The sequence below is a fragment of the Anoplopoma fimbria genome, chromosome 3 (genome assembly GCF_027596085.1).
Source record: "Anoplopoma fimbria isolate UVic2021 breed Golden Eagle Sablefish chromosome 3, Afim_UVic_2022, whole genome shotgun sequence".
NCBI lineage: Eukaryota > Metazoa > Chordata > Actinopteri > Perciformes > Anoplopomatidae > Anoplopoma > Anoplopoma fimbria.
The window spans coordinates 23,110,715-23,182,803 of record NC_072451.1 but is presented as its reverse complement, the minus strand read 5'-3'; the positions used below and the strand labels follow the sequence as shown (position 1 = coordinate 23,182,803).

The 72,089-nt window shown below is 40.7% G+C and overlaps 3 protein-coding genes across 3 annotated transcripts in view; 2 read left to right on the top strand and 1 right to left on the bottom strand.

Annotated features, from left to right (window-relative positions):
- Positions 1-32,680, top strand: part of kcnn1a (potassium intermediate/small conductance calcium-activated channel, subfamily N, member 1a) — a 41,972-nt gene extending 9,292 nt beyond the window's left edge. Inside the window, 9 exon segments of the mRNA XM_054596356.1 lie at positions 11,215-11,688; positions 15,003-15,098; positions 15,894-16,312; positions 26,625-26,766; positions 27,166-27,276; positions 28,291-28,418; positions 28,929-28,937; positions 31,116-31,185; positions 32,375-32,680. Coding sequence (XP_054452331.1) covers positions 11,215-11,688; positions 15,003-15,098; positions 15,894-16,312; positions 26,625-26,766; positions 27,166-27,276; positions 28,291-28,418; positions 28,929-28,937; positions 31,116-31,185; positions 32,375-32,680 — 1,755 coding nt within the window.
- Positions 32,681-41,095: 8,415 nt separating this feature from the next.
- LOC129089343 (uncharacterized) lies at positions 41,096-62,186 on the top strand. Its single transcript, XM_054596756.1, has 14 exons — positions 41,096-41,186; positions 42,422-43,633; positions 45,715-45,923; positions 46,037-46,208; positions 46,440-46,490; positions 46,855-46,960; positions 52,409-52,977; positions 53,238-53,441; positions 53,521-53,682; positions 57,282-57,436; positions 58,956-59,216; positions 59,982-60,153; positions 60,399-60,440; positions 61,179-62,186. Exons 2-14 carry the CDS (start codon positions 42,497-42,499, stop codon positions 61,278-61,280), a joined length of 3,342 nt encoding a protein of 1,113 aa, XP_054452731.1. The 5' UTR covers positions 41,096-41,186; positions 42,422-42,496; the 3' UTR covers positions 61,281-62,186.
- Positions 62,187-62,291: 105 nt separating this feature from the next.
- nr2f6a (nuclear receptor subfamily 2, group F, member 6a) lies at positions 62,292-69,783 on the bottom strand. Its single transcript, XM_054623454.1, is given in 6 exon segments — positions 62,292-64,198; positions 65,042-65,288; positions 65,471-65,805; positions 67,184-67,278; positions 68,928-69,123; positions 69,126-69,783. Coding segments are annotated over 6 exon segments (1,218 nt in total). The 5' UTR covers positions 69,196-69,783; the 3' UTR covers positions 62,292-63,923.
- Between the last annotated feature and the right edge of the window lie 2,306 nt (positions 69,784-72,089).

Sequence of the window (72,089 nt, the reverse complement as noted above, 5' to 3'; positions counted from 1 at the left end):
ACATTTGCGTCTGTGGGTGAATACAAATGTGCCGCTTTTCCAACTGGCCTTTGTCTCAGTTCACCAGAGTAAAAGGGTGGTTCACGGCCAGATAAGGATATTCAATTAGAAGACGGCTGCACTTATCAGAGCCTGCTGGTAGCTGGGTGACATATGGTAAGGGCTCTCTGTTAGTGTGGAGGATCCACGAAACCTGATATCTTCTCATTTCATCTCGTCACTGTTTCAGTAATTTTCACACTGGAATGTCAAACATATACTGTCTGCTTCATGAGATATCGGTTTTATTCCCTGTTTTCTCCATGGGAAAGTCTCACCTTTTAGAAATGAACGATGATGAAATAACTATTATATGGGAAATGAACACAATGATTTTTAGATTAACACAGTTTGAGATTACCTTTTTTTATGTTGGTGTATATTCTCAGGAAAATTATTCAATAGTGTATTTAAAAATTGACATATTCTCTCTGAGATATTGGTGATGTTTCACTTTGACCCTGAAATGCTAAAGAAAAAGAGAATTCCTCTGATTCCCCGTCACCACCTCGCCCTCACCCTCTCGTGTCCTCTAGCTTCTCCCGTTGGCTCGTGTCCTCCTCACGTCATAAATCTCACGCAGGATGTTTCCAGGCAATTCTCCAGTCAATCTCTACTGAGTTTGTTGCGCTATCGATCTGTCCTGTGCTATAGGTTGTCCTGGCTTCTCTCTCCTCTATTGATGTTTTTTGCCTCAGGGAAAGAAAGAAACTGTCTCGGCCAGAATTTACAGAGGGCTCGTTCTCAAATGACTTACAATCACCTCGCAATGAAAATAGAAGTTGTCAGGCAGTAGCATTTATACATTGATACTTTTGTTGGATCTCATGAGAGCGAATGGAGTTTGACGAGAGGTCAAAATTGTGGGATTGAAGAGTGGGGTTATGGGGCACTTAAGGGTGATAATCCCTGAGAGGAATTTATGGCCACTGTGGTACTGTTAAAATGTCAAATAGCCGCCAGGGAAACAGTCACCTAATGAAGATGGTTTAGTCCTCTGGCTCCACATACTAAGCTGCATTTCAAGCTTTTGTGGTTTGGCGTGTTTGTGTGTATGTGTGTGTGTGTGTGTGTGTGTGTGTGTGTATGTGTGTGTGTGTGTGTCTTCTGTCACTGACCACATGCATTATCGGTTGTTTTGATAAATTGGGTGAAGTATTGATATGTGAGGCCATTTAGGTCATACATCATTCTTGTTCTCAACATCATAATGTTACACCATACTCTCCTTCACACTGCTCTGCCCTCCTACATGTGCGATTGCAAACTACACATGCACTATTTTCTGTAACACACAGCGATACTCATACTCATGTGACACGCTGCCATAATAGTATGAGAGGATAATTGTACATGTCAATGACAACAGAGGGTATCTACGTGACATGAATGTACACTGAAGTGGATACAGTGGCACACTCTCACACTATTTGTGACACACTTTCACTACTCCTAGGTTTTTATCCTCAAACACATATAATTACACTCTTTCTCATATACTACTGTTCATTTTGCATAGACACCACCATTTCTCTCAAGAACAACGATTCTCTCTCTAATAGGTTACTATCATACTCACACAGTTTTTAGTAATGTCTCATCTGTACAATACCATTAACCCACAGCGCTTCAGGTCAATGTTGACTTCTTAATCTTGAATTTATTTGCCCAATCTCCACAACACTTTAACCAAACTGTTCGAACCATAACCACGAGTAAGCACTGAGATATGTATCAACAAATACTACAGGTGAATTTACATTTTTGTATTGTTTAACTTTAATAATTGCATTAAAAGACTGAATCTGAATAGCATAATTTGAAACTGAATTTATTAGTTCGGGTCTGAATTCCAATAAACTTGAAAGTGAAGGTAATATTATGAAAATGAATTAAATTGCTCTGTATTTGAAGTCTCTATACTTCCAGATTTAATTTAAATTGAGTTCTTTTAATTTAATTTCTGTTTACTGAGACACACATCTGGTCTTTGGGGAAGAGCAATCGAGTGCAGATTCACAGAACTCTGCTCGCTGTATGTTTAACCCCCAAAAAGACCAGCCTGATCACACAGACATTTGCGTAATTACCACAACCTCTTAACAGCACATAATGGGGTGCTGGAAAAATAAAATAATGGCACCAGGAGACTGGTGTTCAAGTTCTAAGTGGAACCAAATGTCTGTGTTGACTTATTTTAAATTACGTAGGCTATGGGCTATGAGAGCATTCCAGAGCAGCGGCTGTGAGCTAACCAGTGGCGTATGCTGACATGCACTTATATACACTAAAAAGGCCCAGCCATACGTTTTTATTATTGTGTAATCGCCCGAAACAAAGAATTGTTGTGCTTTGTTAGCTTAGAATGAGCCCTACATATCTAAATGGGGAATGAGTCCTCTTCACTGAGTCCGCCACGTTGCATTGCCATGTTTTTACAGAAGCCTAGAACGGACAAACCTATCACTATGTGAGACATGTAAGACATTATATTGTGCCATCTTTTTAAAATACCAATGACATGCAGTTTAATATTTTACTTTCCCTCTGTACCGAAAAAGTACTTAAGCCCAGCCTTTTGCTCTTTAAAGTTTAAGAGTTGACATTTTCTCATTTTGTTACTTGATAGAAATAAATTCTGTTATAAAATAAACAAAATAGAACTTAATACAAGACGCAGTAATGCAAAGATTTCAGGAATCTGACAGTAACTTTTCACAATGGTGGATCTTAAACTACAAACGCTTAATGATTAAACCAATTATAACTAGGTTAGCAGCCTAATCAGAATAAAAATATGTCACGTAATGACCTCTATTAGGAAAATCTGGTCCCGTACAAAAGAAATTTCAATTTATTTTTATTGAGAGACCCCAACCTTTTTCTTTTTTCTGCTTTCTTCTCGCACACCTGAGTTATGGTTAAGGTGTTCTCTTACAGAAACATGCTGTTTGGACTCTTCGTTCTTGGACTCTGTTGGGTCATTTAGAGTGGTTTTTACTACTTGTGAGTGCAAAAAAACTTACTGGGCTTTAAGTGACCATACTGGCTATTATATGTCTTTCTCTTTGAAACCATATTTGCCCAAGTCATTTACTTCTAGTACTGTTCTTTGGAAAGCACAACAGCAATCCAACAGGGATGTTAAGCGATGGATGAAGGTTTCTTTTTGTCAAAAGTTTGCCTTTTGTGGAGTGAATGATTGTGTTTACTGGACATGTTGTGTATTTGAGAGCCCTCTCTTTCTGATTACTATTAGTCAGGGATTTCTTAGTCTAACACTGGGGTTCCCCCTTCTGACAAAATGTAGACTGCTGTGCCTCCCAGTACCTCCTTGGTTGTAAACAAGACGTATAATGTTGCTGTGGAGTCAGTTAGCTGTGGGCTGCAATTGTGCCCTGTTTGACTTTTTTGCAAATATTTGTTTGCCTTTTTAAAAGCATGAATTAGCTATTTGCAATCCATGTTAACTATGTATCACTGGATTACTTTGAGAATAAGGAAAACTTAATTACACAATGAATCTCAAGTTCGCCAGTTAAATTGAAAGAGGTAAGAACGAGAGGAGTGGATCTGGAATGAGGTACTTTTGTCAAGGTTGAAAAGAGTAATAAAGTTTGCTGTCATGTGTAGCACTACAGAGCCTCTCTGTTGTTGTACACTATTGTGTATACTTGAATATGTGCGGGATTGGTTGATTTCTTTATTCATGGCCTGGAAGCTCAAAAAACCGACCTCATTTTCCGGAAAAAAACATTACATCCCTTTTCTGTAATGTGTAATATTTAGGTTCTGTGGGAATTTACCCTTGACAAAAACAACAGTTCAAAAATATATTCATGTGTGATTTAATGAATGATTAATGAATCTTGGCTACTGGGATCAGTCCATCCATTATGGCCTCAATCTACAAATCAAGTTTCTAACAGCCCAGCCCCTTTAATTTGCTGGAAATTAAAATTGTTTCTAATGAGGCAGTGGGAGTCCCACAGGGAAAGTAACACCCCCCCATCAGTTCTAACCCCAATCTCCCCAGGACCTAGTTTATGACACGCACACTCACACAAGTTCACATGCAGTAACCTTGTTGGGTCCTAATTATAATAGCATTGTGTCTCTGTTGAACACAGCGCGTTATTAGTCACACATTCCCACAGGCATGTACCTATGTCCTTTTTCTCCATGGAGGTTGTGTCTAGTTTTTGCCTACTTTTCTGTTGTTAATCTCTGAGAGGAGAGCATGGGGGAGGGGGGGAGGCAGAGCTCTGCTGGAGGCCAACAAATATCAAATATTATCAAGCTACTATCATTGATAACGGCATGGTGTGTACAGTGGAATTTTCAGACAGTGACAAGAGATAAAGTCTTATATTTTATTGCATATTGCAATATTGTTTTCTTACAGTACTTCTATTTGACTTGTCTTTTTGTTGTATGACTGCATGTGTTTACTGTAAAATACACACAAACTAATTATGTTATATCATGTTTCAGATGACAATGCCAACACTTAACTAAACATGAAGGATAGCATCTTGTTTCTGCTGTGACTTAGGGCTTTTGTCCCATATTTTAAGTCTAGTTATTTGCCTCCTTAAAGGTTTTAGCATCCCTGAGGCAACTGCAGCGCTGAGCTGATTCTGTTTCATTGTGTAGATTTTGTTGATGCCTTTTATGCTCTTGCTGAGTTGTGTTGGGTCGTCCCTCTGGGGATTTCCGTGATAGTAATGGACGCTGCATGGCAGCCCCCCACCATTTGGTACTAACCGTCCTCACTGAATGACGGTGAGCGTTTGAGATGGCCTTAGTGTTTAATGTGGTGGTCATGACACTTTAGAGCAGATACTGTAGGGAGAACAAATTATATACTTTGCACTTATGTTTAATATATATCATTATCTTTTGTAAATAACATATTTGCTTAATTGTATTATTAGTATATGAATATATATATATACACACACACACACACAAGTAATACAAGCAACTCACCCTGAAATCAATTGGGTCACAGTCAAATAACGCAATATTTTTATGGATAAAAGGCTATTCATTTAACCCAAATAGATCAACCAAATGAGTCCAGGAGATAAAGTTATTTAGGCTAACTGAAAATCAGCCTTCACAATAAGGCAACATTTTAGTTTCTTTATCAGAGAAACAAATTAGAACCAACTGTGTTCAAAGAACCTGAATTCCAAATTAAGAGCATTAATTCAGCAGTGACAACTATTTTCTATGTAAAAATATACTTGAGAAATAAGAACCTGAGCACAGAATGAAGTCACTCTCGTTCCCTCTATTAACTCACTTGAGGGACTAGCTAACATAACAGTAAAGCAATTGCATTTTTAAAATTGCAGTTAACAGTCTTGCTTTGCAGAATTTTCCCCTCCACAATGGGGAAATTACAATTCTCTGCCTTTAACCCATCCCAGAGGAGCAGTGGTCTGCTAAGAAGTGCCCAGGGAGCAACTTGGGGTTAGGTGTCTTGCTCAAGGACACCTCAGCATGTTGACTCAAGAGGGGTTTGAACCAACAACCTTGTGGTGACAGGACAGGCGCTCTACCTCGTGTGCCACAGCCGTGTTGAATAGTGTTGAATCCAAAAATACTTCCACACATTTTTATCTCTGATAGCTTGGTGTCATAATTATACATTCAGCAGGGCTTGGTGGTATATTTTGAATTCAAATACATCATTACCAATCAAATCATTTTCCTTCAAATTCTAACAGTATTTTGAATATCATGTTAAATGTGACAGCCCTGCTATCTCTCTACAGCCAAAATCACAGACAATAACAAAACTCGCGTCACAGTATTCATGTTAAATTAATACAAAATTGCTCTATTGTGTGATTTCTGCTTCTATTAGAGCTACAAAGTTCTTAAATGCACCAAGAGTACTCCTGGATGTGACGACTTGTTTATGTGATCTGCCAGCTGTATGAGAAGAGTGCCTCCCTCAATTGTCAAGTGCTCACATTGCGCTTCCGCAGCATTACTGATGTTATACACTGAGCATGAACAATATGCAAAACCATACATGATTAGAGGTGGCACTGAAAATGTTTGAATGAATGTATGAGGTGAAAAACACACTTGGCGATGTCCTTCTATGTGCTTCAACAGACGTGTTCGGGTCTTGTCTTCACGCACACATGTGAGCCGCTCACTTCAGCGCTCATCAAGCGGTTGTCGTACCAAACATGTGAAGTCGATGCAAGAATATTCTGTGAAAACTCTTTGAACGTCGGCTGCCTCTGCAATCTCTAGGACTGGCGTGTCTTCATGAAACACTCACAAAAGCTTCGACTTATCCTGCAGAGGGGCAGAAGCAGCCATTATTTAACAGCAGACATCCCTACAGAGATATAAGGACGTGAAGTATTGGGTGATAAGACTCGGCACGCAGAGGCTCAACCTTTTGTACGACTGCAAGGAAATAGCATTTCGCCTAAGACGCCGATAAAGATGACACATTTTAATTCATGGTGTTATCCCTGATACATGATATTTACCCCTATGACATTCATTTTTGAGCATTAGATGCTGTAACATGCTCTTATTAAATATACATTGTTTATTTCCATCACCACAGCACACAGAGAGCTGCGATGGAGGATTTTCTTTTATGAACGTGGAACCGCAGCCTCCGGTTTCCTACGTCTTTACCAGCGCTGAGTAATGATCCACATGCTGGTCAGGGATGGACGGTGGAGCCCCGATGCCTGCTGGCCTGTCAGAGAAATGTGACAGCGTCTAGTGTGCAGGGACAAACTGGAGAGTGTAGCCTGCAGCCCTCAATCACTCCAGGGGCTGGCGGAGACACCCACCGGGAGCTGTCCTTCCTCTCTTTCATTTATCTCTTTCCCTTTCACCCTCTCCATCTTTCATGTTTCCTCAATTTCTGCCTTATTTTGCCGCTCTGCCCTCTTCCTCGTTCTCTTTCGTGTTCCTCCTTTCATGTCAGTTGTCAGCATCCGCCTGCCGTTCGCAGATTTAACACGCTCACGTACACGTGGATCTTCTCAAACAATTCCTCCTCACACTCGTTTAGCCGCTACACACTGTCTGCGTCAATATTCGACCTAATCCGGTGCCTGGCTGAGGCTCGGCTTGTTCAACTAGCACACATATACACACATACACCCACCCACCCACACGTAACACACATAATTAAACGGACTGGCACCCACATGCAAAAAACTCACAAACAAACAACAGCAGAATTAAACACACTTGATTTTCAAATGCACAATTCCATTTTTAGGGTGTATAAGCCTCTCACACTGCAGCACAGAAGCCCCACACAACGATGAAGAATGTGGATTTTCTATTAGATTTGAGCGGGCTGCAGAGAGACAGAGAACAGAGAGAGAGAGAGAGGAGCAAGGCAGAGAGTTGCCTTCATTTAAACTGTTCTGCACTGAGGCTTTTCAATTTGATTATGAGGCTCCATTTCATAGAGCCTGGATGCTGCGTGCCATTCAAAATGAAATTGAGCCGTCGGTCGGCTGGACAAGCAGCCTCCCCTCTCGCATCTCCTCTGTGGGGGCATAAGGGGACAACGAGGGCAATTCTGGCCCGCCGTGCCCTTTTCGACGCACTGTTTAGTTGGGTTGCAGGGGAAATGCGAAAAAAGGGAAAGAGCTCGGGTAGTTGGCTAAGTGGGCGAGCGTGTGGAATTGATTGAGGCTGCTTTGAGGCTTTGGAATGTGATGTGAGGACTCCCGCTGCAAAGTCTGTGAAGGACTCTTTGGTTTTACAGAGGAAAAAAGTCAGGCCTACATCTTGCTATTTTGTCTTACTTCCTCAATATGCCTGTACAGATATTCTCTCTCTTATTTGTCTCTCTTCAAGCTTTTCCCTGATTAGAAAAGCAGCCAGTCTGTGTTCATACTAACTGCCTGGTGGGACGGTCGCCATATTTGGGTCAGTCATGACCTGGTTCCGTGACTGATGATCACCAGAAAGGAGTAACTAAAGCTGAGGATGTAACAGCAGCCCTGCTCTCTTGGTGTCCATAATCAAACCCGTTCATTTACCTTATTGGAACAACACTTCCTGTGGCGGTCTCCTTTTACATCTCAGTCTCCTGTCTGTCACAACCTGGCCTTTTGGCTCTGATCAATCGTCATGTAATTGGTGATCGGAAACCACATTAGGGTTACATCGAGTCTGGTTTTAAGGCATATCTCTTCACAATATATAGAAATGTTTTAAAGGGGAGATTCATTATCTTTAAAAAAAAAAGGCCTCTGTTGTTTTTTAAATTTACTACCATTTCCCAACTCTAACTTCATGAATAGAGGAACCCAGAGCTTTACTTTTAAATGGCTTCATATGTATTTAAATACATTGTTTTAGGCAGATGAAAGGAATATTTATATGTGTGTTCATTTTAAAATGCCAAGGCAGACATACAGGGAGTGTTGGGTTTGTCCAGTGTGGAGCAGGGAGGATTCATGTGTTTGAGTAGCCTGTCAATCATTGGCTGTACAGTCATGCTAACTCAGAGTTAAGAGTTTGCTCTGCCCCATGAATCCACACCTTGAACAAATATGAGCAATGACGTTGTTTGACTTGCTGGTGTCTCATAAACCGTGGTGATAGGACAGGTTAGTTATTAATTATAGGTTGGGCTGGGCTGTTCCCACCTTGAACAAGATCCTGAACCATAATGCTCCAATACTGTGTGAAGACAATAGTAAGATAAACCCTAAAAATATACTCGTATCCTATAAATTCCCCAAAGAAGGTTTTCTACAAACACGCACAACCTTCGTTTGAGATAGTTGTCTTGGATTTTCTTTTCTCAGATATTAAAGTCCACGAATCAAATTTACATATCAAGCGTCTCAGAATCACTCTGAAAGTTTGACTAGGTCTAAAAATACTTAAAAGCTCAGAACAGGAGCTTCAGAGTTATTTACTTCCTACACAAAGGCAGGAAATTCTCTTCTGACAATAAGTGACATCATGTTGTGACACTCAAAACCAAAAGAATAATGATGTTTTTGTAATTGCTCGGTTCAAGTTATGCTCGAGATTTAACACATTCAAAGCAGCAGGCAGATCTACTGTTTTTTCCTGCTTGATGCAGGAAAAAAAGCAATCTATTTATGCACTGGTGATAGCGAAACGTATTAAAATAGCCTACTAAAACGAACTATACAGTTTGATTACTTGCACTGGTTTTATTTCTTAAGCATCTTAGCCAGGACATGCATTAGGAAGATTAGTCACTGCTATTGGTCTCCTGTCTTAGTCTTCAGTGATATTTGTTATGTTGATATTTAGTAATCATAGTTGTGTGTGCCATTCCTAATGCTGAGAGTGTCAATTTGTGTGTCAGTGAAATTATTAAATATGTATCGATTCTAAAATTAAAATAATTCACCTTTTTGCGGAATAAAAAAAATCAGTAGCAAGACATTTAAACCAACTAACATCTTTAAGAACCTTGCTGTTCTTTTAAATTGTTGAACTGAAATTAAAAAGTCTCCCAGTTCTGTTTTTAGCCTCAAACAAAGAACAACATCTTGACCATTATTGCCATATCAGCATCTGTTTCTACAGTACTTCCTGTCATTCAAACCTAAAGTTCACTTACTGCACAGTCTTGAGAAAGTCTAAAAGGGGTCCTAATGGCACAGATTAAAAAGCAATTTAATATAGAAAAGGGGATTAGAAACACTATGGGCTGCACTAATCCTTAACCTTTAGTCCTGTTCTCATGGAGCCACAATATGCGCAAGACGATAACATCACAAGACTGGAGTTAGTAAATTTCCATTAGGGCTGCCCTTCTTTATTCCCACTAGCACATTTAAAGGCATTAGGCATGCTTTGTCAAGGCTAATAGAAAGGGCCAGCAGTGCTATCACACACCCCCCGACTTGTTTCGGAAAAAGCACTGTTCCATGTGAAGTTTTCATAACCCATTATGATAATCTGCCCGAGTCTCTGAAGGGCAGAGGATAGACAGGCAGATAGATGCTTCTGGGGTGACTGCTCTACAGCCTCTTCATGGATTGAACATTTTCCGTCTTCGTAACCGGGACAGAAGCTCACTCCTATCTGCCAAGAAAGAGCAGTCATGATAGACGACTCAATGCAAGAAGAGCACAGCGTTGGGTCAGAAAAGAAAAAAATTGAACATTTTGTGCAGGTGATAAAAAAGTAAAATAAGTTTTAAAAAGTTAAATGTATTCTCTCCTATCTTGTTCAAATTTAAAATTAGAATACACAATATACAACACTACTATTTATTTATTAAACGGGATGTTTATGTGTAAATGCATGGATCACTCTGTTTTTCTGAACTTAGTTCCCCCGTAGTTGCCCCTTACATAAACAGACACTATGCACAGTATACACAATACTTTGAGTTTAAAAGGGAATGGATTTCCTCGTTTCCCCTCTTAGGGGGAACCTCACATTTGCACTCTGCTGTACGCCTGATTTCAATAGGTCCACATTTCCTCTTTCTTCGTTCTCTTTTAGGCAGCCCACTTCTCATCTCTGCAGGGGGAGAGTGTTTCTCTGATAGGAAACAGGTTCACGGCGAGCATTAATCATTCATATCTAAATTTGTGCAGCGCAAAGATTCAATTTTCTGCACTTTGTAGGGTCCACTATTGGTTATATGGTTTTATTTATACATCAAAGTCCATCCATTATTTATTTGTTTTGGAGCCATCCAATTTTGATGCCATTTTCTTTAAGGAAAAGACGTAAACATACTGTTAAATAAAGTCAAGTTTCCGACTGTTGTAAGATTGGAATTACCTTGTTTTTTCAACACTTCCTAACACAGATTTAAAATCAAATTAAACAATCCTGTCTCTGTTACCTGGTCTCAGTATCTGTTTCTCAAGAAAGAAGAGCATTTGAGACTTACAAACAAGGACTGTTGATATTTTGGTGCGTACTGTATGTTTGGCCACATGTCCTGCTGAGCACTAAATCTGTCTGCTTTTATAACTAAAAAGTGTTTTGCAAGATCCTTCCCTCTCTGTGCCCTCTCCAGAGCCACAGAGATGTAACTCCCACATCAATGCTATTTAAAGTCTAAACCTGTATGTGTCTCTTCAACCTTCTGACAGCTTTTACACTCTTTTTTAGAGGAATAGTATTGTATTTATCACTCTTCTTCCTGGTTCACAGGCCACTACTGAGCAGAAGAAGCTGAGCCATGCTGGATCCAAGCCCTCCCTCTCCGAGAGCAGCGGCCGACTCCCTCAGATAGCCATGAACACCTGCAAGTACAATGGCGGCGTGGTGAGACCACTAGTGGGCAGCCTGGCGTCCTCGTCGCGCCGCAACCTCGCGGAGCTTGACTCGGAGACCCAGCCCTTGCAGACGCTGCACAGCTCCGGCCTGGAGGTGGTGGTGTCCAAGGGCAACAGCGGCGAAGACCCCAGCAAGGCGTCCAACGAGAGCTTGGTCAGGGAGGGCAGCGGGCGTGAAGGAGGCAGGGCGCCGCAGAAGAAGAACAGGGACATTGGCTACAGGCTCGGCCACCGGAGGGCACTGTTTGAGAAGCGGAAGCGACTCAGCGACTACGCACTCATCTTCGGGATGTTTGGGATTGTTGTCATGGTGACGGAGACGGAACTGTCATGGGGGGTTTACACTAAGGTAGGTTGAGCGTGTGTTTGATGCGTGAGTGGGAGCTTTTATGTGTTGTCACTGCTTTTGTTACTTTGTGATTTGTGTGGGGTTGGCAGCTGTCACATTTATGAAGCCTGATTATTAGCCCAGACACTGACATACATTATCTAACAAAGGTGATGGAAATAGTGCACCAATACAAATTAAAAGGACTGTCATGTGATCTATGACTAACAGTGTATCGATTGGAGAGATATTTTTGTATTCAGAAATTTCTCGACTAAAGGCTCGGTTTTGCCACAAGTTGTTTTTTTTCTAAAATATCCACTTTTTCCAGTTTGGCATCAGATAGGAGTTTAGCTAAAGGATTGGTTTCACTATCAATGCCATAGTGGCTGTCCGTCATTCCCTGTGATACCAGCATCTGAAATCAGTAGCTCACGTTAGAAGAGGGAGATGGAGAGGGGGATAGCAGAGGAAATGGAATAAAGAGAGATAGATATATAGAGATTTAGGCAGAGATGAAGGGAAAGGTCAATAGGAATCAAAGATGGGAATGACGTTCCAGTTGCCCAACAGCGTCTTTTGCTTTTAGCAGATAAGAATGGAGAAGACATAGCACACGTTTGGAACATGTGGGACTCTTGACCAAGAACATCAGCAGGGCAGTTTGGTGTCAGGGCCACGGCGACCAGGTCAACTCCCCTTGACCTTTTGTTGTCCCTCTGTATCAGCCAATCACTCCTGCTGTGTCAGGGTTCCTTGTGAAGAATATAGTGCACTCAGTGCACTCAGAGCAGCTTCTACCACAGTATTTACAAGGCTGTTTACCTGGGAGCTGACCTTGCTGTGCGCTGCAGTATATGATCAGTCACAGAACAGGTGTTTAATGGGAATAGGACCACCTTTCTTTTTTAAAGAAACAACCTGTATGTGAATACAAATTTAGCAGGACTTTATAGGTGGTTTTTCCATATTTAAACCCATTAACTACAAATCACGTATATATTTAGGCATTATTGATCACTTGGGTTACAAATCCTTCAAGTATAGGATCACAAGAGTTTTACTTATCGCGCTATAAAGTTGATATGACTAAGCTTTTATTTTGTCTGTTCACCGGCTAGTTGCTAACTTTGGCTTTTCACTGGTTAGTTTCTAACTTTATCTATTCACCTGCTATCACTCACTTGTTTCTAGATAGACAGTGTACAGGGTGTCATGCCGTTGCTCCGACCACCCATCACCTCAAGATCCCAATAATTCAAAAATATCAATGTCTGATTACATCATTCTAAATAATAATTAGCCATTTACTTCTGTTTGTTGAAACAACCTATCAGAGCAGAGGAGTCTCTAACGTAGCCTCAAAAAAGACGTTTGAGATTCATTCATGATGTTTACTTTCAAAAATGTTGTATGTCATTTGACAAATGTTTGGCATTTAAAAGCCTTTGTATGCTTTGATAAATCATCAGTATTAATTGAAGTTGTAGCTAATGGGCTAGAAAATACAAAACCAGTGGAATGTTCTGGAAGTGTTTGTTTTCGAGTTGTGTCTGATGTATTTAAGTTTGTAAACGTGTTTTTGATTACACATAGGTGTTTGTGTGTGTGTGCGTGTGTGTATGTTTGTGTATATGTGTGTGTCTGTACAATAATAAAGTCGGCGTGGTAATCTATAGGTTGATAGATGGGGTTTAAAGAAAGTCAATAGGTTATCTGTGACTTTTACTTAGTGGAGTTTAGTCCATTCATCAAGCTGACCTCAGCTTGAATGGGAATGACCTCCCATATCTGAGTGGCCCAGCAGCTCCCCTCCCACATCACACAGGTCCCATGTGCTGGGGATGGTCCCTTTTCCATCTTATGTCACATCACATAGCAGACACTTGAGGCTCAGCCAAGGTTTTCTGAGCCCCGAAGGAGGGAAACACGTTAAGAGGCAGCGAGCACTGGGACTGAAAAATCCTTGAACCTCCGGTAGGTGGATTAATTGGTTTACTCAATGTTATTTCACCAGGGACTTCTCAAAACAATCTCAGACATTACAGAATGTCTTGAGAACTTGTCGTCGACCTGAGGGGCAAAGCAATCTAGTTGATAGCTAAAAATACATTCAGAATATGGACCAGCGAAGGGCAGACTAATATTGAGCAGCTCTCACTGTCATCACACTGACGATTATAAACGATATTTTCACTTGTTGTTCTTGTTATTATTATAATAACAACTCTGCGATCATTAGCCTGCTGCAGCACACATTTTTACACCATGGCTGTTAAATTGATTTATCAAATGGCATTTTACCAACATAGAGCAGGGTGGGGGGGGGACTTGTGTTGTACAGGTCCTAATTTCCTAGATGTATGGGCCCTGTGTACACACACACATGCACTCAAACACGCACACACTCACACATGCACTCAAACACAACACTGCAGCGCTGGCATCCAGCTGGCCTATTTATCACCAGCAAACACTCACTGTGGTGGCCCCCCTGCTAATGCTAGCCTTGCCTCCTCTGCACCTACCATTAAGTGGAAAGTCCCCCTGTTAGTGCTGGGCTTTGATTAATTGGTAGTTTAGATGGTGGAGAACAGCACCCATAGATAATATCAGGCTGCACCTACACCTGCAGCTGCATTGTTAAGCAACATCCTGACTGCACTGTTTGTGTGCTAAACCCCATTATCTGGTCTCACTTAGACGTTTAAGCTAATAAGTAGTGTGTGTGTGTGTGTGTGTGTGTGTGTGTGTGTGTGTGTGTGTGTGTGTGTGTGTGTGTGTGTGTGTGTGTGTGTGTGTGTGTGTGTAACTTAATGTACTTTTTGTGGGCATTATTATGTGTATGCATGTGTTTAACATTACAAGCATTTGTTTTCAACGTAACACAACACTTCCAGAATTCAATTTCTGAGTAACAATAAATACTCTCAGCTTTTGCTTTGATCTTTTTTGCTCAGTTACCTAATTTCCCCATGTTGCCAAGCAGTAACATACAAGGTTGATTTATTGTCATTGTACAACAGGGTTGTGCAACAAAATGCAATTTGTAATCCCATTATACTACATGAGAAAAACACCAGTAAATTGGTACCAATAATGTTCTGGGCAGTTTTAATCACCTGCTGTAGAGCCCAACCCATGCCAGTTTTTAATGTTTGCAGCCAGGATGATCAGTCACTATTGCCATTTATGAGGCCAAATATACAAATGAACTTAAGGAACAGTTTATCTTGTTATTCCTATAAAATGTGTTGTATATGTATATGTTAATTGTGTTCAATTAACAAAGCTATTTTCTAATATTTTTCCCTGTTGTTTTTCTCTCACCATAGGAATCTTCATACTCATTTGCACTGAAATGCCTTATCAGCCTTTCCACTGTTATATTGCTTGGTCTTATAATAATGTACCATGCCCGGGAAATCCAGGTGAGTTTAACACATAAAAAATTATGTTATTTTATACATTATACCAGCAGCTTTGGGTAACAGTGTTGTGAGATATAATAAAGATAATGATAATGGGGGGGCTTTATCATTTGCTATTAAAAATTAATTTATGCTTACAATAATATACACATTCATGATATACATGTATTATATTATAACTTATGGTACAAACAAGAGGAATGTACATAAATGCATTTATTTGATTGAGCGTAATGACACAGTGTAGTTTGTTTGCCAATTATAAAGCTATAACACTGTTAATACATAGCACCTGTTTTTTTAAAATTAAACGTAAACCTGATTATCATTAGGTTGTATTGAACAATAAATATAATCCAAAACCACAATGCAATGAATCTGTAGACCAAACTTCTGATTGTAGCCTTTTTATTGCATCTTGGTTAATGTTATTTTTGCTGTTGTTCTGTTTGATGAAGCTGCATCAGACTTATCACATTTGAATGAAATTAAATATTTTAATCTTTGTTGCCACTTTGTTATGACAACAGCATTACACTAAATGCAAAATGTCTCCTTCATTTATACAAATTTAATCTAAATGAGCATGACTTCTTCAAATCTTGACTAGAATTTCAAATAAAATGTGTGGGTTTGATTCAATGTGGTTGTAATGATTAACACTTTGAAGGTGTGGGGAGTTGAATAGGGGGAAAATTGAGGAAAATGCTGAAAAAGCTCAAATCTAAAACACCAAACTAAAGAAAGTGAAGAAAATGTTAAACAAGTCCTTGGTGCATGTCTGTTTCTCTGCAGCTGTTTATGGTCGACAATGGTGCAGACGATTGGAGGATAGCCATGACGTATGAGCGGATCTTCTTCATCGTGCTGGAGCTGCTGGTTTGTGCCATCCATCCCATCCCGGGCCAGTACGTCTTCACCTGGACGGCGCGGCTGGCCTTTACCTACACGCCGTCGGTGGCCGATGCTGACGTGGACATCATCCTCTCCATCCCCATGTTCCTGAGACTCTACCTGATAGGCAGGGTCATGTTACTCCACAGCAAGCTGTTCACGGACGCTTCGTCTCGCAGCATCGGCGCGCTCAACAAGATCAACTTCAACACACGCTTTGTCATGAAGACCCTCATGACCATCTGCCCAGGAACTGTTCTGCTGGTGTTCAGTATATCCTCCTGGATCATTGCTGCATGGACTGTGCGCGTCTGTGAGAGGTAAACACAGGGTTGTGAATAATGGATGTTGCTGGGGACGGATTGAAAACAAAATGGCTGATGCACATTCTGGTGGATTACTAGACACCTTTTCTTCCTTCTGTCCCTCGTTACCTTGTTTTCAGTTACGCAACTGTATTGGTCCAAAGAGTTGAGATGGAATCAGGATAGGTTACATATAAAAACTGTACATGTGTACAGGAAGCCATGCACTGTGCTGCTACGTACTTAAAAACACCCCGCCACACGTTCATTAGCTTAGTGTTCGCTCCACGACGCCCCACTCCTTGTTTTTATTGCTATTTTAGATGGCTTGTCCATAATTCATGAGTCTAATTGTTTGTTTGCTGAATGGTTTGTTTTGGTAATGCAGAGCAGCCCCCAGGATCCCCTAACCCGTTTTCTCCCCAAAACTGCGCGTCGGGCTTCGTCTCAAGGGGGCAGCAATGATTCTCACTGAAAATGAAAGAGGCAGGGAGGATTGAAAAGCTTCTTTTTTTTTTTTTTTTTCTCGTTTGCATTTGCATAGGGAAATGAGACGTTAATGCCAGCTTTGATGTTTCAAAGTCATTTGTGCGTAGTTGGAGTGGAAGGGGGACTTGAGTAGGATGGGTGGAGAGTGGAAGATCTGTAGCAGCAGTTCTTGTCAGACCCAATATGAAGCTGTCGATGTGCTGCAGTGTAAAAGTCAAGCATCAGCTCTAGCGGAGGCTTTCAGCCAGGCCCTGACTACAGATGCTCCGTGTCCTCCTGCAGCTCACCTCACCTGCTTTTACCAAGAACCTCCCCTCCCCTCCCTTACTCTACCTCTCTTCTTAACTACCCCCCAACCCTGTGTTAACACCTGTCACTAACCCCCTCCCCCTCGCACGCCCCTCTCGGCCCCTCAGCTGTTGGTTGGTGGGTTTAAACCTCTTAACCAGTGGTGAAAAGAGCAGCTGACCTTTGACACCAGCTCCTCTGGAACACAGGGAGGTGTAACTGGCGTCACCTCAGCTTAATGTTGGATCATGTTCATAACAACACACGGTCCAGTTTGTATACTATTAGTGTTGTCCTCTTACAGTCAACCTCAGCAGGTTACTATAAATTATATTTTGGGAATTCCAGGGCTTCTGCCTTCTCTTTTTATTCACAGCCTAATAGTTCGACATTTTGGGGGAGACACCAATTGTTTTCGGCAAGAAAGCAAATAAGTGTATTTGCCAAAATGTTAAACTATTCCTTTAAATTCAATAATGACAGTCTGGCTAAACATTGAGATTATTGTTATTATCGGGTCTTTAGTATGTCATTATCAAAGACATATGTTCCATATGAATATTATACCAGAAAAAACTACGAGAACAGTTATCTGACACTTTCAATCTGAGGTCAATTTGGAAATCTGGATTTAAATTAATGGCTAGATGAGAAACACAAATACTCTGATGGAGTCTTGGTTTTCTCACACACACATGTTCTGTGACACACTTTCCATGAGCAGTGCATGACATTGGTCCTTTGGTTTCAGAATAACATGTGAGTTCAGATGGGTGGCTCTGTGTGTTACAACGGACGGGTGCAAGCATGCACATGTAGGTGTGTGTGAGTGCATGTGTGTGTGTTTGTATAATGTTTTGTTGTACTTTCTATTTCCCCACTATGCTGCTCCATAGGGATACCATGTGAGTCCTCGTTCTTTAGCCGTGGAAAAAAACAACAACAACTTCTCATTTTGCACCGAGCTGGCGCCACTGCTGCCCTGATTGGGGTTGGAGGGTGGGGTGGTCGTGGGGAGAAAGGGTCAGCTCCTCTAAAACAATTAACCGATGATCCTTTCCGAACTCAGTATGGCGAAGGAGGATTAGGCAGGCCCTCTAGTTGGCATGAGAGTGGCACCATCCTTCTGCTAAGAAAAACAGGCTTTTAGTGGCTCTAGGAGCACAGCAGAGAAAAATGGTGTGAGCAGCACTTTGAAGCAAGCGTCTCTTTGCTAACTATCGTGTGTTAGGCCGGTAGGGGCTGGAGGAGGAGGAGGAGGAGGAGGAGGAGGAGGAGGAGGAGGAGGAGGAGGAGGAGGAAATTTGTGCTAAAATGGAGCAGCTCCTTCAAGTCACCTTCATGAATCTGCCAGAGGGCAATTTGTCTCTTCTCATTTTTTTTCTCTCCCTGTCCTTATGCAATTGTTATAGATCCATATTGGACAAAAAGTCTTTTTAGCAGCGACTCCAAAGATTTGTCGAGGAGCAAAAGCCTTTCTGTTCTTTGTGTTCACATATTACCATCCCATTATGTGTCTCCCTTCACAAACTTAATTGAACAGTGTTGTAATGGTTTTGCACAGACTCGTGTTGCTTCTGCCCCAAAGATTTTTTTGTTCTAGGGGTGAAGACAGTTTGTCTCCTGTAGCCAAAAGAAGGTCTGATTATGCAAGTAGAGGACAAATGTCAAGTCATTTTGAGTACTAGGTAATGTAATTTTGTTCTGGGGTGTGTCTTACTATCTAGCACAGAATCCATCTGATCGCCAATTATATATGAGTAATGTTACGTAGCTCAAAGTTAGGCAGGTAAATGAGGGCATTGTTTAACAGTTTCTTAAATGTAGTCACTCTGGAAGGAGGAGTATGATCTGTACTGAATGCAGTGTCTCCAGTTTTTGTTTACAACCATGAACCGAGTGTCCTCATCCCCCTTTGTCCCCTCCTCTGGTAAACATGGAAACAGTATGCACGTTTTCATGTTTACTTATCAATCCCATCATTCCGGGTAACAAAATAAGTGGAAAAAAAGAGGCGCTTGTTTCCCAAAGTGCTGTGTGCGACTTTTGTATCACACGCCGCTAATCTGTCACATTGACCGCGCTCCTGAGCCAATCAAAGGGCACTACGGTGTGGGATTGGACGAGCACGGTGTCTACCTGGAAAATGCCTAGATGGGGTGAATGAAAGACACACAACCAGGGGAGGCAGAGAGGGGTGGAGTTGGGAGAGATGCTAATGTTACAGTAGATGGATTTAATGCTGGTCACTGGACCGCTTCCTGTTCTTTCTTGATACAGCCCATCTTCAGAGCTAACCTACCTCAACTAAGCTCCTTAACTAAGCTCTTTTCGGCTTCTCCCTCAGAACCATGAGGCTCCCCCCCCTCTCTCTCTCTTACTCCTGACTGATCCTCTGCAGATCTCCTACTGCACCCATCTAACGTGGCATGCTTTGCAGTTTATCCTCATCTCTCCCCACTACTGATTCCTCGTCCCTTTGCCTTCCCCTTATCCATAACAAGCAGGCCTAATCCGGCCAGAACTCAGTTACACTCCCATGCATGCCTTGCCTGCCTCCCTGGTCCTTCGATCCTTTTTTTTCCTCGTTAACTGTTATCTAATTATTTTCCGCTCCTGTTCTAACTCTGTTATCTGAAACAAAACGCTCTATTTCGAGGCGATGTGAGACTGCTGTTTCTCACCTCGCTTTCTCGGGTGAGGACCTGTAGGCAAGCTCTCAGGAAGTTTAGCTGACTTTCCCTCAGAGCGCAGCACTGGATTATCAGGCTTGAGTTACCAGTCAGCTACACCTACACCAAGGTCTGACATCCAGATTGTGTCATTGCTTAGATACAGACAGCCGCAGCCAAGAACAGACCGTCCGAGTGCCTAACCAGAGAAACACACACCGATGCTACTCTAACTTTCTCACACCAACAACAGGTTCACATGAAATATTCAGCAAGATTGCAACTTTACAGTTTCCAGGTTACGAGTGCAACAATGCTATTTCTATTAGTTTTTGATTAGATTCAAATTCAGAATACCACAAAGTGGGTGGCAACAAAAATACCTCCTTATTTTTCTTGGCTAAACGGATGATGACAACTTTGAAATGTATGCAATATTTCAAAGTATTTCTGTCCACAATGATGGCAAAGAGCTGGCAGACATTGAAGAACAAGCTGAGACTGTATACAGTTTGCTGTGCATTTCCAATCTACAGTAAGCGGCTAAAACACCTTTGCCTCAATCTGAATCATTCACAAGATTATCCTAAACACGAACATCCCTTCCACAACGTCGCATGAGTTTTATGCAAATTGCTGCAACCTCAAGGACAGGTGGATTCTCTATGGTTTGATGACTTGATCTGATAATTTGCTTTAAAACTATGCACGCTCTGAAGGCATAGTATTGATTGCAGCCTATGGCAAAGTCATATACATATCCAGCAAAGCATGTTTGCGTAACAGAGAATGTGGAAGTTATAATCACCAGAGATACGATCCGCGCTGAAGATAAAAGCAGCGCTGTTCCTTGTTCAGAGACAGGTGGTAGTAGCTTAAAGTGGAAGGTTCCTTAAGATTGTTATTATTTACACTGTTAGACTGCCATACTAGTGTTTTTGCTCACTTGTGAGTACTGCATCCCATCAACCTTGTGACAAGGACCTCAACTAAAATATATTATCTGTTAATATTAGAGCTACAATTAAGCTTTAATAAGGGATGTAAGAAAAAAAGTGTAGTAAACTTAAAAAAACCTGATCTTTTTCAAATAAATTATTCCATTCTTCTGTTTCAGGCAATGGTAGTCAAAGTTTAAACAATTTAGATAGATTGAAACGAGGGAACCTGTATGTAGTAGGACTTATCTTGGACCTAGCACTTAACAATCAGTGTTTAACAGTTAATATAGAATCAGAGCTGACTTAATCTGTTCATCATACTTTTGTCAGTCTTAGAATGAGTTTCTGTTAAGGGTTCCCATCTGTCTCACAGCAACAGACAAAGGAAATGAAATCACTACTGAAAATGAATGACTGACTGAAGGCTAATAAACCATAAAAACTTTTTTGGCAGGCATTATATTGGGCACCTAAATAGGATAGGACGATCCAATGCCCATGTCGCTTGCAGCAACAAATGTGGGCAGAGTTTCTGTAAACCGTCATTCATTTTGTGGGTTTCAATGAGTGAGCACTTTCTTAAAGCGGAAGTTGGTGTTCTGGGGAGAAGGAACAGCAGATTAGGTATTTAGTTGAGTCCTGAGAGCATTGGGAAGATGGGGAACATGAGCGTAAATAGGTGTATTTAGTTTGCAGTGGAGGAGTGGTGGTGGTGTTTTAAAGCTTGTTGTGTCCCCCTGAAGGTTGGATACCCAGAGTTAGTAAAATACCTTTTTTTAAAGGTTTTTAAAGGAGACTGGTGTGACCTTGTTAACAGGGACTCACTATTGAGGTTTTTTTTATGCAGGCATCTCCTGCCTATTTCAATGAAACATCTGTAATAGGACGTACACTATCTGACAACCCACAGAGACATTATAACCCTCCAGCACTGAAACATTAAGATTAGGGGTTCGTGAACGGAGCCTCCTGTCCGGTGGCATTGTAGATTAAGAAGGACAGAAAATACTTAGTTCATAGTTCTCAGCTGAGATATAAAAGTTTGTAAAGGTAGGGCTACTAGACAGTTTCAAGCACTTACGTTAGATTACGTCTTTTACTTCATTGTTTGTAATAGTTTGACTTACAGGAAATCTCATTATTAATTTCAGTGTAGTGGACTCTTTTTAAGTTTTCATCCAGCATCTTTAAAATGGATGAGAATCACAAACACACCCACTTGATTATTTCTGGCAAAGGAGGCCTGGAGGCTGCAAAATCTGCAAGTCAGCTAATGCAAGCAGGTCTTTACTTTTGGATTCACAGCTTAGTTGCTTGGCAGCAATACATAATTTATAATTATTAAAGTGCAATCATATTGGTGCAACAAAATCATTTCATTCCTCGCAACAAATATAATGCACTGAGGCTCATTAAGTCGCCCTGAATCAAGAGGTTGGTTTCTGAAACACAGCAAGTCTCTCTCTTGGTTTATATTTTTTGTTATTTGGCTGAAGTACAATTACAACACACCTTGTGAGACCGCCACTCCTCCATGTTGCATTATCAGACGAGGGGTCATGATGACATTGAGCCCCTCGACTGGTCAAGTGTGTGTAAAAATTCCCTGACCAAAGATAAAATCGGGCACAAAGCCAGCAGAAAAAGATGGCTGCAGATACTACGTTCGCTCCTCTGCATATATGTTTCAAATGAAGTGAAAGGGAAAAGTATAACTTAAAGTATAGTTCAATAAAACCCTTCCTTAGAGTGTAGTGGAGCTTTTTCAGTGTCAACACATTACAGGGAACCACAGAACGAGGACAGATGTGTGTGAACGTAGGGTGATTCAAGGGAAATACACTTTTTTTCCCGAGCTGGCATCAGTGTTGTGTTACATTCCAAACATGGTCCTATATCCTTATACTTACAAATTGTAAAAGGACAAATAGACATAAGTCATGCTTGCAGCTCTGTGAGGCTGTTCTCTGGCACAGTTGTTCATTTTTGCTAAATGCTAAAGTAACCATGCTAACATGTTCACAGTGACAATGTTAACATGCTGATGTTAAGCAGGTAAAGTGTTAATCACGTTCATCTTAGTTTAGCGCTCTAGCATGCGTTAGCTCAACTTTCCCGTATTGGACAGATTCTTTTTTTTTTTTTTTTTACTTTACATACATATATCACGCACATATCATAAAATTCTTACAGTCCACTTGGAGTGTGTGACTGCCGCTTGCTTTGCTTTGCTTATTGGCTGCGCTGTGAAAACACCATTTTTTAATTAGGTCATCATCACTTTGAGTTTAATCTGCTCATGTTTACTGCAACTAACACAGTCCCCGAAGAGCATCCCAACTTATTTGTCCCCAAGTAATCTCAGCCAGCGCTCAAATGCATTTATATCAACATGACTTGCACTCATTGAAAAATTGTTTTAATTTGTTTTTGTTGATATGAAACCAAAATGTAGGAAAGAGAGGGGAAGTGCTGTTATTGTACGCAGTCGAAAGCGCCAGAATTTTAGCTTTTGAATGTGGAGGAAGTCATTTGCTTTGCTGTGGCAGCTGACCGGCTTAGGAAATTAGAAACAGAGGTGAGGTTGTGATTCTTGTAAAGGAAGTTTGAAACATAGATGTAGAATTAGGTTTTGCATGTATTAGTTGATTTTAAAAGTATCTTTCCGCCCAACAAAGATGTATTTTAAGGACACAAAACACATGAGTGTAAAACCTCAAACAGCTCTATTCTGCTGTTTTTTGTATTCAAGAAGTGTGTCTTGGTGGTTTCACTGATGTATGTGAGGTGATTCACTCCAAAACAAGATAATGATAACCCTTTAAGAGTGATGCCTAAACCTTTAAGATAAATGCTGATAATAATGTAACACTTTTCAATGAAAAGCATTGAGATTGAAGCTAGTTATGTTGCATTTATACTAACTTTTTAAGCGTGGCTTGTAAAAACTTTCCTTTTGTAAAATAACAAAATATTATATATTGTAGTGTTTTTTAGTCACATTCAGTCAACATTTAAAATATTTGTGTGTGTGTGTGTGTGTGTGTGTTTGTGTGTGTGTGTGTGTGTGTGTGTGTGTGTGTGTGTGTGTGTGTGTGTGTGTGTGTGTGTGTGTGTGTGTGTGTGTTTGCAGAGGTAAGTGTGGCTCTTTCACATTTGACCCATCAGCTCTGTTTTTGTTTCGTGAACTCTGGCTGAGGTGTTTCCTCAGGAATCGTCTTATGTATCATGATCTCAGCTACGAAGGAAAGTTAAGATATTGAATGAGTGGGAATCATTTATTAGTCCACATAAACGGATAACATCACAGTGTTGACCAGACCAGTTGATACATTGGTGATAATTTGAAGAGATGGACGGTGAAGGTTGTTGTCACCTGTTCTTATTGTTGACTTGTTTGGTTGCAGATGGAGCCATAGAGATTATTTGTCGTATGTTGTGTGAATCGTGCTGTACTCCCTCCTCTAACTCACCAAAGATGCAAAGTTTTTAGAGCTCATTTGGATTTACAGAATTATTGTATATACAATAGAGAAGTGGATAAAAACATCATCCCTGAAATCTTTGAGTAATTGATTTCAGGAAAATGCTTTTGCTGCAGAGTGTCTGTCAGGGAGAATTTAACAGCGGGGGATAAACCTCTTGTCCTGGAATAGGTTGAAAGTGGTGCCAGCTCTTCTCCATGCTATTCCAAAACTTGACACAGTATATTGAGAGCCCTAAAAATGCTATCGATTAGCTCCCCATTCCGCCTCTGTCTCTATTCCCGTATTGCTGTTTCTGCTCTTTTTATTATTGAAATATGTGTGTTGAAAATATATTCCCACCATTAGAAAAACAGATAATAAAACAGAAAGCATTTTATGAAAAATGTTTTATTGCAACAAAAAAAAAAAGATGCCTTCTGCATTTTTGTCAAAGCATATCTATGGGGGTCTATTTAAACAGCAGGTCGCTGTTATAATACATTGTTCACTTTGCTAAAAGGTGCAACACACTTCTGCCTGCCTTAAAGACATGACTCATTCTCTGCTCACCTTGATGACAAGATGAATCAAATTAACATACTAGTCACTTGTAATTACAATATTTTGCCAGCTGATCAAGTTTAGCCCCCTGGCAACTATCAAAGGGCAGCTGGTGAAGTGTTGGGATGCAGGTAAAAGAGACAGGGGTGTCAAATTCAATGAGCTTCTTCCTTTGTTACCGTCCAATCCTACCCCACTGTTTACAAATGAAAGCCTGTCCACGAAGACGTACAGTCCTCTTTCACCTGGTGATACTGCAGTATTTTCCAGAGGTGGTTTCATCTCTAAATGAATCTCAGGTTTCCCATTGCTCCCCTGCTCTCAATATACTGGTTTTGAAGCATGCAGGATGCAGACAGCTTTTTTTTATTCCTGCATGGTATTGCACAGACTGCTTTTCTGCATGTCATCTAAGAAGCTTGAAACCCACAGGCCGCACACTTTTTTGTCATTCTGAGGGAACAAAAAAAGGTTCTCCTAGGTACTTTGACCCCTGACTTTGAGCATGAATAGACATTTGTGAGAGGGGGAGTATTAAGAACTTGCGGAGGGCATGATTAGTTAATTTATGATATTTGATGACAATGAACTGTCTTGGAGGAGAGGAGGAACAGGCATTTTGCCTTCGCTTGGAAAGGAAAACTTAAGAAAATCTGTAGTTGTGCATTAATTAAAGGTGATTGTTCCAGCCATTTTGAGTCCACATGCTGGGTCACCGCTGGATAGTTTAAAGTCTTTCATGATTGGCCCAGTCAGAGAAAAGAAAGAAAAGAAAAGCCTTAACAAAATCCCAAGAAATAATGTTGTCTTGTCAGAAGGGAGATGTTGTCTCAAAGTGTTTAATGAATATTTGATTTTAACTCCAAAATTAAATCTTATCTGATCTCCTCCTAGACAGCCCATTGGGAATAATTAAACAAGTTGAATGAGGGTGGGTGGATAAGGCAGATTTGCCTCTGTGATGGACTTTTGTCTTGCTGCAAAAGGTATGGGAATGTCATCATCAATCCAGCTTTGTACAGTGTGTGTGTTTTTATAGAAATATCTCTGCAGATGCACTGTGGGCCTTTGGAATGACAATTCAAGCATAGCTGTCAGCTATTTTCAGCAATGTTTGAAGTGATGATTTGCATTGCCAAACCTTTTTCTTGGGGCAGCGTAAACTCAATGGAGGAAGATTTGCAGCAAATAAGCCAATTGTTAGTTTGATTTAATGCAGCAGTATGTGCATTTTTGGTTGCTCGGACATTACATTTGTTGGGTGGTCATATTCAAATCAAGTCTGACCTGCGGTGCTCTTTATCCAGTCACTAACAGCGACACGGCCCCTCTTTTTGTCATTTGAAACATGTTGGCTAAAGTTGTCATTTCTATGCAAATGTACGACAAGAGTAAGTGATTTGGCCTCAGACTCATTCCTTTAATGCTCCTTCATATCATTCCTCACAGCAAATATTGACAGACACTGAACATAAAACACATGTTCAGTGGTGTTGCTGAAATCATTCAATCAATTTATTTTAAAAAATTTACACTATTTTGCTCTGTCCTGCCTACATTCCTACCCATTAAACATGTTTCTCCATTAAACTGTCTCAGGTAGAAATGACCCAAAGCTAAAGAAGAATAGAGCGTATAGTGTCTCTTATAAATCCATTAAACGTACCTTCATTTATCTTACTCAGAATGGACTCTGTGCCAAACTGGCTTTACAAAACAGGTGTAACACCTTGCACCATGATTTTTTTCCTCCTCCTCCTCGATCCTCACCACCTCCACTTCCTCCACCCACCACCGCTGTTCGGTTCACACAGCACCACTTCATTCTCTAGCATGCTCACATTCAAGAGACTGTGTGCGGTTTTACTCACTGTGTGTATCCCACTTCTGCTTCTCTTCATCACTTCAGGTATCACGACAAACAGGAAGTGACCAGTAACTTCCTGGGAGCCATGTGGCTCATCTCGATCACCTTCCTCTCCATTGGCTATGGGGACATGGTACCACACACGTACTGTGGGAAAGGCGTGTGTCTGCTTACAGGGATTATGGTGGGTTCCTCTGTTCTTAACTCAGATAAACACATAACACTCTCACAGGACAACTGGAACAGTTATAAAACTAAAGCTCAGCTCTCACTGCCAGCTTCATTCTGACCATGACTGAACCTACTGCAAAAAGAACCACAACTTGATATATAAAACTACTCGGGTAACTTTTATTGAGTTCATAAATATGTGAAGGTTTTAGTCATTTGTTATTGACAATTAAAATGTTTAATTGTCAACTTTATCGTCATTGAGAAAGGACATTTCATGACTTTGAGCTGCTATGTCTCGTTTCTTTACTGGTTCTTTTTTTTTTATCATTATTAATTTAGTGTCGTAGCATTTTGAAAGTTCACAAACAAAATCCTGCTGTGTTTGTATGACCATGTATCTGTGCCACAGGGAGCTGGTTGCACTGCACTGGTGGTTGCAGTAGTAGCCAGGAAGCTGGAGCTGACCAAGGCTGAGAAACATGTCCACAACTTCATGATGGACACACAACTCTGCAAACGAGTGAGTCACAGCATACCGATGTATTTAGTTAACTTTGTTTTTTACAGCAGGGGTTTGTAACCCTTTAAAACAAATTACTGACCTATCATAACAGGTTGCATATGGAAATGTGTGATTAAGTAAATCTATCTCAAACTAGCCGGATGTATTTTAAGACTGTTTAGGGACCCCAGTATGCAGACATGTTCAATGCATGCCGGTTCTCCATCGCCAAAATTTAGTCCAAGTTGGGAGCGTTATTCAGCCCCCTTCCCGTCAAAGCTGCATGGATTCAACAGGTCGTCTAGTTTCATATAATCTTCTCTCTAGCTTCACAACTGAGGCAGCTGCAGCCTTCGAAAGACAGAATGTTGGCCAGGATTGCCAGCAATAAGGGATAAGACAGAATAAAAAATATATTTCTGCTACATAATATTGTTAATTATCTTTCGACTTTTTGGATTTATCTTTAGATCCCTTTGGGATCTTGACCTCCAGTTTGAGAGCCACTGGTTTTCAGGGCGTCCTCATTATACTGCCTGTGCAAATGTCCAATGTCGATACAAATCTAATTAGGCCGGCATTTTTATAACTCATTACTCCATTGGTTTTATGTTGAATCTATGTTTGACCATCGCCTGACATTCTAGTATTTCATGGATTGTATTTTGTGGTAAACTTTGTCACTTTGGTAAGCTTGTTACTAAGACAAGGCCTTTAACTCTTGTATTAAAAAGTGCTGAGAGTGCACTGCAAGTTGAGCAATACAGAAAGCTGCAGCCTTATATCATTATATATATTGTTTTCCTCAACATAATTAAAAACATTTCCACCATAAATTAGTGCATAAAAATATTGTATGAAATGCATTATTTGTAGGTGGATGAACCCAAAACTTCCTTCTTAATAGACGTCCCTTCAATGTTGAAACGTAATGTATGCCCTCGAGCCTCTGTTGGACATTTGATCTAGCGCTGACACTGCCCTTTAAGAAGCTACGGTACATCTCATGTCTTTCTCAACCTCGCTTCACAGGTAAAGAACACAGCTGCCAATGTACTCAGGGAAACATGGCTCATCTACAAACACACTAAGTTGGTCAAGAAGATAGATCACGCCAAGGTGCGGAAACACCAGCGCAAGTTTCTCCAAGCCATTCACCAGTAAGTCCTGCACTGCTTCTGTTTCGTGTTATCTGATGTGTAATAAAATGTGTCGTTCACCACCAACCACCAAGGGGAATCAAACTATAGTATGTTATTTAGAAATATAGTATTTAAGATGTTCAATCCATGTGATTGTCTTTAATGTTATTTGTGGTACATGATATTTAAGACGTATAAACAATAGTTGCATTGCTAATAAACTGATGAAATGTAGACGTAGCTGAGAATATTTCTAGCGTTTGATACAATGTCCTCTTCAAGAGTACCATTTCCTATGATTGTTATGCTCACACACATGTTAACTCTCACACATGCACACATACACAAGCACACACGCTGAAATTTAGTGTAATGGTCCTCCCTATTCCCCTCCCCGTCTCCCTCTCCCTCCGACCCCCTTTACCCCGTGCTTACAGTGAGAAGTGTAATGGTTTCACTCGTTTCGTGAATGTCGTGGGGTTAAAACTCTGTACTGTGTTCTGTCTTTGTTTTGCTCTATCACTGCAGAGCTCAGAAGTAAGTTGAGTCTTCTATGTATCCTCCTCCTACTGTTTCCTCAACATCCTCCTCCTCTCTCCATGTCTGCGTTTGACATGCATGAAAAAAAAGCGTGTGTTACCAAAAAAAAAAGAAAATGCTGGATGCTGAATTGTTTTTAGTTTAGTTTTATTTACTTCAATGTTCCATTTACTTCCCTCTCCCTCCCATCTTCCCTTTTTGAATGGAATGAAACCAAAAAAAAAAATAAGCATCAACATTTTGCCACCGGTGTCACTAGTGGAAGGTTGTCTGGAGAGAACGTGTGAAAGAAAAAAGCGTCTTGCACAGAATGAGCTTGAAGCTTTGTTGGCCTGGTCAGCGGTTCATAATCATCTACGATGTACTGCATAATGTTGCCCATGATTAATATAGCTGCTCTGGAGGCTATATTAACCTGCATCAACAGAACTCATCCTACACTCCTGATGGTTTTGTGATTACATGAACACACACACACACACACACACACACACACACACACACACACACACACACACACACACACACACACACACACACACACACACACACTGTAATGTAATCTAATTCTAATGAGGTCTAAATGTTTGATGTTATAATATAGCAATTTGCTTTGTTTTATCCTCTCTTATTTGAGATCAGATGCCAAAGCTTGCACGTGACATTGATGACATAGCACAAAAAGACGAGACACAACATAGGTTGTGGTTTTGAGGAATAAATTGTACTCAAAATACGTTACACTAATAAGTAGTTTTAGCTTTTAGCCCCTATTCTTCGACAGCCATAAGGGATAACAAAGCCGAGCAAACAGACACATACGAGCTGAAGCGGCGTCCCACAGAGATAGAGCCGTAAGCGGGTGGCCTCACTCTGCTCTGATATACTGATTTGCACATGAATAAATGCCCTTGAATGTCATCCTGTCTCATAATTTGCCGAAGAGGGAAATTCTTCCTCTCACACATCCAAATGATGGCTGTGTGATGCCACCGCTAACAATGACAGATTATTTGCATCAGCGTTAACAGTTCGTACAAGGCCCCTAATGTATTTGATTAGAGATAAAGAGGCACAATGTTGAAGGCATCACAAAACATGTCCGATGTATCATTGCACAAGATATTTGAAATTTCTATGTTGCCGTATATTCAGCAGTGTCATTAGACAGTTTATTTCTGGCAAGCTTCATCTTTTATCTGTGGCATCCACAAACACACACACACACACACACACACACACACACACACACACACACACACACACACACACACACACACACACACACACACACACAAACACACTCAAAGACTCACGTTTCATTGTGCACAAGTCCCTCACAGTCACCGCACGCTTACTGAATGACCAGTGTGTATATATCAAGTCCTACCACTGAGCTGTGTGTAGCACTGACAAAGGGCATGTCATCTTTTTCCTTTTTTGATGTCTTACTTTTGGATGGAAAGAGATGGGAATGTTTTGATTTCAAACATACATTTTGGGATTTTCTTGTATGGAAGCATATTGCATTCTTGCTGGAAAAAAGCATCATGTTTTGTCATAGTAATAATACATTTTTGGATTATATTGAAAATATCTTTGCGTTATAACAAGATCATCTCCCATTATTCAGACTGCAGCAAAAAAATGCATTTTTTCAGGGAAAGAGTGCTGCTTAAAGCACCGCACTATTATGAGAAAAAGGATATTGAGATAAAAAAACAGATAAAACATGATAAACACTGTCTTTATTTTAGATTTTTTCAAAATGAGCGTAGTATGCTTCTGCAAATGTTGCATGTTTTGGTTGGCATTGCATTGACCAAGACCATGAATGCTGGTGTATATATACATATATATTTCTATATACTGTATATGTATACATAGAGATATGTAAAGTACATATATTTATGATGCATGCAGGCAGTCCTCTCTCTTATAAATGTCTTCAGTGAGAGAGCACGCCTGATTAAAAATGTGTTGTTCCTCCTCCTCCTCCTCTCTTCCCTATTGGCCTTCTCTATCCCTTCATCACCCCCAAACGACCTGTCTCTCTTTGCCCCACTCCTGCAAACTGCCCTCTATTCCCTTATTCCCTCTGCCACTCTTCTTCTCCTTTGTCCACCTCCTCCCTTCCCTCCTCTTCCTGCTCCCACCTCCCTGTGCCTCCCCCAGACTACGCAGTGTGAAGATGGAGCAGAGGAAACTCAATGATCAGGCCAACACCTTGGTGGACCTGGCGAAGGTAAGTCTTCCATCTGTTGTAACTTTAAAGTGGTAAGAATCAATATTTAAGTGATTACATGACTTCTTGTTTGTGAAAAAGGCTGTGATTAACCAACTGCCTAGCACCAAACGGCACACAATGTCTTACTATTCATTGTAGATCAACTGTATCATTTTTAGAGGCATTATGAGCTCTTAAATCACTGGAGACAACAATGGAAACCAGTAAGCCAGTAAACAGTATCTGGCTGTAAGAAGGTGAATGCAGTCGTGCCTCGGTAGCTTCTCTCCTGCTGTAAAGACGTGAGCTGACCCACCGGAGCAGAGCAGAGAGGGGGTTCAAAGGGAGGTGCATGACTGCAGCCTCATTTGATGTGGATGGCATTTGCACTCCAGTGTGTATTTAAAAAGGTTCTGAGGCCAACTCCTTTAATGTGTGTTTACTTGCCCTTACTCTGCTCGATGGTCAGATCCATCTGTGTACACCCTACAGTAGTTCAGCGGCTCAGTGTGTCATTGTTAAGCCCTATGGTGAAGTAACCCTTTGATTTCTGGCTTATACCTAAGACAAAAATCATTTGATTTCTGAGGTGTATTTGTGTCTGAAAAAGGCCTTAATATGAAATAGATTGTAAGATCTACTGGTGACATTAAATTGTATGTCATGTGGCATTAAATTTGTCATAAAAATAAAAGAAAGTAGAATGTAGATTTTATTATATATTGTCTAACGTTTTAAATTGCCCTATTGCATCCATTGTGGAACAATAAGTGCCTGGATTATAAAGAGGCTTTTCATTATATGAATGATTTGTGTAGGCATATACATAATGCATTGAAGACCTTCTCCGGCTATAAATGGATTGGAGAAGCTGGTTGTGAAACGGTGGGAAGATAAAAATCAATGCTGACTTGATGGAACTATACAGCTGCCTTTCACACTGCTTCCTGTCATTATGTCCTTCTCTTCAGACTGAGCAAGTTGGATTAAGACTGTAATTTATTACATGAAAGTTTTTTTTCTCTGGCAATGTATACATACTGCACCTCATAGAAATTTAATTTGTTGCATCTCTCCTTGTGGATGTTAAGTTGTGAAACAGATTTGTATCTTGTCTCTCACTCCTTTGTCTGGCCCTCCTCCTCTTCCTTCTTTGTCCTCCTCTTCTTGCTCTCCCCAAACACATTTACTTTTTCTCCTTCATTAGACCCAGAATGTGATGTATGACTTGGTGTCAGAGCTGCAGGAGCGCAGTGAGGAGCTGGACAAGCGCATCGGCACATTGGAGGACAAGCTGGACTCGGTGACGGGCAGCCTGCAGGCGCTGCCCTGCCTCATCTCCCAAGCCATAACCCAGCAGCAGCAGGACTTCCTGGACGGCTTTGTTCACCGCTTTCGACCCGCCTCTCTAGCCTCCGAGCGCTCTGAACGCTCTGAGCGATCCTGGACTTCCACCGCCCGTAGGCGGCGCTCTCCCTCCACAGCACCACACACCTCCTCTGATAGTGGATAACCTTGATTAACCCTCTGCAATCACCTTCCAGCTCCACTTTTCCCAAACCAACTCGTCACCCCATTCTGTCCCATCCAAAGCCGTCCCTGTGACCACTGGCGAGTCCATGTCTGGACTAATAATGATTCCATATCTTGACCCCGGATCTGATCCTTGCCCCTGGCCCCTTCCTCCCCACGCAACATCAAATCCAAAAACCAATTCCTCTGTGACTGAGCCTCTCAGCAAAGCACAGGACTGGATCAGAGCTACTCCAAAAGAACAAAGAAAAGCAAACAAAGACTTAAATCAAGAAAACACAAACGCATCCAAAAAAAAAGAAAAAGAGAAAAAAAATCAAAAATGACTGAAAAACCGAGATAAAGTAGAGATATGGTTTATGTTTTAGCCATTGTATGGCTGTTCAAGTTAGCTTTTTTGTAAAAGCCCTTGTATAGTAAAAAAATGACTGAGTTCAGGGTCGCTGGGGTGAGAGCTGGCTATCACACCGGAGAGTCCTTAACCACGAGGGGGGAAGTTGGTCTGTGGAGCCTCGGCTCACCTGCTGGTCCTCTGAGATCATGGAGGACATCCTTCCACCCATCCGTCTGTCTACCTGTTTGTCTGGTGAGGAGCGCGAGACAAACCATTGGATTTCCCTTCCAAAAGACTAGTGTCATGGATTCTTTCCCATAAGTTAGGGTGAAAGCTTTAGACGAGGCTTCGAAAGCTCTGACTTGAGGTCAGTGTTTGAAAAATGCACTTAAGGGGGAGGAGAAACTGTCACACAAAAGAAGAGCAAAGGGGATGCATACGGCATTACTACTGGGTAGGAAGAATTTACACAGTTGCCAACTTCAAGGTTTCAGCTTCCTTGTTCTTACCAAGGGAAAAAGAGAGGGACTATCTTTTTTAGTTACATATTGACATGTGATTTTTCAGTGCCTGAATGTATAAATAGTAGAGGGTTATTTAATTACTAATTTCAGAGCTTTTTTACGATGTTAACAGTCTGAATACAGCATTGCATTCCTTTTTCAGATACATTCCTCTCCAAAAATTTAAAGAAAATGTCTTAATGTAATGCATAACATTGCCTCCATTACACAGCATATCTAAATGTTTTTAAAATCTTTTATTTCTTCTATTTCTACTAACACCATGAGAAATGAAAAAGTTCAGAGAATAAGCAAAAGTGATGAGACTGAGAGAATACTTTTGAGTGTGTTTGTCAGAGAACGACTTCACTTTTAGCTCAAAGCTGCACACTCATAAACACAACTATGAAATATGTAGTAGTCTACTTTTCTCACCACCACTAATTAGAGCTTCCTGTGGTCAGATAATGGCATGGCTTGAGGTCTGCTGGTTTATACGGCCACACAGGCACACATCACTGGTCGAATTGAGAAGCCAACCCTGCCCTTTGCATGGTTCTGTGCAAAAATGACAAGGGAACACAATTTTCCTCAGATGGCTTGATGCTTTTACATGATTAACATGATTTTGATTTTATTTCACTTATTTTTGTTTGATTGTTGCCTTTCTTCTTTTATTTATTTCAAAATTTGACTAGGATACCTAGGGTTTTTATAGTTGCAGAACCTAGAGAGTTGCAGTAATGTGATTCTGTTATGCACTCCCTGTTTAAAATATGAAGAAAAAGAACGCTACGACAAAAGAATAAAAGTGCTGTAGAAACTTTGATGAATGGGTTCCTCTGCAAATTTAAAAGGAATAGTTTTGGGCAATACAATTATACATTTTTCAGCCGAGTGTCAGATGAGAAGTTAACACTTTCGTTTCTGTATGGTAAATATGAAGCTACTGCTAGCAGCTGGTTAGCTTAGCTTAACATAAAGACTGGAAACATGGGGCAGTTTGCTCCGCTTATTCTAAAACACATTACACCTTGTTTATTTAATCACATCGTCCAAAAACTGAAATGTAAAACGGGCAGTCACTTCCTGGAGTCTCCTCTGGTTGCCAGGTCACCTCATGTTGACAACGCAACTCCAGGAAATAGGCCTCCCATAAAACCACAGCTTGTCGTTTATACATTTATTTTTTGTACGGATTAGACAAACTTAATTTGTAAGCTTAGTTGCTTGTAAGTGGATTTTGTTACCTTTGTACAGAGCCAGGCTAGCTTTTTTAATACTTTTTGCTGCCTTTATGCTAAGTTAAGATAACCAGCTGCTAGCGGTAGCTACATATATTTACGGAGAGGGGTATCAATTGTCTCATTTAACTCTGAGCAAGAAAGTGAATAAGCCTTTTTCCCAAAATGTCAAACTATTCCGTTAACATTGCAGTATCAGGCCTCTTTCTCTCTAAAATACATTGAAACACATTCACTTTGATAGAGGAGACATTAGAACATTTGAAATCTCAAAAGCATGGTGTTTGAAGCATCCTAGAGTAGTGATGTCAGATATATTCAGGATCTTTAAAGTAATATCTTTCCAAAGTAAATATAAAACACCGATCAGGATGTCAGCGGGTTAGCGGGCTAGCATGCTGTCCAAAAGTAGTTTGAATGGTAGATAATCTGAGTCCCAAAAGAATGTTAGTGCTAAAAGTCATATGTATGGCCCCTTAAGCTAACGGACAAATAGGACCATTATTATTTGATGCATCTTAATTATTTCCGAGCTGCTTTGGGTTGAATCGTGGCAAAGTCTAAACCCTGTGAGACAATGGGCGAGTCCACTCTCCCACAGGCTCTGGACAGACCCGAGAGCACTTCATTTAAGAACATATTCAGTTTGCTACGAGAGGAACTTAATCAAGCATGACTATTAGCTTTTTTCCTTTCAACTTGAGTTGATGAAGCATGACTCTTTACTGCCCCCACCTCTAGCCACTTCTCGTACAGTGCTACGCTACACCCTTCCAGTATGAAGGGATCCATCATGCCATTACAGTCTCTGTTTCAATCAGTGTCATCCGATGAGTCAGGGCGGCTAATGGAAGACTATCTGCTTGATTACGGCCTTACCTGCCTTTTCGTATCTAGGGTTTGCATCTCTTCATTACACGGCAGGATTAGCCTCGCATTTGTCGTCTGTCATTAAGAACATCAGTCCCCCACAAACAAAGAGGCTTCCCAAACGGCCTGCAGCAAAGACCTTTGAATGGTTTGAATGAAACAAACAAACAAACAAACAAACAAACAGAAAGACAGGAAGAAGCAGAGGAACCGCCAGGTCATGTTCCATGTTGCACTCAGTGTGTAATATTAAGTTACACAAGGAAGGATCACAGATGCTGAAGTGTCCTCCCTAGAGACGTGTGAAGGTACTGGTGTTAAGGACTTCATCCTTCACCGGGTAACAGGAGGAAGGCGAGACTAGATTGAAAAAAAGGGAGGAGAGCAATAGCTAATTAAGTAACATGTTCGTTTTGGCCCGGGGGCGGGGGGGTTGTGAACAGCAAGAGTGTGTGTCCTGTAAATATGACCTCATTGTAGATGTCGCCAACTAAACAGGACAAATGGTGAACCACGGGGGTTTAAAGTAGCTGGGTGCAATGCACAGCATGTTTCAAGTGCAGTAGAAATACAACAGTCTAGAAAGGATACAAAGGATTTGAAATTCTGTCAAATTAAAGATAATATTTGATTAATTTCACACTTTTTTTCTGCTGATGGAGTTATAATCAGGTTCTGTTGTTTTTTTTATCCTGTGTTTGTTTTTTTCTTCACTCCTTATCCTGTCACCAACAAAGTCCTGCCAAAACACCATTCCAATATTTAATAGAGACCCGTTTTTCTTCACCAGAAAATAAAAAAAAATGCACAGTATTTTGTAGTGAAGTGAGGGACATTCATGATGTAATTCTGATGATGGTAGATGAGTCAAAGTGATAAACGCATCCCAGAGTCTTTTATTATCCTGAAAAGTAGGCTTTCCTCATAGAGCAGGAATCAGAACACACTTCTACTGAACAATAACAGAGTGAAAAAACCCCAACAAGTGAAGAAATGTAACCCAATCATTGTTCTGTGTACACTGCCACATGATGCATAATGTACGTAGTAGCACTGGAATAAATCAACTTTTAATGGATGGCAAATGGGTTTAACATGTTCTCTGTAAACTGTTTGCTGTTCCTTCATTTTGCAGGTGAACCTTTGTCCTAGCAAGGAGAGACACCAAGGTCAAATCATTAAAGACTATCTTCAGCTATGAACATAACTCTCTTCTTCTTTTTGGCAGCTAATTGAAATCGCTTCTTATGCTTTATCTTCCATGAAACCCACACAGTAACAATCTGAAACTTTTTCACATAAGGTCCAACCCAAGGAGAAGGGAAATGACAGCAGCTTAAAGCCAATTGTGACAGTGAAAGGTGAGTTGTCGCATGTGTTGACAGATACAGACATCACACATCTCTTCCTGGAAGACTGTGAGACAGGGACAAATCCTAAAACATGATTACAGGAGGACGTATTGACATAAACATAAACATCGCTCCAGAGGACACACAGCTGCTGAGGCGCTGTTCCAAGGTGAACTATGGGCTGTAGGCAACACGCACACACGCACACACTGAGCCATTAATGTTCAAATAACAAGCTACTATTCATGTCCACATGCACAAACAAGGCTCAGCCTGGTTAATTACAGCCAAATCAGGAGGGACTTGGCAGCAGACCAACATCCCACAAGAGCGGCAGAGTCAGTCACCCTGTAGTTGTTGCTATAAAACCCCAAAGACATGCTCCTCTGCTCATCATCTTTCCCAATAGTACAACAGCATTAAATTAAATATTGGGTTTATCATTTTATATATGATAAGGATAATGTATGGTTTCAAACGGGCACTAATCAGAATGCTGTTTCATAGTGAAAGACAAAATGGAAAATAAAGACCAATTTAGCCACAGATACTCAGCTTACTTAATGTCCTCAGCAGATAAGCCTCCCAGTATTTTCCTGCTGTAATAATGTCCGTCTCCTAATGAGCGCAGTTAATTCATCCAGCTACTACTTATTCTTTTGTTGAAAGTGTGAAAGGCAAGGGAAAAAAAGGCATCAAATTACCAGAGATCTCCCCTAGAGGGTACTGAAGATGAATCCACAGCAAGAGAAGACAAGAAGCGGGGGGGGGGGGGGGGGGGGCAGGTTTCACAGGATTGAGGATGACCCTCGGACTGGGGAAGGACAGGAGGGGGAGGGGGATGGGGGTGTTGAGCATCATCTGAGAGTGTGAAAAGGTCCTTCGGGGACAGCTTATGGCAGGAAGGGGAAGACATTTATTGAATTTATTACAGGCCCCACTTTTCTCCATTGCTGCCATGGGAGCTAATAGCAAGCTGCTGCATTATGCTTAATGCCCTTCCTATCATTTATAGCTAACGTGGTTTGGTATACACTTGGGGATATCAGAGCGAATAGGAGTATTGATTTTGGTTTTGGCCTTTTTTTAATGCACAATGCTACAGTGGGCGTGAAGGGCCTTTTCATTACAACAAATGTTTTTTTGAGTGTCATTTATATCAGCATCAATCACTTCTCTCTTTCTATCTACCTATCTGAATGTCTTCCTCCGTTTGTCGTTTCTCTCCCCGAGATCTGAGGCAGAATGAACTGATACAAATTAAGTTGTCTGTTGGAGGCTGCTTCATTTAGCTTTGAAGGAAGAAAAGAGCCATTTTTTCTGAGCCCTCAAGCCGTGTTTCAGGACTTCAAGCATGAAAGTGTGCATGCATGTATCTACTTTGTGTATGTGCATACCTGCACTGGGAAACACACATAATGTATACATGTAGCTTCCCATCTGTCCTCCACTTGAAAGCATCCTTTCAGCCAGAAACTCAGATCTATGATCACTTCTCAAATCACTCGCAAGAACAGTTTTTTTTTAGTTATAAAGATTAACCTTCTCTATTCAGCCACCAATACTTACATAACTCACGACTGCCTCATCTGTGGATGCTTGACCAGCCACTATTTAATGATGCAGTCAAAGTTTGATTAATCGATACTTTTGACCTCTATGAAAGGAATATAAGGCTATTTCTTGCATCACACCATATACAGTGTTAGCAAAACATTGTAAAGCCCATTTAAAATGTCAGAAATGCATGGAGGTCAAAGGAAAAATTGTTACATGCAAGTAAGCGAGTGTATTTGTATTGCACCTTTCGAACACAAAGCCCAAGAAAGGCATTCATTTAAAAACACCAAGGCTCAACTCTACTCACTTTTGGTATCAGGTATTTTTCTGCAGATAGTAAAACCTCAATGTAGCTGGGATTCTTAGCTGAAAACTTGCATAACATCATCTTTAACGCGACACAAACTCAGTGTATTATTTTAGTTCATTGGCAAATAAACAGAGGAACGTCTGTAGCCTACTTTGTCAACTGACCATGGCATGGTATGCAGGCGGGCATTTTTAATGAGTCGAGTGAATAAAATAAATTCTAGATTTACTATTTAGAAATGGCGTGTTTGTGCAGAATGTCCTGTATCATCCCTTTTATCGGCTCATCTCATTTGGAACCTCGATAGAGGTGTTTCAAAGAAAAAGAAACAGGTGCTATCCACTCTTGCTGATGGAAAACCTAAAAAGGACGGTTTCAAGAGAGTTGAAGCGAGCCGTGGTGTGACATGAAGTGGAAATGTTGCATTAGACTTGTTTTATCTTCGAGCAGAGCAAAGCTAACTGTTTCCCCCTGTTTCCAGTCTTTATGCTAAGCTAAGCTAAAGTTTATTGGTTATTGTTTCATATTTGCGGTACAGAAATTAGTCTCTTCTAACGCTCAGCAAGAAAGCAATAAGCATATTTCTTGAAATTACAAACAATTCCTTTAACATTTGCTTTTGCTTTTTCTTTCCCATACATCTCTGTTTTATAATCATACATTTGATAACAGTTATACAAATTAAATTAAATTTCATTGTTAAAAAGAGGAGACATTTGACATTGATTTAAAGTTTTGATTCATGTCTTATTTCAGATTTTCAACATATTAATGTAACACAGGACAGGGTGACCTGTATCCATGCCCTATTTTAAATATTAGGCCTTTGCTTTATACAGTATACACTCCCAAAACATGACTCTCGCATTGTTCTGCATAACATATGGAGCTGAACAGGCACCTGCGCCGGCAGTAGAGGACATGCACAGCAACAACAGATGAGGTAGCCGCCGGCCAAGGCCACTGATGGGACTCTGTACTCACTTGAGAAAGTGGGTTGCATTATGTGTTTACTGTACTGTATTGGCTGGATTACTGTACTGTATTGGCTGGATTACTGCAGTGTGTGTGTGTGTGTGTGTGTGTGTGTGTGTGTGTGTGTGTGTGTGTGTGTGTGTGTGTGTGTGTGTGTGTGTGTGTGTGTGTGTGAGGGTGGTGAGGGGGGGTCACTACAGATGTCCTTGCCTTGAGCTTTCTCTACATGAAAATCTGCGCCGCTTTGAGAGAAGCGCTGGCACAGAGTGACGTCACATTATACAGCAGGCACTTTGCTACATGGAATGATATCTCAATATCAGGGTGAACTTTATGAATTTAACTGCTTTTTTATTCTATTCTTTATATGCGACTAAAGCAATAAGGTCAAAAGATATAGAGCATAGATGTTTACTGGGTTAGCCAGATTTGGAAACATTAAATGCAGCAGAGGAGAAGGTAAGTTGGAAAAGAGCGACTAACTGGGAAAGAGAGAGAGAGGTGGCGATCAACCGTCTAAGTGAGAAACACAGGATCTTGCTGCCCTCTAGTGCCAAACACTCCAGTTCCCTCTGTGACGACAACACAATATGACACAGTTGAGGCGAAAATGTATTATTCATAAATGACATGATGATAAAGCAGTATTTTCTCAGATCTTAGATATAAGATGTAATTGATATCACAAGGCTTATATCAAACACATGCTTGTCTCAAAATACAAGTGTTATCTTTGGGACAATCCACTGTTTCTGATTGTATCCTTAATACTCAAAGTATCACTAGCCAATGCTAGGCTTGTATATGTGCACAGAAGAGATATTAATAGGTCTATATGTCCACTTTGTACCCTTGACTTATCTATAAAGGGAAGACAATATGAACTTAGCAGCCATAATGTCAATCCTTGTCCTTTTGACACACATGTTGTGGGTTACATGCATCATTCTGGGTTGGCTCACCACCTCCTCTCCTTGTTTTTATGAATGTCAACAGTTTCAGCCTCTCTCTCTCTCTCTCTCTCTCTCTCTCTCTCTCTCTCTCCCTCCCACAGATGAACATAGTAGTGCCAGTCAGCACCAGCACAGGGGCGGTTCAGGTTTAATGTTTAATCTTTTACTCCCCCCTCATTTTCTCAACACACACAGTTGTCCAATCACCCTGCCTGTGTGGAACTGAGCGTCTAACACCTCGAGTGAGTCACCTGAGAGACTGGAGAGCTGAGTGGGCCTGGTGGACACGCCGGCCATTTTACAATAGGTATCAGTTCCTGTTTCCTTAAAAACACCTGTTCAAAGTCCATCTGCATGACCAGAGAAACAAGCTGGGGTCAAACGGGTAAGAGAGATGTGTTTTTGAGATGTATTATATTGTCTTAAAGACAAAAATGCTCTGTATTATTAATGTGTTCCCACTTTGTGACAGCTTCATGTTTGTGTGTTTGTGTGTGTTAAAAGCTTGTGCAGCAGTTTGCTGTGAGTCACAGCTCAGCTTAAACTCAGCTATTAGTCGAGCCCGAGCTGCACTGTAGTCATGTTGTGGTTTGGCATTGTTTTGGTCAAACAAAATCACACATCATATTGGAACATCACAGGTAACAATGTTGCAAACAATGCAGGTGTATTTTAAGGATTTGTTTTTTTACCATCCAAACACTTACTGCATTACCGTGTAATGATAGACCAACAGACCAAATGGAAAGGCTGTTTTATGTGGCCTTTATATGGATTGCACAAGTCAATCAAATTTAAAGCTGCTATATTGATTTTTTTTATTTTAACAATGAATAACATACTAGCTGTTCAGGCCACATTTCAACCTGGTATTAATATGTGATCTGTACTACATTATCTGGATAACGACATCCGATGGATCTTTGCATTAGTCTGATGCATGAACACCTGGTATATACAGACAAGGGATACAGATTAATACCACGTGTTAATGTGATGAAACCACATATTATTATCACCCGTCTGCAGCTCCCCTCAGCTATATGTAACGGAAGTATCAGTTCGTTGCTTTGGTTTTTTGGCCCAAAATGTTACTGTTTTGGTTCACTCTCACTGCTCGCATCAGCTTTGTTTTTATATGCCGAAAGCTGCTGTTTTCACCAAGAAAATCTCGAAAAAAGCAACTGGAAGCTACCTGTTCAGCAGCAAACAGCACACAGACACAGTTAGAGACTAACTTGGGAACATTCTGCAGCTGAAGAGCCAGATATTTCCCTCAGCAGTGGTTGGAAAAACCAAAAAAGAGCTAAAAGTAGAGTGAATATTGGACTTGTATCATCAAGGTGGACACAACCAAGAATAAATGACTAATTAAATGCTATTTTAATAGGGAAATGCCTGCTGAAGTGGATATAAAGTTTAAAGTTCATAAATCTGACTCTTGCACATTCAAAGTCATCATGAGGTGAATGAAATGATTTACTGAAGCCTTGCTAAATTCATAACGCGTGAGCTTCTGATGCTCAGGTGTTTTAATTATACATTTACAGCATATAATTATGGCACATATGCTTACATGCTTATTATACATAACTAATAATTTATCTTTCCCCTTCACAGTTTCTCCCTCTCCATGCCTCATAAGGACCTCATGATTATTTCTTTCTCAATGAATCACCAAAATCAGCCCGCAGCATGAAAAGCTGGAGCAGCAGATTCAAGAGACAAGACCCTGACAGTGTGGTCGAGTCCTCCTCTAGCAAGAGGAACTCCATTAGTGATCCACCAGTGCCTGTGTGGGTTACTCACACACCCACACCAGATAATATCACAGATGACGGTGATACTAACTCCACAGGCCGAACTGCCAGCACTCCACCGTACGCGGAGAAGGAAGAGAATAAAGGTAGCATGAAGGACAGACTGAAATCACTCATCCCTCAGTCATGGGGAGGCATCATCCATAAATTGACAAAGGAAAGTGACAGTTTTAATGACTCTGAAGCCAGCAGCAGTAGGATTCAGATCCTTCCTAATGGGACCAGGGTGAGTCCTCCTGTAAGTCCCCTAAGGGAGCGCAGGAACTGGGGTGATTCACTGGGCAACTCCAGCCAGAACTCTCATAGGCCTTTGTTAAGGGAGAGCCCCTCTGATGATCTCCTGTATCAGAGCCCACGAGAGGAATCTCTCCTGACCAGTATCCACCCTGCAGAGTACTACGCTGAGAAGCTGGAGGTCTATAACCAGAAGTACTCTTATTTGAAATCCTGGCCAGGGTTGCTCAGACTTCTTGCAGGACTTCAGCTTCTTTTTGGGGGCATGGTCTTTGCCTGCGTCATCGCGTACATCCAGAAAGACAGCGAGTGGTCCAACAGCTACGGGCTCTATAATGGTGTTTATAACAATGGGCTAGGCGTGTCTGGGTACAGCTACAGAGGCCCCATGACTGCCTTTGTACTGGCTGTAGCTGGAGTCTCCTGGATTATAACCTTCATTCTCCTAGTGATGGGAATGACGATGTATTATCGCACCATCCTCCTTGACGCGCCCTGGTGGCCTCTGACGGAGGCCTTCATCAACGTGGCACTGTTCCTGCTTTACATGGCGATTGGGATTGTTTACCTGAACGACTTGAACCGCGGGGGGCTGTGCTACATGACAATAGGCGTTAACCCCATCATGTCCAATCTGTGTCGGGTTGACGGGGGCCAGATGGCGGGAACGGCTTTCATCTTCATCAACATGGCAATGTATCTGGGAAGCTTCCTGGTGTGTCTGAAGATGTGGAGGCATGAGGCTGCACGAAGGGAGAGGGAGTACTTTGAGAACAAGGTACAGGTCATTAGTCCTATGTAGAGTTTAGATGAAAGACAATCTCATCGCCTCTAAATTTAAACTGAGGAAAATCATTTTCTCTAAAAGACTGAAATGTCTTCTTCAAGAGTTGTATTTTTTCTGGATATTGAAAGTGATCCACATGAATTCATCAAAGAGCTATGGGTGCAAGTTCCCAATTAAAATGTTCACAGGTTTTGTTCTCAGCTTCTGTAGATTATCAGCCCGTACATGGTTTATCCACTTTCTGGGTTTACTCTGTCTGTGCTACTCTGTCACACACGCTCCCCTTTCAATGTTATCTTAAGTATATATGACATATCAAACATCCCCTTTATTGTTGACAACAGTCAGGGCTACTATTATTGATTGCAAATGAGCCAACATCAGCCCCAAAACAACAGTGGCAGATCAAATCCAATGAAATTTAAAGTCAGTCAGGATATCTGCAGTGAGCATGCCATTTGTCACTATTGATATGTCAGCTTTTTTTCTGCTGGCAGTCAACCAGGATTCATCCCAAAGCTGTAAACTGTTTTTCTTAACTTTATTGACTGTGCAGTCCTCTCTCTGAGAGATGTGAAGTAGAGACATTCCTGTTTTGCAACCATATGTGAGATGCTCTTTCAGTTATCAGAAATATATTTGCTAATACGACCCAGCAAAAATAGAATTAAGAAATGTCAATGTTAGCATTGTACGGATAGTGAATTATGAGGAACAAAGTTGTCTTTAGTTTGACAGTGAGAAGTTTTTGAATGGACAGCACAAGATATTTACGCATATACACTACTCTGACTAGATAACTGATTTAGAAAATGTTATAGCAACTTCTAAACCACTATGCCAAGCTCATGTCATGAACCCGGTGGCAGGTTAACAAGACAAGTCTACAGCCATGCTCTGCAAGGCTTTAGTAACGGCAATGATTTGAAATAAATGCTAACATGCTCATAATGACAATGCTAAAATGCCATGTTTGGCAGGTCATGTTTAGCATGTTGTTGAGATATTTCAGTGTGGAATGGCTGGCTGAGGGACATTCCTAGATTCCAGAGGTTATACTTGTGTTCCCAAAGTCCGATGTGTTTAATATAAACTAATGTTGTAAGATATTGATATGGGCTTTCTTCAAAAGGTTTGTAGTTCAAATTGCAAATGAATGAAGGGAGGTGGATGTTTCAAATGCAGTTTTAATGGTAAACATCTGTTAAGCCACTGTGGAGATATCAATGTCTAAAGAGAAAATAAATCCAATTTGACGGAGAAGGTTTCGAGCAGTACAACAGTAAGCTATAAGCTGTTGGTGGGTGATTTCAACATATTTTCTGGAGAAACATTGCTGAGAACATAAAACCCTGTGAAAGGTCTCGTTAATGTATTATATTAAGAGGATATTAAGGTGGGGAACATCGGGCCCTAACATAGACACACTCCTGCTGCTAGAATGGCTAAAAACAAATTGCTAACAAATGTGGATTGTATAGCCGTGGCTATTGGCGTCTGATCCAATTCAATTAGCACAACATGCCCAGCAATCCATTACACATCCAATCCAATATTTTAAAGCATTAGAATAAACAAAAGTCTATTTATTGTTGTGCCAAGTAAATTCTTAGTTAGGTAAATCAACACAGATGGCGGAGATATAAAAACAATACATTTGTACATTCCCTTCAACAGCTACAATAAATATTAATGTTTGCAAATAGAGTCCTTGTTATCGAGCATCACAGCCACCACCTATGGCCGACAAACAGCACAGTCAGCTAGTATGTTTGATGTTAAATAAGACAGGGTGAGAGGCCAGAACATAATAATTTCATCTCCCAACTGAAGGAATGAAACTTCAGAGGCTTAGCTTGTCAAAGCGAAAGAATGGGGCAGCTTTCCTTCTGGCTGTAGTTTTTTTTTATAATTAGGATTTCTGTGACAGGTAGCTTAACCTACATTTTGTTCCTAGGCGTCTTAGAGAGTTTCTTGTAATGATGACACAGGCGTGCACACATAGTGGTGGATAATCATTAAATATTTTAATGCACGTTTTTTTAATAATCCTTTTTGTCTTTTATTTTCAGCCCCAGGAGGAGTTTCACCAGTCCATCCGACTAACCCCTCAGAAAACAAAGCGTATATCATTCAAGGATGAAAAAGAGATGACTCTGAGTAAAGATTATAGAAATCCAGATGCTGTTATCTCTGAGGTCCATAAGAACCCAGTCAGTGTGAACAGAGCCACAGCGTCTGAATACACGCCTAAAGTACACATCATCGCAGACTACATCATGTGAGTGAACATTTAAACTATGCAGGTTAATATTCTGACTCTACGTCATATCAAATATTTACTGTAAACACTAAAAGCCACATATTCATGTTCTCTAAAATCCTTCTCTACAGAAAGTATCCAGTGATCAGCTGTGTGGAAGAAAGAGAAAAATACAAAGCAGTTTTCAATGACCAGTTTCAGGAATACAAAGACCTCCACAGGGATATCGGCACCACCATTGATAAGTTCATACAGCTGGATGCTACGATGGCACGACTCCTCAGAGATGGAAAAAGCCAAGAGGTGAGATGAATTAAAAACAACCTTTATTTAATCATGTCCATTGACCATATAAACCATTTCTGTGATGGATTTAATTTGGGATGAAAAGGTCATGACTAGGCCTCCTTATTGCACAGACATGTTAAACATATCTATAGCTACACAATGCAATTGTGATACAAACTTGTTTGATGAGTGTTTTATGTCGTATTTTGTGCAAACCACCTGGTTAACATTCCATTTATTATTCAGGATCGGCAGAGGATTCAAAGCATTCTGAAGAAGTATCAGGAGAAAAAGAGTGTAAGTTTGCCAATAATTGAGGGCACTAGTCCCCTCATGTATTCCATCTGCTCACCCTCAAACAAATTGAAAAATAATCTGGCAATCCTAACATTTAACCTAGAGATGTGTTAGAATTACTACTGTTGTGTAAACACCCAGGTAGCATTTGTTTTTCTCCAATAAAGCTGCCCACTGATGCAAATAATATTGCTTCCACCATGAAACTGAGTCTTCTCATTTAATACGGCTACATTACAGAATAAATCAAGCAAGATGACAGTTAGCAAAGGAAGAGGAAAAGAGAAGGAGAGGAAAAAAAGATGTATTTTTACGGTTGCTGCCATTAATCAATAGATTATTTTATGTGTGTGTTTTTTCACAGGACCCTGGCTTCCTGGAGAAAAAAGAACGCTGTGACTATTTAAAAGCTAAATTAAGCCACATCAAAAACAGAATACGCACTTTTGACCTGGAAGCCATGGAAAATGGTCGGACATGAAGAAGAACAGAGAGAAATACCTGATGAGCGGACAAAACAATTAACCTTTCTGTCATTGATTTTTTTGTTGTCACTCTTATTGTGTTTTGTTTCGTCAGTATACTGATTGTATTGAATATATATTTTTTATTTTGAATGAAAAACGTATTTCCACTTTTTGTATAGTTGCAACATGACATGAAACCGTTGACTTAGATCTTGCCTAGCGTTTATTGGATACCATTGCTTGTTACTGGACTGACATCCCGTGTACCAAACCCTATAAGTCAAGACCTTGCATTCTACCTGCTCTGTGTTCATGTCTTTTACTTGAGTCTTTTGTCTATACCAATGTAATAAGCTCAGTAAGCAGACAGTATAAATATGTTATTGAACCATTGATTTATTGGCCTGGTACATTGATTTCTACAGCATTAAAAAAACTGAAGTTGCATTTGAATCACTGTTTGTGTTTTACTGGACAGATGATGTGGATAGTGTATTTGTAGACAGCGGTTAGCCAACAGTTAGCTTCCTTATTTAGAAGTGGTTGTAAAGTGACCCAATCCATCATTTCAGGAAAGCAAAGAACTTGAAATGAATCCTCAGTTACTAGTTGAAACCCTCCCACAATTTGAATAGCAGAGGAATGTTGTTTAATTATTCCCAAACAACAGATTCTTGGTATTCTGGTGAAATAATACTAAGGTAGAACTATTTGGATCTCATGGAGTCAACTGCTATTAGGCCGAGCTCTTGCACATTGACTGACATTTTTTGTATCCATTCCAGAGGTTAGACCAAGTCAGTAAGTCTCAATCCTTTCCACTCCAGACCCAGGTCAAGTTTCAAACTAAGGCAGGCAAGACCCATGTCCTAAACTTTGAGGTTCGAGTCCTAAACAAGTCATAATGCTCTCTTCACCAAATGTATTGTTAGTGTCCAAATCTGTAATTTCCGACCTGTACTTTTTGCATTCTGCAATTATTGTTGTTTCTTTGCATAGTTTCTTCAGCAGATGAAATAATCTTTGGTATAATTGTAACGTTACGCAAGTCCTTTCAGGCTTCTCTCCTGCAACTTGATCTGATGCCATCGGATTGGCCCAACAACGTGGATCTGGGTACTTAAGCGTTGACTTGCTGGGAACGAATAGTATGAATTTTAGTTGATTCAGGAAATGAACACCTTTTAAATAACATGGACCACTTTTTAATCTCTGGGTTTAGTGGCACGATTAAGTATTTTAATTCCAAAAGGCTCAGGTCCAAGTGAAGTCACGTATCATTGGTGTTAAACTCCAAGTCTAGCTGCAAGTCTTTTTGGATTTTGTTGAGTCTAAAGTCAATAAATTAAAATTGTAAATTGTAAATAAATAGTACAAGTCATGTGACTTGAGTCTACACTTCTGGTCCCTTCTGCTATATGATCACATAGCGTGCATTATCACAAGTGCTGTGCTGACTTTGTTCCTTGTATGGAGTTAACAGTTACAGCCACCTTACTTCTTAAGTTTCTCTCCTGTTGTCTGCTCTGTTGTTTGGACAGTGACATTTCAGTAATAAGGACAGTGATATATGCTGATATCTGTTGTAAAGTGATCACAGGTAAAGTGGAAGACAGATAGCAACTGGTATGTTCAATCACTCTGAGTAAGCCAGCAGTACTGTGGATGATGTTTTACTGGTTTAACCTACATGTTGGATTATATCTATACCTGCTGTCAGTATTGGCTTCAACACTACAAACCTGTTGGAACTGCATCCAACAATTACTTTCAGAATCATTCAAGTGTAAATGACTTTCACAATAAGTCTAGTTGCTTGGTAGCCTTTGTAAAATGTGGGGATAGACTGTCTGTCTAAACAAAAATCAATGACCCAGAAATATATTTCATAAAACATTGTTTCATTTCTGATTGGCTTTAAACTCACCTGTTCCTCTCTGCCTTCCCCTAGGGTCTTGATAATTTGGATTGCTTGTGTTTGGGTGGTTGTTCGGTTTTAATAGATATTCTTAGATTTCATTATGATTAAATTAATTAATTAATTTAAATTTTTATTTTATTTTTTTGTTTGTTTTTAGTGTTTTATTATTATATTTGATTATTGTGATTGTTCTACCCTGTGCAGCACCTTGAGATTTCTTTGTATTTTAAAGTGTGCTATATAAATAAAATCCATTATTATTATTATTATTATTATTATTATTATTATTATTATTATTATTATTATTATTATTAATGTATGAAGGTTAGTGCCTCACTGTATGACCGCCTGCCATAATAATAATAATAATAATAATAATAATAATAATAATAATAATAATAATAATAATGAATAATAGAATTATCATTACAATGAAGTTATCTTTTGGAGATAACCTCCTTCTATATATTATGGTTTCAAACATTCATAAACTATAAACGTATCCAGTGTTTTACATAAGGGGAATATACTCAACTAGTTGCAGTTTTTAATCTTTCATTTGAAGGTAGCTGGAGCCTATAAAGGCTCTATGAGAGACGTGGAAGCCGTCGGGGCAGCAGGTTCACCTGTGCTGCTGCTGAGACGCACAGACGCTCCGCAGGTTTCCTTTCTCGGAAAGTTTCCATCATGAGAAGTGACTCGGTTTACGACCGTCGGTGAAATATAAAGAGGACACCTTGATGTTATACAGGAGACTCACAGCGATATGAGATCAGCTGAGCTGGACGGGTGCAAAGTTGAGGAACGTTTTCTACAGTCCAAGGTAAGTTGTACCTCATAATAATAGCCTTTAACTAATTATTACATTGTTTGAGCTGTTAGAAGGATCACATTTATATTTATTATGTGTATTATGATTATTATTAATATTGTTTTCTGGTATGTCTTTGAGGTGCTTGGATTACTGGTTAACTCTTGAAATTCGGCAGGTGAGTCAGTCTGATATGGGGTTTGAGCTGAGGTTTGGTCAGTATGATCAGTATGATCTTGAGACCTTTGCAGTTAAAGTTATGTTATTGAACTATGTATCCATGGCTAAAAAAAAGAAAAGCAACATTCACCACGAAACAGGAAGTTGGTGTTACTTGGCAGTACATTGTCTAATCTGGCACCAAATTTCTCATGCTCCATAATATTCCCATCCTGAGAATATAGATGACAATATTGATTTATAGTCATAGTCACCTAGTGGTACGATGATGTCATATGTTGTGTACTTTCACATGTTTCTCCTCACAGATTGATCAGATCCCTCTTAAACTTTGTTAGAAAAGCTTTAAAGATCTTGTTCATGATTATCGTGAAGATTTAAAGGATAAGTTGAACTGTGGCGACGTGGCGGCTCGGCGAATTTCGATCCTTTGCCATGAAAGAAATAACCAATGTAACTCGCACTCCACATGGTCAGATCTTTTCCAAATGTCACATGTTTGATGACTCCCAGCCTGAAGACATCAACAGGCCAATTTTGAATCAAAGTCATAGCGTCACCTACTGGTAATAGGAAGTTACAGCCTCTATACTTTGGCTTGCAACTAGCAGGTATAACGGATCCACATCAAATTTGTGCCACACACATGTAAGATGTAATGCCAGCCGAGGAATTTTATTAACGTTTGTGGAATGCTGTTACCGTGGCGACGCATTCTTTGCCAAGAAAAACAAAGGTGTTTTTGAGGGGCTAAAAATGCTCGAACTACCTGATCTGTTTTTGTGCTTTGGATTTGCAAGGGGAATTGATCCAACCAGCCCTCGCAGTGTGTTTGACCTAGATGTAACAAATTTAGTAGGCAAATTATCAATTATAGACCTGAAAATAAGTATATTTGGGTCATGCTCTAAACCCAACAGGAAGTCGGCCATTTTGAATTTTGTTTGAATTACTCATGTATTTATGACCAAATCCAGGCAGCGTACATTAAAGAAACTCCTGCTCTGGAACTTAAGAGATCAACTTCGAATCCTGTCAGTACAATCTAAATACCTTTGTGATGAAAAGTTATGAAAAGTTTTAGGTTGTGTGGAACGCCTTTGCCGAGGTGACTCATTCTTTACTATGAAAAACAAAGGTGTTTATGAGTGGCTAAAAATGCTCAGTACACAACTAAATTTAGTTACCTTATATGGTTGTTGTGAAGGGAGTGGCAAAAGGGTTCGATAGCGCCCCCTAAAAAATGTCAATGAAGCAGCCCTCTCAGTATGTTTCACCTAATTATACTACATTTTGTAGTCACGAGTATCACATGTAGACAAGTCTCCTGGGGCCATGATCTAAACCTCACAGGAAGTCGGCCATTTTGAATTTTGTGTGAAAATTCCCTGCATTTTTGGCCGTTTCCAGGTGCATGATTTAACAAACTCCTCCTAGGGAATTTATAAAATCCACTTCAAAGTTCTTGAAAGCTTGACGTTTGATTCTCCATTAAAAAACTCCTCTGGACTTGCTCAAATCTGTCTCATGCTTGATAACAGTCATGGCGTGAGGATGTATACAGCCCCACAAAGTCACAGCTTCATCCACAGGCAACAGGAAGTCAGTGTTAAGGAAAACTTCTCATTCATACGCGCTGTGGTCACAGACATTCCCGGTGTCCCGCCAGTACCCCTGATGGGCGCAACGGTTCGAGGGCCTGTTCATCGCTGCTTGCAGCTTTAGTTCTTTGTACATTTGATCAATCATCAGACCTGTTGAATGTTTGAAGAAGACTTGCAGGAATTAATAATGGACATTTAATGGGTTGATCAGAGCTTATACTTGGAAGTGGACAGAAGCTAAATATATCAGTAGAATTTTCATTTGTTTAGATGCAGTTTTATAGTTTAAATAAATTACTAATACAGAGCAGAGATGGGGAAGTTACAGTAAGAAAGCAATTGAGTAACTTTCGTTTTTCTTATTTTCTGAGAGCAAGATTGAACAGTAAAATAAACTACGGACCAAAAAACAACTGATCTGCCACACTTGACTTGGCTTCTCTTGTAGCTTCCGCTTTTCTCTCAGTGAGCTGACATTCAGCAGGTTCACTCATGTAACATATATGCAGCACGTCTGTGGTTCTGCCCGCCTCTTATCTGCTGCCTCACTGAATTATTGAAGGCTGCTGGGTTGAGTTCCTCTGGAGTGATGAAGCGTAGGTCAGTGATACCAGAGAGAGGTTTCAGGGATGGGCTGAGGTGAACGAAGGGCTAAAAGGTGCTCAAAAAAACTAGAACATGAAATCAACAAATTAAAAGGCATTTGGAGTATTTTATTTTTCTGTATTGCCAGTTTCAATTCTAAAAAAAGTTTTGCTTTTGAAGGCATCACTCCAATGGATTGAGACAACAGAATTGACTCTTTGCCCCTTTTAAAGCTGCTGTTAAATTTGGTCATTTTGTAGTGCTGTAACATGATGTTAAGTGATGACAAGGAAATAGTTTATTCCACTAATCAAATCATTCATGTTTTCCTCCCTCTTCCAGGTGAAATCACAGCGATATCCTCAAAATCATGTATGAGCCTCGGTACTACGATAGCCCCCCTGTTTACAGCCCGCCTTACAGCACCAACTCCCAAAGCTTTTATCCCCCCAGAAGTGTCCACTCCCCCCAGAGCCAGCATGTCCCCGACGCCTACAATGCCCCCCCTGACTCCAACTACATGGAGGAGAAGCCTCAACACTTCTACCGCTGGTTTTCTCCTCCTGGTTTCGTCAAAACCTTCGAAGGAGCTACAGTACTCATGTGTTTTCTCATCTTCGCCTGCGTGGCTTCGACCCTGGTGTGGGACATGAATGGGTTTGGGTACGGGGGCTACGGTGTCGGGGCTCCAGGGGGGGTCGCAGGGATGGAGTCGGGATATTATGGAGGCAGCTACGGCTATGGTAGCTCCTACATGACACCACAGTCTGCCAAGTCGGCGATGATTTCCATGGCGGCCATTAACTTCCTTGTTTCACTCGGCTTCCTGGTGGGGAGTTTCTCACGGTCACGGATCATGAGGGGATGCAGGTTCTACCTCACTGTGTTCATTTGTAATATCATCTTAGCTGTCCTTCAGGTGAGTCTCACTCTTCTCTTGTCAAATGACTTCAAACATCACACACACAACAACATGTTGAAGATAGGAAAGGGTTATCTAGGTAGGAACAGCAAATAGCAGATTATTGCATGGCAAAACATTTTTTGAAACTGACTGGTGAAGTCGTGACATGAACTATCATCTTCTACGTGTATCATAGTAATGTTCAGAGAATAGTTTTTGTATTTTTAAATATATTGCATCATGTTAAATAAATGTGCCTTTCTTTTGACTTGAAGGGCATCATCGACATCATCTTTGTGATCGGGGTGAACCCAATGTCTCAGAGCTCACAGAGCATGCTGTACAATCCCATGCTGATGATGTGCCAGAACATCCAGGGCAGCCCCAGCCTCAGCGGCAGCGCGGGGGCCGGTTTTCCAGGCGGGTTCCCCATGTACAACCAATACCTGCACCACTACTGCTACATGGACCCCGAAGAGGTTAGTGGGATTATTCTATTTCAGTCTATTCTCTTCTATTTCGTTCTATCCTGATCTCTAATTTCCTCTCTTGCCTCAGGCGGTGGCGTTAGTGTTGGGTCTAATGGTGGTGTTGGCCCTGTCCCTGTCTGCTTACTACGCCTACAAGACCCGCAGCAAGATTTGGCGTCACGGCAAAGCTAACATCTACTGGGACGAGCCGATGGTCAGGTCTTCAGAGGGCCGGGATGTACAGGATTGGGTGAGTAAAATCTCTTATGTTTAATGATTTCTTTCTTCATGATATTTTAACAGAGGGTGAATGTGGTTTGTGTTTTGTAAATGAGTGAGTTGAGATGGTCTACTAATTACAGTTAGTCCACTAAAGACTTGTGGTTTATGTTTATTTCTATATATTCCAGTCAGATAACAAAAGAAAAGTAAATATACACACAACGTCATGTCTCTCAGTTCTTGCTAGTGACCTTTTGGTTTCACAAACTCCCATCAACCTGCTGCTGTTGACTCAGAGAACGTTGCTCTTTATCTTTGGCACTCCCAGGTTTCACTCTGACGAATCATTAACCAGACTAGCGATAATAGCTGCACAGACACCATATACAGATGAACAATAAGCAACATTATACGATTTCCTGTGTGAGGAAACAGGTCAGAAGACTCTTTCATAGTAATTCACCTCATGGTTAAGAGCCAGGTTTTTGTTTTTTTATGAGCAGTCAAAGAAGGTTGCAAATTATTTACCAAATAAGAAACAGTTGTTCTTAAATTCGATATTCAGTATTTGATGAAATCATTCTAGTAAATGCTGTGGATGATTGAACTGAACAAAAAATGTATTGTAGTGGCCAATTTTTTATTGTCAGGCATTTGCATATAAAACCTTTTTTTTTCTTGAACACAGAAACTTTCAGATATTTATTAATTAACTCTCCATAGCAATGTGGACTCACTGACACTATTCTCTATATAATGGACCAAAACATTAGAAAAGTACAGTATACTGTAAACATAAAAGTTTTGTTCCCAACTGTCAGCCTAACAAATTCTTATACTACACAAAAATTGTCTGGTATTTTGGATTTCATCCAACCAGAGGGCCCATAAGACCTGAAGCAATCTGGCAGTACCCTTCTTTTTTGCCTGCGGTCGTGATGTGGGTTATATAAGCTTTTGTTTATGCACTGTATACAGTTTTTATACCACAGCTGATGTCTTTGTCACATTGAAAATTATGTGACGCAACAGTAAAAGCTACAGATGCATAGATTAAGGCAGAGCATCAAAGTGGCAGAAAATCCTGTGGGAATTTGCAGGTGTGGCCACATAAAGAAATCTTCTCCACAGATAGACTAATAAAGTTGACAGCACTGGTCAATTTTCAAATACTCTAAATTACCCATGATTTTGGTGACTTTAAATTACTTTTCTCTTCAGAAAAGTAACAGCTTTGGTAGTTCATTCCAGCTACATATATTTGTTTTCAGACGACAGTAAAAGTAATATATTATTGATGGATAAAGCAGAAATGTATGAGCCTCTGTCCCAGACAATCAGTGCTCCAGCATTTAGCAGGTAGTCATGCTGCTGTAAACTCTGTGAAAGCTGTACTGCCTGTACTTCACAGCAGTAGCCTCATGTGGTATTTAGCAGTGATTAATCTACTAGAGTCGCAGTGTACTATGAATGTATCATGTCCACCATGACTCGTTATAAAAAAGGGAAGAAACATATTCAATCAGTTTATCCAGCGAGGCCTTGGCCTACATACTGCCTATCACTGCAGAGGGTGTAGCGAGTCACTTCATCGAGATGCAGGCCTATTCTGGGGCACTCTTGTATTGCAGTGAAGATGCTTGCCTTGCAGGGTGGCATATATAATGTATGTGGCATGTATAATGTATAAAAAGAGTTGAGTTGCCTCAGTGTTGCTGTGTGAATCCCTACAGATTGTGGTGGCGCTAAATGATTCAGTATGCGAAGGGACTGCTGCAGATTAGACTCCTGGCAAAGAAGTCATTTCCTTGGGTTTTGTGCTACATTCGTATTTAACAGAACTAGGAAAAGAGTGGTAATTGAGAGTAAAGAATAACGAGTTTCATAGCAAAGAGAGCAGAATATTTGAAATTGTAAGTTGATTGAATTGAACAGGACAGTCCAATTAATATTTATCCACCCTTAAGTCAAAGAGGAGAACAGAAATAGGACTATACATATGAAGTGATGAGCCGTCAAGTGGGCAGCTCTTCCTTGCAGATTCCATGTCCTAAAATGGTGTATGTACTATAAAGAAAAATATTTTAAAAAGCAAATAGGTGATCAACAGAAACCAATGGCAGAAGTTGATAAGTGAATAATCTTAAATTAGGTAAAAACATTGCTAATTATGGATTCTTTAAGGTGAGGATTTGTTGCTTTTTCAGTAAAAATCTGAAAAAAATGAAGGACATCACTTTGGGGTCTGAAGCTTAAGCAATGAGTTGATTTATACATTAGTTGAACGACTGAATATTTATCAGCAACTGTTTTGATAATCAATTAATTGTTTGATTTTCAAGTGCCAGCTTATTAAATGGGCTCTGGAAAAGTGTGATGCCACTATGTGATTAATCAAGTAAATAAGCAGCAGCCTAATCTGTAATGAAAATAAAAACTAGAAGAAACCGTTCTTTGGATTTTAGCACAAAGTGGTGCTTTCACAAGCATTGACTAGACTCAACAGTGTGGGAATTAAAAACACTGGCTTTGCACAAAACAGCGGCTGTCACAGCACCTTTCTGCTGCAGTGTATCAGATTCCCTGCAGCTTTCTGGGAGTTTGTTTCCACATAGAGGATCTTTCTCCGGCTCCACATTCATGAGATCTATTTCACAGGCTGCTTTTTCCAGACATTCGCATCAGCTCACTGGGGCGGATCCAGAAATAGGTCAAAGACTGAGTCATTAATGATGCATATACAGTACAGCAGTAGATTACATGAGACATAATGCAGTTTTTCTCTTAAGGAGAATGTTTTCTTATGACCACGCATTTTTTCGAATGCTTTTTCCTGATGATTACCTGATAGTTCAGAGAGATGGAACAGCAGTAATGGTTGTTCCACTGATTTCACTCCCCTCTCAACCTTTCTCAGTGTGCTCATGGTGACACACACACACACACACACACACACACACCTCCACTGCTAACATGCGTTTCATGTCGGACACAATTCAGAACAATGTTGTTGTGTGTTTCCTTCCAATTAACTGGTTCTGATGGTTGTTGAAAGAAAGGATTTGAGGTGAGATTCTGATCAGCGGAAAGGGACTTCTTCTCTCTTTTCATTTCTCTGCAGTCACACTGTAACCAAGACTACTGTGTGTGTGTGTGTGTGTGTGTGTGTGTGTGTGTGTGTGTGTGTGTGTGTGTGTGTGTGTGTGTGTGTGTGTGTGTGTGTGTGTGTGTGTGTGTGTGTGTGTGTGTGTGTGTATCTGCCAGGCTACATGCATCCATGTCTGGCAGTGACACAGCCTCTCTCATCTGAGTGTTTTTGAGTTCAGGGTGCTGTGCAGCGTAGAGAGCTCTCCAGTTCTGTACTTCACTGCTTATGTGACAGATTTAGTGCAGAAAAGGTTCTTTCTTTCTAGCACACACATTCATTTGATTCCTCCTGAGGACTTTCTCACATGTATCGCGATGCTAAATATGGCATTATGTTTCAGAATACTTCATACTCGGTGTTTTCTGATTTTGTCTTGTCCATTTCTGCATGATTAGAATCAAATGATCTGCATCGCGGCGGGACAAAGTTCTGCATTAAATTAAGCTATTCTGATTCGTTCTGCTGATATTATCTTATAGGTGAACCTTGTTGGAGAGGTGCGCAGCACCCAGCAGGCACCAACTGTTGTTCTATCAGAGAGAGCAGCACCTGACCTGAGGGCGGAGCAGAGTGTGGTCTCCTATGGCAACAGAACAGTCAGCATCCACAGTGAGGGAAATTATAAAAGCCAAAGGTGAGTGATTGTCGCAGCTACACCAAGACACCACAGTATGAACTGTGTTCAAAAAACAGGACACACCAGAAAAAAGCATTTCTGTACTAAACCTCAAAATGAACCCCTGTCAGGATTGATGCCTACTGTTTGGCTGCTCTCCAGACAGTTATGAGATAATAATAAAAAAATAAATACATTCTTCTTTAGTTGAAATCTTATAATTATGGTCATCTGTTGTCTGCTTTTGGTCTTTATTAAAGTTCTAACAAATATGTGATGATGAATTATGTTTAGTGCTTTTCTCGGCCAAAGAAATTCTTAGTCGAACCTCGTAAGATGTAATCAATGAGTTGATTTAATCGGATCACACAAAAGCACCTTTAAATCTTTAAATCTTGTATTAACAAGAACTGTGCTCAGAAGTTTCTTTAAAAAAAGTTAAAAAAATCTTATTGGACTAAACAGCTGATTAGTCGACTAACCGACTAGAGTGGACAGCCCTGATTGTTTTAAATCAGAAGAAGTGGAACAGCAAGTGGACCAAAACCAAATTAGGGGATGTTGAATTAGATAATATGCTGTTATGGTTTGATCAGATTAATCACATTGTTTCCACAACGGGAGAGGGAGTTGCAATTTCAAGGAAATGTTCTGCATATTATGTTCCATCTTTTGTTGTCGTTGACGATGTTCGGTCATTTGTTCAAGTTCACAGAACTGAGCAGATAAGTTCTTCATTGTTTAGTTTTTTTCGTACTGTTTGTGAGATTGATAAGTGAGTATTATGACAACCTCTTGAGGCTAAATAAAAATATTTTACTCGTGAAAAATGAAATTGAGAATAATACACCACACTTGTTTTGAAATCAAACTATACTTGTAATAGGTTTAAAAAAAGTCAAGTGAGCACTCGTCATCAGGTGGTTTCATGTCCACAAACAAATTGTATGATGAGAAATGTTCTTAAGGGGGCGGCTGTGGCACATGAGGTAGAGCGCTTGTCCCGTAACCACAAGGTTGGTGGTTCAAACCCCTCTACCGGCAACATGCCGAGGTGTCCTTGAGCAAGACACCTAACCCCAAGTTGCTCCCCGGGCGCTTCATTGCAGCCCACTGCTCCTCCCGGATGGGTTAAATGCAGAGAAATAATTTCCCGGTTGTGGGACTAATAAAGGCTTAATTATTATTATTATTATTATTATTATTTATAGAGCTTCTTCTCCCGGGAATATGCTTCAGTTCAGTCAAAACACTTCTTTATTTAATAAGTAATCAGCTGTATGTGGCCTGCAGCTTAATATTATGAAAGGAAAATGCTGCATTTCATGTTTATCAGACTCTTAAATCTCCAAATATATACATTTAATACACTTAAGTACTATTTGTTATTCATGACAACAAAAATCCAATGCCAAAATCAACAAAGCTTTTTTTTCTGAATTCCTGAATTTATTCCTGAATAAATGAATGCTGCTGCAGACATTCAAGTACAAATACTCGATCGATCATGTAATACCTTTATCTTGCTTCTTCATAGTTTCTCTGCTGACAACAGTAATCGTCGGGTCGCAGAGCCTTTGTACCAGAACAGCAGGGTCCCGGTTTGCTCCAGCAGCTCCTCAGACGACACTGACAGCATCAGGAAACCTCCTCCCTATCATGTGGAGAAGGAGCAGAAAAAGGAACGAGTGCCCAGATCTGCTGCTCGGGAGACGATGGAGTCCCCGTATGAAACTGGTTACACCACCGGAGACACTGCCAATGAGCTGGACGGGGACCACACAGATTACCTGTACAGGTGGGCCACTACTCTGCCAGTCAATACTGCAATCTTGGTGTTTTTGGCATCGGAGTATTTGGGCAAGGCAAGTTTATTTGTACAGCACATAACACACAGAGGCAAATTGGTTTTCCATTATTCATTAAAGCAAAAAACAGGAAATACAACATGAAACAAAATAAAAGAGAAATCATTTTTAAATTAAAAAATATATGATGGGGAAAAAAGCCTAAATTTGGGGTTTACTGTAATCCATCTGAAATACTTTTATTTCATTGAGTTTCACTGGAGCTATACAATGTCTACATGCTCATTCAGATGCATTTTCTCCCTGTAAAATAAAAGGATATTATTTATACTGTATATACATATTTGTAGTTTAAGGCAGGGAAAGACTATGTGGGGTTTTGAATCAAGAAAAGCTCAGTGTCAGTTTTTGAAAAAACCTTTTGGATGAACGCAAATTTCAGAAATGAATAGCAATCGGAGGGGAAGCCTTACTTCCTCTGGCTTAATGTTTTCTTATTATAATATTAATGAAGAGAATGTGCCGTGCCCTGAAAGAGTATGTATATTACTTTGGAAGAAAATGCTGAATTGCTACAAATACTATCAAGCATCACTACTGTCTTCAAGGCAACTTGGCCAACCTTTAAAATTATTTTAATTAAATACTGGTCAGGAGACTGATTAAAAAGTCCCCTTCTATTTTTGCCACACTGCCTCTATAATAGTTTAAATTCAATAATAATGTCATGTCGTCATGTTTATATCCCTCCCCAGGCTGTACCCTGAGATAACTTCAGACAAGCAGCGCCGCCAGTACAAGAAGGAGTTTGACTCCGATCTGGCCTGCTATAAGAGCCTCTGTGCCGAAATGGATGACATCAGTGACCAGATGCACAAGCTGAGCCGAGAACTGGACATGTTGGACAAGGACTCCATGAAGTACCAGGTAGAGACAAACAGGAGGCAGGAGCGCAGAATGGAAAAACTCAGGGCAAACTGCCAGGAGATTATACAGTCATAGCTGTTTTAACTATATCTTAACCATATGAATCTGTTGGACTGCCACAGAAACACAAAGAATTGAAGATGAACCAAGCCAGATTTCACTTTTGTGCTACAATATCAGAATTGTCTTATATTGTTTATGATATAAAGTCAATTCAGTGAGAGAATTTGTATTTCCGTTTTCAGGGTGTGGCAGACGAGTATAACCGACTCAAAGACCTGAAAAGGGTGAGTGGAATTACATCTGTGGTATCATAATGTGTGATTTTGTTACTACAAACAATTGTTTGATATTTTGGGAAATATGCTTATTCTTTTTCTTGCCAAAGGTTAGATGGAAGATTGATGCCACTCCAATGTTTGTACGATTAATATGAAGCTACAGCCAGTAGCCTGTTAGCTTAGCTTAGCATAAAGACTGGAAGCAGGGAGAAACAGCTAGCCTCCAAAAGGGAACATTTATTTGCGTCTCAGCTACCAAAGTGAATCAAATTTAAATAGCCACTAAAATGGGAAGTTAAATCTAAGACAGGACACAAGAAATAGTGTAGTTTGGCCTATAACTACCCATTAAACTAAAGTTAAACCAAGCTAGCTGTTTAGTCAGATAACGATGATTGTTTAAAGGAACGAAATCAAAAATACATATTTTACTTCTTACCTGTAGTTCTATTTGACAATGTAACTTATTTTGAAGTTATTTGCCTAGTTTTGGAGATATTGGCTGCAGTAATGTCTCCATTCCCTCCTATATAATGGGACTAGAAGGCAATCTGCTTGTGGTGCTTTAAAAATGTTTTTTAAGAAACTGAACATCAATGGCTCTTTCCATAAATCATGACATGATTACTCCAGTCTCACTTGTTGTGAGAAGTTGTGGGTTACCTTCAGGAAAAATATGTATTTATTATTTTGAGGTGAACTTTTCCTTTAATATCTTCTTGTTTCAATTTCTTTTTCTTCTAGACGTCAGATTATCAAGCAAAGAAGAAAAAGTGCAAAGAACTTCGGCAAAAACTTTTCCACATCAAACGTCTGGTGAAAATCTTTGACCAAGGTCTTTGTTAGTGTGAATTAAAAAATCTTTCCAAACAGTTGAGGAAGAACAGTGACAGGGTTTGACCTGAAACAAGGATTTATCCTCCATTTTCTCTCCAGTTTTACAGCTTTACTATTTTAATAAAGGAATATAATAATAGAAACAGTTTGGCCCAACATGACCCTCAAACTGACCTTACAGTCACTGAACCTCAACTGTTTTTGACCCTAATGTTTACAACCTCTGTATTACTTTTGCAGCTGTCAGAGTAGATTCCTGTCGAATTAGAGCCACTGATAGTCTTTTCTCTGCGTTGTTTTTACAGCATGTTGTTAAAAATTAAATTGGTCTTGTTCGATTTTACATTTGAATGTATATTTAAAATATAATTATTTTTAATTGTTACAGAATGTTGTAGTATGGTAAGTAATGAATGGAAGTTTTTTTATACAGAAATAATGTCATGAATGAGGAAGATATGAATAGAAATTATTTAAATAAATTAGCAGTTAAGACAAGCGGATTCATTCACATTCATTAAAACACTTATACATTTATGGTACATGTTGCAGTGTTTATTTTTGGCATTCTTCATACAGATGTAATTACAACACTTTTCAAGTAGTTTGAAAAAACAAAAACATAACAAAAGACACATTGTCATCTTTTGATTCTTTTAATAACGTTGCCATACACATGAAATTTCAAAAACGTAAGAACTCAGTAACACAAAGATAAGAAAACATTAATAGCATATTTATCTTTTTTTTCTCAATGACAAGGTTGTGTGAGTTGTTGCTAAAGTAAGATCATGAAGCAGAGTTACATCTTTCCACTTTGTGTTTTAAAACACTAAATGCTGAAATATGTTGTATTTGGAGTTGATTTCATTCTTCCCTGTCAATTATTTTACTTGTGATTTTGTAAACTCGCCTCTTGAAATACCTGTTTGAGGTAAATCCTGGTGGACCAGCGAAACAGGGCCCCATCTCCTTTTTACTTGTCACAGATAGCGTAATGTTTTGGCATCGAATGTCCCCCAAGTGCAGTTCTTCCACCAGATTTTCATCCATTACAGTTTCGTCTCACATCATTCCCAACAGTAGAGACTCGCTCAGAGCACCTATCTGTCAAACCAGCTGCGATGGCATGAAGATAAGCTTCTTTTTTTGACATCTTAACAGATGACAGAGGTATTTTCATGTAAATACATATAGAAAAAAAACATTTAGGAGCTAACAGTGAAAGCAATAGTTAAATGTTTAAATGAACCTTGAATTACATAATGGAAAATAATGAAACAGTCTCCACTTAACAGAGATCCAAAACAACATTTGAACATGCAAAAAGACAAAGTTGGCCTCAATATATTTACATTTCAATACATTTTTCAAAGGAAACAGCATTGGTCGCCGTAAACTGGTATTTAATTAGTAGTGTTGTTATAAAGTCTCACCACCAACTATAACTAATTCTTACATCTTGAGTTGTTTCTTGAGTTAATGTCAGCCTGCCGTTTCACAATAATAATAATAATAATAATAAAAAACTCGATCCAAACAATGCCTGATAGCTGAATTCACCTTATTCAGTCAGTCAAAACTCATAATCCAAACACAAGAGTGAAAATCACCTTGGGGATCTTTTTTAAAAAGATACAAGACGAATGTTGTGAAGCTCATTTCATATTTTATATGTGTTCCAAATTCATAATGAATAACAAGGCAGTTGTCAAAAAGAAGGCGGTTTCTGGTGAACAACATTTACAGAGGTTTGAGTTTAGGAAATATCAGACTGAAGCATTCTGATGTCTAGTGAGGTATTACTCCACTCTGATGTTACAACAGTGAGCCCTGTGAATGAATTTAAAAGCATTGTTCACTTGATGGTCAGGCAGTCACAAGAGTCCGTATCTCTTTCTCTTTTTGCTAATTATTCTATTTAAAAAAACATCTCCGAGGATGATATGATAGACTTTGGTGATTTCTCCTTGGTTTTTGTTTCCGTTCTGTTCCATCTGATCGGCTCCTTTTCTTCTTCTTCTTCTTCTTCTTCAGTGCTGAGCCAAGAGCGCTGAATTCAATGAAGCTTTTACATTGTCTTATATTCAGTTCACCACTGTTCAATTAGATCCATTCTAATCATGATACGGTATTGTCATGTTATCAGTTGTGTAAATAAAAAGGTCACTGTATCACAAATGGTGAGCTGTGGAAAATGAGCCCAGTGAGGGGAAAATGTTCTGCTGACTGTCAGCAGTTGGACAGTTTTGTCCTCTAGATGTTTTTGTAGCAGGGTGCTGCTGCCCTCTACATGAAACTGCAGCGTCTTTAGTCACTATGGCATGTGGGTGGTGACATGACTGGCTGAGGTGGCCATATCGGAGCACAGCATGAAAAGCTGTTCTCTGGCCTGAGACCTGGCACCAGAACGACTGGGCTGGCAACAAGACATATCCAGCCTGGCACTGGCTCCTCTCTTCACTGGAGGCCCGTGTGGAGACAGAGGGCCCATTTCATGAGGGGGAATAGAGCGGTTACGGTACAGTACATATGACGGCCAGCTGGCACTGCAGTTTGTTAACCACACAGATGGGAAGGGATGAGTCAGGAGGTTTCCTGTGGGTCCTTGTCGTCACTTATCCCCGGCGGAGACCTCGTCCGTAAGGGGGGCTACTGTCCTGGGACATACGGCCAGCTGATTGAGCTTCCGGAGAGCTGCATGTCACGAATCAGCGTCTCGATGGGTGTCTTTCCTACGAGGCGCATGAAAAAGAGCTGCGAGATGAGGCTGGCGGGAACGGCGCGCAGGGCGGGGAGGCGCAGGAGCAGGCGTCCAAATCGCTGAGGCTGACTCGGGTACTGCATCCTCTCGTACTCCGTCAGAGCCACCTGAGCCTTCTCCTGCAGTGACTCCACGTGAACCGGGTCTGTTAGACCACAGGCGTCTGAGAGGGAGGGAGAGAGGAGGCAATTACTTAATAGTGTGGGCGGGTTACATAAAGAGTCGTGATGAGCCGAGAGGAATGTTGAAATCCCAGCAGATAATGTGATAAAATGCCCCTTGGTGGAACACGTTCAAATGCAGTGCTTCAGCATGTCTACACTATAAAAAAGAAAACATTTAAAACCTATAAACCCTGATCACAGCAGTTTGTTTAAAAACGACACTTAAATCTTAAAGTGCATGATCAGTGACAGCAGTAAATTATACAGCACATAGTGCATTACTGCATTTTCATTAATAAGCCAGGAGATGGTGCCATAGTAAGTGAATACCCAGATTAAGGTTGCAAATTTACCTGCAGCTTTCCGGACACTCAAGGCTTACAAACGGGAAGTTTCCAGTTTTAAAATCTTCAGTTTTACTGGCCTGTAATGTGCTTTTCAGACTCCATTTTGTGTGTTAAATTCCTATTAATAGTTGTCTGTAAGAGGGGCAGCCCAAATATTTTGCACATAATCAGTTTTCCAGTTGTGCTTAGTGATACCGAGCCTGTGAAAACAGTTGTTTCATGTCTTGTGTGGCTTTGCTGGAGCTTTGTCAAGTCTGAAAAAAGTAACCCTGTTGACGTCATAGAGATGTCATCAGGTTTCTATCGGCTGAAACTTGGAGTCTGCACATTTCTAACAGAAAGCTTTATGTTGAGTTTCAAAGAAGCTATTGAGTTGCATTGCGGGAAATGAGGGATCAGGTGTTATTTGGAGATGCTGGAGACTAAATGTCAGATTATTTGAGCCACAGCTGCACTTATTTTGACCATTCAAACCCGATGAGCAGCAACAATCACCTGGTGAGAAGAGCGCGATGGCCTTGAGACAGCTGTACTCAGCCGAGTCCACCTGCAGCCGGGTCAGCTTGTCCACCTGGTCCTGGAACACCCTCACCTGGTCCATGAAGGACACCACACGCTCCGCAGACATGGGCGAGGAGTGGAAGCCGGCCGCAGCCAACAAGGGGGCCATGTGGAGCGGCAGGGCCGACTGGGCCGCGTTGAGGATGAACAGCTCGCTCCAGCTCAGCCTCAGCAGAGCCACCTGTGGATTTGTTATGTGTTAATCAGATTGACTCACTCCATCATCATCCATATTTAATGTTCACTATAGTCATTGTATATTTATGTTTTGATATAGAAAACCTATTCTTTTGCCATCTGATAACAAGGGAATAACACCCAAACACATCAAACCAGGTTTGAAATCCAAACTAATCCACTGACCTGGTCTGACACAGGTAGCTCAGGGAAATAAGGGATGCTTCTGGCCCACTCCACGGTGCTGAAGAGTAGCCTGGCAGCCAGTTCACAGATGTTATCAATCCCCATGGCGTTATCTGGACCGGCCTGCTGGTTGTACTGGTGTCCAAACCGGCTGCTGGGGTATGGTTCTGCACGCAGCAGCTGGGAAATTAGCTCTGAAACTGGCTGACCACCGCCACTTCCTCCATTGTTGTTGTTGTTGTAAAAGTCGCCACCTCCGAGGCCACTGGCGCCACCTATGGGCGTGATAGAGGGGCTGAGGCTCGGCTGAGGTGGGATGCGACCGCGTTGAACTGCTGTAGTTTGGTTGGGGTACAAAGGGGAGGAGAGGAGAGGAGGAAAAAAAGAGAGGAGACAGAAAGGAGTAGATAGAGAGAGGAGAAAGAGTGAAGGAGAAGGTGAGGTATATGAGGGGATTTGGAGAAGAAAATGGAGAGAACGAAAACTTAAAACTGAGTTCAGGCAGTGGTGTGTGTCAGATTATCAGCAGACAGGCTTTACCGGCTAAGTAAACTATTCTTCAAGATTAAAGGAGGCACAATTAAGCCAAGACAGATTCCTCAAGAGCAGCAGGAGAAATATTCTTGCGCTCCTCAGGCTAGATGAAGGTTATATATGGAAATAAAACTCTAAGACAAGAATTCAATCTACATTCAAATTTTAAATCTCTAAAATATTCATTCTGGAGGAGAATTACAACATGCTATTGCAGAAACCTTACTATACCCCAATCTTCCTACATACAGATTTATCTTGAGCTCACAAACACCCCTATGAGAAAAGAACATCACTTAAAAATCCAGATGGCTGGCACAGACAGCGTTACTGACAAAACCAAGGCAGCAGGGCAGACTACTGATAAGAGATAAATTCATTTGTGGGATGGGAATTTATGTGGTAAGCATCTGTCCTTGAGCAAGACACTGAATCCACTCCAGCCCCAGGAATGTTGCTCTGTATCTGACCCTGACCTCTGACCTCTCTGTGGAGGTGGTCAAGCAGAGGCAATCTCCGGGCAGGGAGCCATAATGTGTCTCATTAGCATGCTTTACGATCTGTGAGTATGAGACACATCATAGACCCTTGTATTTAAATACCAAACCATCTAAAATACATGATTGGTTTCAGGGCATCTATCGCCGTGATGCTGACTCACTATGGGTGCCATCACTTCAGGTGAAATCCCCCTATTGGATTCTGCCTTATCGAACCAACATGGCAGAGGGTTTCTGCAGCTCCAACCAGAGGCTTAATGCTCTGGGACACAGGTGTCTTAGCACTGTATCCCTCTCAGTCACTCTTGCACAGGCACTAGATTAAGCCACTTAGTACATGGCATTGAGCTGACACGCATGGCTTGCTTAGCCATGATTGGACCAAGACAGCAGACGTTTGTGCCATTTTTTCTGCACTATGGAGCTTGTTGAGCAGAAGAGACAAGACAATGGCAAATTTAACTATGATTGAGCTGCTCTTCTAAGAGCAGCTGATTGAAGTAATGGATTTACTGACTGGAGACATATCAATAACTTTCATTTTTGCATTTCTGCATCAATTCAATTGCAGTGTTTGCAATATTGCACATGTACAATGACAGTGTGTTCCACAGTGTCTACAATGCTTTCCAAGGGATCAAAATGGATGGTGGATTTATGGATCAGGGTGGACAGATACCTTCTTTGCGCATGCCAACACGGAAACACTTCTTCAGTCGACAGTACTGGCACTGGTTCCTGTGGTGCTGGTCAATCTGACACTCTCTGTTTGACCTGAGAACATAACAACATATGATTATAGGATTATAGGTGTTTTCTATAGGGTTTTTATCAAATTTCTTTGAGTTTTATGAACTGAAATTAATGATTTTGTACTAATGCAGCATCAGACTGTGACCTGCTTTCACCTCAACTAATGGTTTTCTCGCAGATGATCAAAACAATCAAAAACCTGATGCCAAATGTGTAACCAATCCTGCTTTAGTGCTCAGTGATGCAAATACTTTACTTCCTATGAAAGTGCTCTTTCATAGGAAGTAAAGTCTTTCTCTTAACATTAATATTGCATCAGATTTACCATGAGGATACAGGCCATATTACCAGGCTTAGAAAGCAGATGATTGTGTTACTTCAGCAAATTTGACTTCAGTCACATATCTCACCTGTGTACTTAAGTAGAGACGAAACAATTAGTCGATTATTAGATAAATCAATCAAAGGAAAAATTGTTGCAACTTTTTTTGATAATCAGTTCATCGTTTCAGTCTTTTCTAAAGAGAAACATGCCAAACATTATCTGCATCTCATTGTTTTTAATGTGACGGTGCTGCTGCTTTTCTTTTCGTACATAATTTTAAATGGAACATGTTTCAATTTGGGACTATTATGGTCAGACAAAACAAGCCATGTGAAGATATCACCTTAGGCAACGGAAATGCAAGTTTTTTTTTACTATTTATCAACATTCCATGGACCTAAATGATATCTATTCATTGTGAAAAAAAACCCAAAATAAAATAAATTAGGTGAAGAGATATTGATAAAAAAAAAAGTTTGTTGCAGCCTTAAACTCAAGATCATAAAAAAACATAATATGGAACTTAAAACTGTTTGTGGAGGAACAGTTAAAAGAGTCAAACATACATACATATACATATTATATCTCTTTATATAATTCATGACAATGGAAGTCTTTAACTTCCATTGTCATAACTATTTGGATGTGGACATCGTTCTAGATTATAGAGATATCTTTATTTATGGTTCTATGTGTGGCATGCTTTGCAAACATTCTGTAGCAAAGCTGCAATCAACAATAAATCTGCCACAAATTTCAGAATTAATCAATTCATTTTTTTTTTGCCCTGGAGCTGAAGGTAATGTGTTGTTTTATTTAAGCAAGAGTCCATAACACAACGATATTGGAACCAGACAAGGCTTGGCTTATTAGCTTGCTCAAATGATCAAAACAGAGATAGAAAAAAAAAAACTGTTATTAAAATAGAAAAAGAGATTGTTTGAGCTCTATCATAGACACCCCTTTGATAATGTATGTTATGTTTGTGGTTCCCTGTATTAATTGTATACCACACAAAGACTCATTGCTTAACAGCTCTGCACAGAGTGAACTTGTCTTTATGCATGATTCATTGAGGAATATATCGTTTGGAGAAAAAAAAAAAAAAAAAAAAGAAGCATAATCAAACAGAACAATAAAAAAAAAAAAAAAAATGTAGGCTACACAAGACTCAGCTGGAGAGTGTAATAACTAGGTTAGACAGACAGCAGTCATGTGGAAACAATGCGATGCATGTACCACTCTCCATCATCTGTGTCCGCACACATTAGGTGACATGCTTGACTACACTTTCAGTTTTCAGCAGGACAGAACAACATTTACCCACAATGCCCCTCTCTCTCACCTGCAAGTGTAGCTGAGGTTGCGTCTGACGCTCCTCTTGAAGAAGCTCTTGCAGCCCTCGCATGTGAAGACCCCGTAGTGTTTCCCGCTGGACTTGTCCCCGCACACCACGCAGTCCACCACGCACGACTTATCCTCGTCTCCGGCCTCCATGTCGCTGCCTCCCGCCTGCGGGGAGCCGTCCTCCTCCTCCCCCTCAGGTAGCTCTTGTCCCCCAGCCCGTTGGTGCCCCCATTAGGATCTCCCCAGCCCCCACTCACCATGGCCATCGCTTGGTTACCGAACCACGGCGGAGGAAAATGGGACAGGCAGCCAAGATGTCCGGCTGCTGTCAAGGTAACATAAATATAAAGAAAAAAAAAAAGTCCAGAGTGTGTTTGTTCCTCACCTGGAGAGAATCAGTATTTCCTGCACACCCCTGCTCTCATTTGTCATTAAAGTCTGACAGTGTGTATATCATATATCAAAAACTGAGAAAAAGAGTGCTGAAGCTTAACAAGCGGGTGTCAATGAGAAGGCAAACAGGCTATTTAGGAGGAAGGTGTTTGGCAGAAAAATACAAGAGCCGTTCAGTCTCCTCCCACTCCACTATGACCTGGAAACAGTCTCAGTGAGGCAACTTTTAGTGTTGCATGCCTGTGTGGATTTCAATTCCCCCCTTTTTTCTTCTCCTCTCCAGCTCGCAGCCTCTGTGTGTTGTTTTGTCCTCTCCCTTCAGACAGATTCCTGTTCAAGAGCAGCCTTCTCTGTCGCTACCCGGTCGAATGGTCTCCGGCTACAGCCAGGGAACCTTTAGCAGGGAACAATGAGTCAAACATATGCAGCACACAGTCTCCTACTAAAAAAATAAAAAAAAAAAAAGAGCAGCAATGGCAGAAAAGGATTGCGCGCAAAGGACATGAGGTGAAAATCTCCTCTCTCTCTCTCACACACACTCACTCACTCACACACACACACACACTCAGCCAGCTCTGTCTCTGTAGCAACAGTAATGGCTGAAAAAGGACCTCTGTGTAGCTCGCCTTAGCACATGCCTTTGACCACCCCTCTTAAAGCACCCCTTACACTGAATTCGTCCTCGCTCACATAAGGCAGCTGTCGACCGAGAGATTCGCCTCTAAATCCCTCTGGAAATGATGTCAAGCTTACCTCGACGTTAGTGTGCTGTGTCTACGGCTTCCCCCCCAGTGGAAAATAAATCCTTTTCTGGCTCTAAATGTTCCTTCCATCCAGCGAGGCTGAGAGCGCAGACACAGCTCTCCTATTCTGCTGTAATCCAGCCAGCGGCAGCAGCAGCATTGTGACCCACAATGTAGACATCCCACATCACGCAAAAACAAGATGATGTCCTCAAAACAACAACAACATCACTTTCATGTGGTTGTGTGCTTCTTCTTCTTCTTCTTCTTCTTCTTCTTCTTCTTCTTCTTCTTCTTCTTCTGCTACTTCTTCTTCAAGGTGCTGCCGGCTGCAGTGGCAGCAGACGAGACGACGTGGACCTCCTGCTCTCGCCTCCAAAAATACACAAGTAGATCCTCAACACAAGGAAGTGATCTCTCTCGCTTCCCTGCTTGTCGTAGCACGAGTGCTCGGTTGTGACGATATCCTCCGCGTCGCTTCCTTCCCGAAACATAAAAAAAAAAAAAAAAAAAAAAATCAAGTAAGCAGGAGAGTGTCCGTCTGCTCAGCCCTCCATAGTTCCTGTGGTTGCTATCCAGGCACTCATGCGGGCTTCTCTCCCCTAGCCTTTTGTCGGTGCTTGCCCACCAAGAACTAATGACTAGCGGCCTAGCCCAGTGTGTGTGTGTGTGTGTGTGTCTGTGTGTGTGTGTGAAACCTTTCCCTATGGCTCAGGCAAACAGGAGGTGGGGGTGGAAGGGGATGGGTGCTTCTCTTCCCCCCCCCTCGTTCTCTCTCAAGGCTTCAGAGTCCACAAATCAAATTATGATTGAAGAAAATGGCCACAGCCGGAGACGGGCTGGATTTCTCGCTGTTTGCTTTTTCTTTTTTTTCTTCTCCTTGCCCCTCTTTCCCCTTGTCTGTTTTCATCCAACCTATTTGTGTGTTGAGAGAGAGATCAAGCAAAGCGAGGGAGGGAGGGAGGGGGAGGGAGGGGAGTGTGTGCAGAGGGGGAGGGGGCAGTGTGTGTGTGTGTGTGTGTATGTATATGTGTGTGTGCTTCCAGGGATTTGACACTGCTATTCAAGCCCTGCGGTTTCCATGGTGCTGGCTGCCTTATATGGCTATTGGAGTCAAAGAGCAAAGAGAGTGGGCTGTGTGGGGCAGTATGCACACTCACACTCACACACACACACACACACATGCACACACACAGGAAGGATGTGAAGGATCTCTCTCCTCAGAGATGCAGAGAGCATGACCCCAAGGCCTCAAAAAACCCTCTGACAATACCAGATCACCCCAAAGCAACAAATACAAGCAAAGCAGAGCTCCTGCCTGCCCTTTTGTCTTTTAGAAAGCAATCAAATGTTGGGGTTGGGGGGTTCGGGCATTGCGGCACGCCGATATAAGAAGCCGTGCACAACAGCAGAGAGGTGAGCTTTATCTCTCAAAGGGAGGATATATCTCTCCCTTTTGAAGAACACACTCTGATCTCACATTTGTGCGAGCAGCCCGCTTGAGAGCAGCTTATTGTGCGGGAGATAAAGGTTAGCGTTTTTTTTGGTCATGGCTCATTTGCTCAAGGCCCCTCCGTCTCAGCGCTTTGTGGAGCACCCGGTGATTTGTGTTGGAGGTTACCCCGAGAGGTCAAAATGACTTTCACACCCCTGCCACGCTAAAAAGCCCGGGGTCAAATGCAGATAAAAGGGGAGGGGAGGACGCACAGCAGCCCTGGATAAGAGCTTTAAGAGATAAGTGACGAATCTGCTTGTAAATGTGCAGCTCTTTGGGGTTGGGGGGGGATCGCTGTCGTAGATATGGAGAGATGAAAGTGTCGGTCCCCTGAGAGATTCACTATATGCAACCTGTTGTCTTATCTACAGAGATTTTAAAGGCATTCTTACCCCCCAAAACATTTATATGGCATTCCTTAATCTAAACCCAGCTTTACCCCCTGAAGAACAGACTTTGTGTTTGTGACAGAGACTCATTGTTCCAGCCATTGTGCAGCTAATGGGTCATCAGAGGGTTGTGTGTGTGT

What these genes read in the sequence shown, in the direction of transcription:
- LOC129089343 (XM_054596756.1), top strand. Translation starts at nt 42,497, where the DNA reads ATGAAAAGCTGGAGCAGCAGATTCAAGAGACAAGACCCTGACAGTGTG. An exon ending in ATCATCGCAGACTACATCAT is followed by an intron (nt 45,924 to 46,036) that starts GTGAGTGAACAT and finishes CCTTCTCTACAG; the next exon opens with AAAGTATCCAGTGATCAGCT. An exon ending in TCATCTTAGCTGTCCTTCAG is followed by an intron (nt 52,978 to 53,237) that starts GTGAGTCTCACT and finishes TTTGACTTGAAG; the next exon opens with GGCATCATCGACATCATCTT.